We start from the raw sequence: 71,731 nt of genomic DNA, 5'->3' as shown, positions 1-71,731 counted from the left end.
AATTTTAAACAACACAACAGCAGTCAGCTTGGAGCCTTGCAAGATGCCAGTGAGGAGGCTGCTGTGATCTAAAGGGAGACACTGGCTGCCTGGAGTCCACATGCCCTTGGCCTACTCCAGAGGTCACCTGCATAAGTTCCAAACATGCAAACAGATTCTTACATCTTGCTGCCTGAGAACTTGGTCTAGTATTGGATTCTACTTACGTACATGCAGGGCAGGCCAGAGTGCTGATGAATTAATGCCCCAGAAGCAACTCTCAACCCATAAGGGATGGGCATTGGTGGATATGTGTCCCTCAGTGGGACAATTCTGAGAAGTATTCCACACAGCCTCTCAGAGGACCCCTAGTTGGACGGAGCTCCAGGGACCCCTCCACAGGTAACCCACTCATTAATCTAACCTTTCTTAGCTTCTCTCCCTTTCCTGTCTCACTTCCCCACTCCCTCACAGTGCTTCCTAGGATGACCTCCCAAATAAACTTCTCACACCCAAATTCTCAGGATCTACTTTTGGAGAAATGCAAACTGAACAGTTGGTACTAGAACTGGAAAGTAGAACCCAGGAGAGGATTCTGGAATTAAATCACTAACCAACCAGACAGGAAAAAAAATATATCAATTCTGGTAGCAAGTGGCATGCTTTTTGCAACATCACAATTCATAAGACTCCCCTGTGATGGACTGGGCACATATACAAGTAGAAGGAGAATCAAAGGGTATGTCATAGTTCCAGCACTTGAAAGACATGGCAGTGGCAGCTACAGGGGATATGGAGTTGATGAGTTTTTGTTGTCTGCCACTGAAGCCTTAAAGAAAGAGGATCTGTTGAGCTCAGGTAAGTACACCATCAGCTCAGGGCACTTTATGAAACTTGAGAAGTCTCAGAGGCACCATTTAAAGAGACACTCATCTCCTGCAACTGTAGGGTGGACTGTGCCAAAAATCAGAGCTCAAAATTTTACTGTAAGCATGCTTGAATCATAGAAGAGACTGAATTCACAGCCCCAGTCAGTTAGGCCCCCAGTAAAGCAGAAGAAGTAGGACCATGAGACTTGGGATTCAGACTTCAGAACTTTTGACCCGAATATTCTCCTAAGTCTTGTAGGTTAGCATAAGTGTCTTCCTTCACCTTCAAAGAACAGCCTCCCATTGCCAGGAGCCCATGCAACAGTTCTCGCCTAAAACATATGTCTTCCAAGGTAATGGTTGTCCTCTTGCCTCTCCCTCATCACATCCCACCTTTAGACCAAAAACTATGTGTGGTTTCATCTCAGCATGGCTTGAGGGAAGTGGTGTTTCTTACATGGGACCTAACAGATTATTCACCATCAGAGCTGCAGAAATTAACTAAAATATACCAAGAGAAACTGGAAGATTATGTGTGAGAGTGTGTCTTGAGGACATTGCATCATGGTGGAGGGAGACTATAAAGGCTAGGCAGGAGACAGTTTATTGAAGTGGGTGCTCCTGTAAGTCGCTGCTGTAACTCAAGATTTCACATCCTAACAAGAATGTGCAAACCCAGTCTTAACACATAGCTAGAATGGTTCCTTAAAGCTTGAAGTACTTTAGAGCTTGGAGTACTGTACAGGCCTACAGTAAATTAGGTAGAAACGCCATAACTATGTTGGCAGAGTATTACAGAAGGGATCAGAGAAGTGGGCATGCTAGAATGGATTTATGGCATAAGACCAAACAGCCACTAAGTTGAGTAAGAGGGCTAGAGAACACTCAGTTTGCTAAATGAGTGTGCACTATGGAATAAAGAATGCACTATGAGAAACTCCGTGGTGGCTTTCCTCTGTAAGCCAAGTTGATGGTAAAGATGTAACTGTGGAATTGAGCTATCTAATGTAAATAGGAAGACTGATTCTGAAGTGCCAGAGTCCAGGTAGTGACACTTAATCAGAGGCAAGGTGTGTGTTATAGGCAGCAAAACTGGAATGCGAAGCAGAGACTCTGACCTTCAGGGATCTGTGGTGATGGCTAATAGAACATGGTGTCTCTAGAGATGAGACAGATGGGCAGCCAACTAGGGTTGACTTACAAACCAAAAAATATAAAAAGCATGGAAGCTGAAGACTGGCAACCAGTTGCCACAGTGGAAAATCATAATTCATGGCAATTTGAAGACTTGAGCCTGTTCTCAGCCAGCATCCATTGATTGGAGAGGTGCCCAAATCCCCTTGAGGAAGGACACCACAATGACTTAGCATGCGTATGTAATACATATGAAGCCCTTTCTCAAAAAGCACTATAATCAGTTACCAGACTAATTGTCTACTGGAGAAAGGAGAATACCCAAGTCTTTTTTTCAGCTTTATTGAGGTGTACTTGACCTCCTGGGCTCAAGTGACCCTCCTTTGGTATATGTATATATTGTGAAACAATTATCACATTCAAGCTAATTAACATATCCATTACCTTACATAGTTACAATTTGTGTGTATATGTATTTGGTGAAATACTTAAGATCAACTCTCTCAGCAAACTTCAAGTGTACAAACCAGTATTATTAAATATAGTCACCATGTTGTACATTAGATCTCCAGAGCTTATTCATCCCGAATAACTGAATCCTAGTACCTTTTGACCAATACCTCCTCATTTCCCCCATCCCTCAGCCCTTGGCAATCACCATTCAACTCTGCTTTTATGAGTTCAACATTTTTTAGACTCCATATATGAGTGAGAGCATGCTGTGAGTCTGTGTCTGGCTGTTTTCACTTAGCATGATGTCCTCCAAGCTCATCCATGCTGTCCCAAAGGGGAGGATCTCCTTTGTAAAGGCTGAATAATATTCCTTTGTATATATCTTCCACATTTTCTTTATCCATTCTTTTCATATCTTGGCTATTGTAAATAATGTTGTAGTGAACATGGGGGTGCCAACATATCTTCAAGATACTACTTTCATCTCTTTTGAGCATATATGTACCCAGAAGTGGGATTGCTGGAACATATGCTAGCTCTATTTTAATTTTTTGAGGACCTCCATACTATTTTCCATAATGACTATACCAATTTACAATCCCATCAACTGTGTATATGGGTTTCTGTTTCTCCACATCCTCACCAACACTCGTTTTCTTTTGACAATGCCATTTTAACAAGTGTGAGGTGATATCTTGTGCTTTTGATTTGCACTTCCATGATGATTACTGATGTTGTGCACCTTTTCATGTGTCTTTTGGCCATTTGTATGTCTTTTAAGAAATGTCTATTCAATTCCTTAACCCATTTTGAAAAGGAGTCTTTTTTTTCTTTTTTCTTTTTTTTTCTTTTTCTTTTTTTTTTTTTTGCTATTGAGTTGTTTGGATCTCTTACATATTTTGGATATTAACTCCTTATCAGATGTATGACTTGCAAATATATTTTCCCCATTCTGTAGGTTGCCTTTTGGCTCTGTTGTTTATTTCCTTTGCTGTGCAGAGCTTTTTCGTTTGATGCAATCCTATGTGTCTCCTTTTGCTTTTGTTACCTGTGCTTTTGGTGTCATAGCCAAGAAAACATTTCCCAGACCAATGCAAAGATGCTTTCTTTCTATGTTTTCTTCTAGTATTTTATGATTTCAGGCTTACATTTAAATATTTAATCCATTCAAACTGATTTTTCTGTGTGGTGTGAGATAAGGATCCAGTTTCATTCTTCTGCATGTGGATACCCAATTTCCCCAAAATCATGTATTGAAGAGACTGTCTTTCTATTGCTGCTGATGTGAGTAGGCAAAAATAAAATAAAACAGAATTTAAAAGTATGAAGAGACCATTCCTGATCCATTATATGTTCTTGGCACCTTTGTCAAAAATTAGTTGACTATAGATACATGGATTTATTTCTGGACTCTCTATTTTATTTTATTCCATTGGTTTATATGTCTGTTTTTATGCCAGTACCATACTATTGTGAATACTGTAGCTTTGTAATATATTTTGAAATCAGAAGTGTAATGCCCTCCAGCTTTGTTCTTTAAGCTCAAGATTGCTTTGGCTATTTGGGGTTTTATAAGAATTTTAAGACATTGTTTTTCTATTTCTGTAAAGAATGCCATTGGGATTTTGATAGGGATTGAACTGAATCTATAGATCACTTTGGGTAGTAGGGACATTTTAGCCATATTAATTCTTCCAATTCATGGACATGAGATGTCTTTTCATCTTTATCTTCTTTAATTTCCTTCATCAATGTTTCATAATTTTTAGTGTACAAGTCTTTCACCTCTTTGGTTAAGCCTATTCTGAAATATTTTATTCCTTTTGTGGTTATTGAGAATGGGATTGTTTTCTTAATTTTGAATAGTTCATTGTGTATAGAAACACAACAAGTTTTTTTTTCTTTTCTCAACTTCTATTTTAGGTTCAGGGGTTACATGTACAGGTTTGTTACATGGGTAAATTGTGTGTTGCTGGGTTTGGTATCCAAATGATTTCATCACCCAGGAAGCGAGCATCGTACCCAATAGGTAGTTTTTCAACCCTTACCTCCTGTCATCCTCCCCTCTGAAGTAGGTCCCTATTGTTCCCATCTTTGTGTCCATGTGTACTCAATCACAACAGATTTTTGTATGTTGATTTTTTTATCCTACAGTTTTCTAAATTCTTTTAAGTCTAACAGTTGTTTGTTGAGTCTTTAGGATTTTCTACATATATGATCATATCATCTGCAAACAGATAATTGTGCTTCTTTTCTGATTTGAAGACCTATTTCTTTTTTAATCACTAACTTCTTTTTAATTATTGATTGATTGATTGATTGATTTTTTTACAGATGGGTTCTCGCTATGTTGCCCGCACTGAACTTGAACTCCTGGGCTCAGGGGATTCTCCTGTCTCAGCTTCCCAAGCAGCTGGGACTACAGGTATGTGCCACCAACCTGGCTTATTTTTTATTTTTTAATTGACACATGTAATTGCGCATATTTATGGGATGCAATTTGATATTCCAATACATATATATGTCATATAATGATCGAATCAGGGTAGTTAGCACATCCATCATCCATGTATTCATCATTTCTTTGAGGTGAGAACATTCAAAAACCTGACCTTCTGGCTATTTTGTAATATACAATACCTTACTATTAACCATTGTAACCCTACTGCGCAGTAGAACACTCCTGTCTCATTGTAACTTTGTACTAGTCTCCCAACCTCTCCCCCTTTCCCTCCTCCCCAGTCTCTGGCAACAACTGTTTTACTCTCTACTTCCATGATTTCTTTTTAAGATTCTACATATGAGTGAGATTGAGCAGTATTTGTCTTTCTATGCCTGGCTTATTTACCTTAACATGATGTCCTTCATGCTCTTCCATGTTCTCACAATTGACAGCATTTCTTTTTTTTTTTTTTTTTTTTTTTTGAGGCGGAGTCTCGCTCTGCCCGGGCTGGAGTGCAGTGGCCGGATCTCAGTTCACTGCAAGCTCCACCTCCCGGATTTTACGCCATTCTCCTGCCTCAGCCTCCCGAGTAGCTGGGACTACAGGCGCCCGCCACCTCGCCCGGCTAGTTTTTGTATTTTTAGTAGAGACGGGGTTTCACCGTGTTAGCCAGGATGGTCTCGATCTCCTGACCTCGTGATCCGCCCGTCTCGGCCTCCCAAAGTGCTGGGATTACAGGCTTGAGCCACCGCGCCCGGCCAACTGACAGCATTTCATTCTTTTTATGGCTGAATAATATTCCATTGTGTATATATAACATATTTTCTTTATCCATTCATCCATTGTTGGACACTTAGTTTGATTCCATATCTTGGCTATTGTAAATAGTGCTGCAATAAATATGGGAGTGCAAATATCTCTTCGATGTGCTGATTTCATTTCCTTTGGATGAACCCAGTAATGGGGTTGCTGGATCATAGAGTAGTTCTAGTTTTAATTTTTTGAGGGACCTCCACACTGTGTTCCATAATGGCTGTACTAATTTACAATCCCACCAACTGTGTGCAAGTGTTCTGTTTTATCCACATTGTCACCAACACTTTTTTTTTTTTTTTTTTTTTTTGAGACAGGGTTTCACTCTGTCCCCCAGGCTGGAGTGCAGTGGCACAATTGTGGTTCACTGCAATCTTGACTCTCTGGCTCAAGTGATCCTCTTGCCTCAGCCTCCTGAGTAGCTGGGACTACAGGCATGAGCCACTACACCTGGCCTATGTGTGTCCTTAAAACTAATGTGGGTCTCTTATAGACAGCATATTATTGGATTTTTAAAATGCTCCAGTCATCTATGTTTTTTGATTGGAGAATTCAATTCATTCACATCTAAAGTAATTCTTGATAGATGAGGGCTTACTTTTGCCTTTTTGCTCATTGTATTCTGTTTTGTAGTTTCTGTCTTTCTTCCTCTCTTGCTATCTTCCTTTGTGATTTGATGTGGATTCTTTTTTTGACAGTGGTATGCCTTAATTCCTTTTTCTTTATCTTTTGTGTATCTACTAGAGGTTTTTTCCTTTGTGCTTACCATGAGGCTTACATAAAGCATCTTATAGTTATAACTGTCCATTTTGAGCTGATAACCACAATCACATATAAAAATATACCCAAGTCTTTTGAGAGTTGTTAGATAACAGGTCTGCACTGGCATTTTTACCAGGAAACCTGTTTTGTCATCATTGCTCCCTTGTTATAGTGAGGTCATATGAAAGATGATACATGGAGTACTGGCCCAAGTCCATCTTCTACTAGGGTCCATACTGTGATCATTTCTCTAGTCCTTGGGTACATATTCAAGATAGATATACTTAGTATTGGTTCTCTAAGAAGTAAAAGATCTTATGGGAGAAAAGGTCAAGTGAGAGCCCCTGAAACTTTTCCCCACCCTGGCCAAGAGAGGGAATCAGAAGCAATGCTACATGATGGGTGGAAGTTAATGGGCAGAAATTAATGCCACCCTTAATGATTTAAAGGATGCAAGAGTGGCAATTTTTACTATGTCTCTATTTAACTTGTTATCATATCCCCTGCAAAAGAAATATAAATCAGGGTGAACAATGGTGTACTTCCATAAACTTAACCAACTGGTAGATCCGACTATAACCACTGTGCCAGATATGGTGTCTCTACTAGAATCAATCAACATTTAGTTGTTGCTATTGATAAGGCAAATGTATTCTTTTCATCCCCATCAAAAAGGAAGATCAAAAGCAGGGTACAGTTATTTCACATTCACCTAGTGTGAACAGCAGTACACATTGCTGGGGCTCTGATAATTCTCTTTTCTGTCACAATATAAGCCAAAGGAATTTTGATCATTTTGACATTTCTACAAAACATTATGATGGTCTACTATACTGATGACATGTTCATTAGACCTGGTGAACAGAAAAAGTACTTTGGATGGCTTTTATCTTAGTCAGCTTGGGCTGCCATAACAACATATGATACACTGGGTGGCTTCAACAAAAGGAATGTCTTTCTTACAGTTCTGGAGGCTGGGAAGTTGAAGATCAAGATGCTGGCCAGTCCGGTTCCCTGGTGAGGGCTCTCTTCCTGACTTGCAGAGGGCAAACCTTCTCACTGTGTCCTCACATGGCAGGGACAGGGAGGAAGAAAAAGAGGAAGTAAGCCCTCTATGTCTCTTTTTATGAGGGCACCAACGCCACCATGAGAATCCTACCCTCATGAACTCATCTAAACCCAATTATCTCCCAAAGACCCTGTCTCCAAATACCATCTCATTAGGGTTAGGGCTTCAACACATGAATTTTGGGAGGACAAATTCAATCCATAGCACCTTGGAAATAAACATGTATGCCAGAAAGTTAGAGATTAACCTTACAACGATTGATATGTCTGTCACATCAATAAGATTTTTCATAGTCCAGTGGTCTAGGGCATTCCGGGACCTTCCACCACTCCAAGGCAATGGATAAGGTATTGCACCAAGGGATGAAATGTTTTTACCAAAGGGCACTATAATGGTTTCACTGAACCTAAAGCTATGGACTGTCTTTTGGTCATTTCAGATTCTTTATGCTGGTAAGCCTCCAAGCAAAGAAAGGAGTAATTATATTGGCAAGGTATTAACCCTGATCATCATAAGGAAATAGAAGTGTTGCCGTACAATGAGAACAGGAGGGAATGTGTTTGAAATTTAGTGTCTCTGTGACCAGCGACAATACACAAATGGGCAGTTGCAGCAATCACAGCCTTAAAAGAGCAAGATAACTAGTGGCCCAGATCCCTTTGGGTAGAAGGTCTGGGTAAGTAATCTAGACTAGCAGAAGTTCTGGCTGAGGCTGACACTAAGAGACGTCTAGAATGAAAACAGGAGGGAGTTGATGAATATCAATTATAGCCCCGAAGTGAACTATAGTAGTGGAAACTAATTTTTGTCCCAAGAATCCTCCTTTTGTAAATTTCGTATTAGGGATTATAAATGGCCACCACCTTGGAGAATCAGTGACAGCATACAATGGACTTGATGTAGGAACAGAGTGGATCTGAGCAGTGCAAGAAGATACTGTAGCAAATTCTGTACATACTTCACCTATGTCCTTATGTTTTAAAAATTCTAAAGAACATGGCCAAGTGCAGTGGCTCACACCTGTAATCCCAGCACTTTGGGAGGCTGAGGTGGGTGGATCATCTGAGTTCAGGAGTTCAAGACGAGCCTGGCCAACATGGTGAAACCTCATCTCTACTAAAAATAGAAAAATTAGCCAGGCATGGTGGCACATACCTGTAGTCCCAGCTACTTGGGAAGCTGAGGCAGGAGAATCTGAACCTGGGAGGTGGAGGTTGCAGTGAGCCGAGATTGCACCACTGCACTCCAGCCTAGGCAACAGAGTGAGACTTCATCTCAAAAAAGAAAAAAAAAAAATTCTAAAGAGCATGTGCCATATTTTTTCAATCCAATATAATTATTTCTGTCTTTAAATGATGTATTTTGCCCATTTACTTGTTTGCGGTTTCTTAGATGCTTGAATTTATTTCTAACATCTTATTTGGTGCTTCCTATGTTTCCTCCTTTGTTAATGTTTCTATTTTCTGTTGCCTTTTACTAGATTGACTGAAGCCTTTTAAATTTCTTATTGTTTTTAAATGTATACTCCATTTTTTATTTTTTATTTTTATTTTTTGAGCTAGAGTCTTGCTCTGTTGCCCAGGCTGGAGTGCAGTGGCATGATCTCAGCTCACTGCAAGTTCCACCTCCTGGGTTCAAGCAATTCTCCTGTCTCAGCCTCCCTAGTAGCTGGGATTACAGGGGCCTGTCACCACACCTGGGTAATTTTTGTATTTTTAGTAGAGACAGGGTTTCACCATGTTGGCCAGGGTGGTCTCAAACTCCTGACCTCAGGTGATCTGCCTGCCTCGGCCTCCCAAAGTGCTGGGATTACAGGTGTGAGCCACCGTGCCCAGCCTCTATTTTTATTCTTAGAGCTACCATTAAAATTCTTTTCTGTAAGGTTGTGGCTTTTTTTTTTTAAACTTATTTTAGGTTCAGGGGTACATGTGAAAGTTTTTTATACAGGTAAACTCGTGGCACAGGGGTTTGATGTACAGATTATTTCATCACCCAGGTACTCAGCCTACTACCCAATAGTTATTTTTTCTGCTCCTCTCCCTCCTCCCAACCTCCACCCTCTGGTAAGCCCCAGTGTCTGTTGTTTTCCTCTTTGTGTCCATGTGGTCTCATCATTTAGCTCCTACTTATAAGTGGTTTTCTATTCCTGAGCTAGTTTGCTAAGGATAATGACCTCCAGCTCCATCCATATTCCTGCAAAGGACATGATCTTATTCTTTTTATGACTGCATAGTGTTCCAAGGCATATATATATATACCACATCTTCTTTGCCCAGCCTTCCACTGATGGAAATTTAGGTTAATTCCCTGTATTTGCTATTATGAATAGTGCTACAATGAGCATACATGTGCAAGTGTCTTTAAAATAGAACAATTTATATTTCTTTGGTTAATACCCAGTAATGGGATTGCTGGGTCAAATGGTATTTCTGTCTTTAGGTCTTTGAGGAATTGCCACACAGTCTTCCACAATGGTTGAACTAATTTACACAGCCACTAATGGTGCGTAAGTGCTCACTTTTCTCTACAACCTCACCAGCATCTGTCATTTTTTGACTTTTTAGTAACAGCCATTCTGACTGGTGGAGATATCTCATTGTGGTTTTGATGCACATTTCTCTTTTTTGTTTGTTTGTTTTTTGAGACAGAGTTTCACTCTGTCCCCCAGGCTGGAGTGCAGTGGCCTGATCACAGCTCACCGCAACCTTTGCCTCCCGGATTCAACAGTCTTCCTGTCTCAGCCCCCCAAGTAGCTGGGATCACAGGCACGCACCACGCCCAGCTAATTTTTGTATTTTTATTAGAGATAGAGTTTCACCATGTTGGCCAGGCTGGTCTCAAACTCCTGGCCTCAAGTGATCCACCTGCCTCGGCCTCCCAAAGTGCTGGGATTACAGACGTGAGCCACCACACCCAGCCTGATGTGCATGTCTCTAATAATCAGTGATGCTAAGCTTTTTTCATATGATTTTTGGCCGTATGTATGTCTTCTTTTGAAAAGTGTTCATGTCCTTTGCCCACTTTTTAATGGGGTTGTTTGGTCTTTGCTTGTAAATTTGTTTAAGTTCCTTATAGATATTAGATCTTTGTCTGATGCTTAATTTGCAAACATTTTCTCCCTTTCTGTAGGTTGTCTGTTTACTCTGTTTATAATTTCCTTTGCTGTACAGAAAGCTCTTTAGTTTAATTATATCCCATTTGTCAATTTTTGCTGTTTTGCAATTGCTTCTGACATCTTCGTCATGAAATCTTTGCCTGTTCTTATGTCCAGAATGGTACTGTGTAGTTTGTTTTCCAAGGTTTATATTGTTTTGGGATTTACATTTAATTAAAAGATTAAGCCTTTAATCCTTCTTGAGTTAATTTTTGTATATGGTGTAAGGAAGGAGTCCAATTTCAATCTTCTGCATATGGCTAGCAGGTTATACCAGCACCATTTATTGAATAGGAAGTCCTTTCTCCATTGCTTGTTTTTGGCAGGTTTGTAGAAGATCAGATGGTTGGAGGTGTGTGGCCTTATTTCTGGGCTCTCTATTCTGTTCCATTGTCCTATGTGCCTGTTTTTGTACCAGTACCATGCTGTTTTGGTTATTGTAGCCTTGTAGTATAGTTTGAGGTTAGGTAGCATGATGCCTCCAGCTTTGTTCTTTTTTCTTAAAATTGCCTTGGCTATTTAGGCTCCTTTTTGGTTCCATATGAATTTTAAAATAGTTTTTTCCAGTTTTCTGAAAAATGTCAATAATAGTTTGATAGGAATAGCATTAAATTTGTAAATTTCTTTGGGCAATATAGCCATTTTAATGATATTGATTCTTCCTATGCATGAGCATGGAATGTTTTTCCATTTGTTTGTGTCATCTCTGATTTTTTTGAGCAGTGTTTTGTAGTTCTCATTATAAAGATCTTTTACCTCCCTGGTTAGTTGTAATCCTGGGTATTTTATTCTTTTCATGGCAATTGTAAATGGGATTGCATTCCTGATTTAGCTCTTGGTTTGACTGTTGTTGGTGTATAGAAATGCCAGTGATTTTTGTATGTTGATTTTGTATCCTGAAACTTTGCTGAAGTTGTTTATCAGCTTAAGGAGCTTCTGGGCCAAGACTGTGGAGTTTTCTAGACACAGGATTAGAAACATCTGCAAATAGGGATAGTTTGACTTCCTTCTCTTTCTCTTGCCTGACTGCCCTGGTCAGGACTTCCAATACTATGCCGAATGTAAGTGGTGAGAGAGGACATTCTTGTCTTTTGCCAGTTTTCAAGGGGAATGCTTCTAGCTTTTGCCCATTCAGTATGATGTCAGCTGTGTGTCTGTCATAGATGGCTCTTATTGTTTTGAGGTATATTCCTTCAATACGTAGTTTATTGAGAGTTGTTAACATGAGGGGATGTTGAATTTTATCAAAAGCCTTTTCTGCATCTACAATTTTTAATACACTTATTTGACTTAAGATCTAAAGTTAAAGAGTAACTCTACCCTCATTTATATTATACAGTGACTTACATATTTCACTCCAATCACTTCCTCCATATACATGTTATCATTTTATATTTTTGTTCCAACCTTCTATTTATACCACTGAAAATTAATTTTTATTATCACCTTATATAATCAATGCTTATTTAGTAAGCCCAAATTAGTGCATAAATATATGTATAATTTTAAAATCATCATTGTATTGTACATTTATTCCTGAGTTAGATTTCCTTCTTTTAGAAGTATATCCTTAGTTGTTCTTTAAACATAGGTCAATTACTGGTAAATATTTAAGTCTTTACCTAAAAAATTTTCCCCCTTACTCGAATGTTTCTTTATTTGGGGATAAAATTCTAGGTTGACCCTTATTTTCTCTAGCTACTCTGACAACATAATACTGCTGACCAACTGAACACCAGCTTCTACTGTTACAGTTGATAAGTCTAAAATTACTCATATTTATATTCTCTGGCTAATATCTTAATTCTCTCCAGTTATTTCAAGATATTCCATTTGATTTAGGGATTTTTCAGTTTCACTTCAGTATGTATCTGTATAGATTTTTAAAATCCTGCTTAAGATATTTTAGCCTTTCTACATCTGAAGATTTATGTCTTTCATGAAATCTGGATAATCCTTATTTGAAATTGCTTTGAATATTTTCACTCCATTCTCTTTATTCTCTTCTGGAAATTTTATTAGATGAATGCTGAACTTTCTCTTTCATCCCCTATATTTCTGAACCCATCTTTTACATTTTCCATCTCTGTATCTATGCATTCGTCCTGGGTAATTTTCTCAGTTCTATCTACCAGGTCACTAATTCTCTCCTAAGCTGTGTTTAATCTCATATTTAGTCTGTTCATGGAGTTTTTAATTTTAATGATTATATTTTTCATTCTAGAAGTTCTATCTGATTCTTTTCCAAGACTGCTTTTTTCTGTTTCATAGTGTCTTGTGCTTTCATTATGTAAAGCAGATTCAGGGTTGTTACTAAGGTACAGCTTGGCTTAGCCTGCCTAATTCAGTATGCTTATTTGCATTGTTATCGTATGTCTCCCTACTAGATTATATGCTTATGTGGGTAGAAACACATCTGTGCTTTAATCAAGTGCAGTCATTATTAACTTTTATATTCCAATTATTTCATCTTTGGCCAAGGGGAGCCACTGCTGGCTTCTACATGCTTTTGACCCAGCTCCAGTTACTTCTGTGATAGCATCATTACTTTCTAGTAAGAGAAGGTGTCCCAGACTCATCTTGTACGTTACCAGCCTGTGACCTGGAATCAGTCATTTTTCCAAAGAGCCCTGGTTCCCCACAGTACCATGATGAGGGAATATTTAGGACCAAGTTCTGGGTGATAGGAGCACTCATTTCTCCTAAGATGTTTCTAAGCTTTTTCATTGAACACAGTGAAGAAATAGAAATATGTTAATATTTTAAATAGTGAATTTAATTTAATATTTCTAATTCAAAATTAACATTATAGGAGTCTTAGTTAATTCCTTTGATTTCTTAATAGCTTTATGGATGCATAATTTAGACACAGTGAAATTCACTCTCTTTTCTTTTTTTGATGGAGTCTCACTCTACCGCCAGGCTGGAGTACAGTGGCACGATCTTGGCTGACTGCAGTCTCCACCTCCCACGTTCAAGCAATTCTCCTGCCTCAGCCTCCCCAGTAGCTGTGCCTACAGGCGTGTGCCACCAAGTCTAGCTAATTTTTTTGTACTTTTAGTAGAGATGGGGTTTCACCATGTTGGCCAGGATGGTCTTGATCTCCCGATCTCATGATCCACCCACCTCGGCCTCCCAAAGTGCTGAGATTACAGGCATGAGCCACTGTTCCTGGCTGAAATTCACTCATTTTTAGGTATACAATTGTGTAACACCAACACCCTAAAATATTTTCTCATGCCCCTTTGTGGCTGATTCCCTCTCCTGACCCTCAACCCCTGGCAACCTCCATCACTTTAGTTTACCTTTTCTAGACTTTTACATAAATGGTATCATATTGTTAAAAAAAATTATAGGAGGCTTTTCTGGGCGGTGGGGGGAGGGGGGAAATGGGGCCGCACTCTGTCACCCAGGCTGGAATGCAATGGCATGATCACGGGTCACTATAGCCTTGACCTCCCAGGCTCAAGTGATCCATCTCCTTCAACCTCCCCAGTAGCTAGGACTAAGGTGTGCACCACCACATTGGGCTAATTTTCTTATTTTTATTTTTTGTAGAGATGCGGTCTTGCTGTGTTGTGCAGGCTGGTCTTGAACTCCTGCGCTCAAGCAATCTTCCCACCTTGACCTTCTAAAGTGCTGGAATTATAGGTGTGAGTGAGCCCATGCCTAGCCAGGAGGCCATTGTTTTGGACTAAACTCCTACACTGGGCCCCAACAGACAAGACTAAAACTCAAAATGGAGTAACCCAGGCTCACCAAACCAAAACTGAGCTGTTACGGCCTTTTGAGAAAACAGGAGTGGGAAAGAGCCTAATCGCCCAGACAGGCCAATTTCAACTTTCTATCAGCATGAGAATGAAGTTTCCTATGTTTTAATCCTTACAACAAAGAGTAACCTGGAGTAACCTGTTGTTAACCCATCAGTTATCTTCCCTTTGTTCTGTCTTCCTGTCCCTGACTTACAAAGAAAGTAACTTTGAAATGAACAATACACTTTTTGTTATTTGTTTTGCTTTCTTCAGCCCTTTTACTGTCTATAAAGCCAACATCCTCTGCTTGAGCCCTGCGAGCAATTATTCTAGTTTATGGAATAAGTGTTGCCCAATTCTAGAACCTTGATAAAGCCAACCGAGACCTTTAAACTAAATTTGTTGCAACTTTTTTTTTCATAATATGATATGCAGTTTTTGTGTCCTCTTAATGCTTTTGAGATTCATACATCTCTGCATCTATTAATATTATGTTCACTTTTATTGCTGAAAATATAATTCCATTGTATGAGTATACAACAGTTTTTTTTTTCTTTTTTCTTTTTTTTTGAGACAGAGTCTCCCTCTGTCATCCAGGCTGGAGTGCAGTGGTGCAATCTCAGCTCACTGCACGCTCCACCTCCCGGGTTCATGCCATTCTCCTGCCTCTGCCTCCCGAGTAGCTGGGACTACAGGCACCCGCCACCATGCCTGGCTAATTTTTTTTGTATTTTCAGTAAAGACAGGGTTTCACTGTGTTATCCAGGATGGTCTCGATCTCCTGACCTCATGATCCGCCCATCTCGGCCTCCCAAAGCACTGGGACTACAGGCGTGAGCCACCGCGCCCAGCCACAACAGTTTCTTTATCCATGATGGACATTTGTGTTGTCCCCAGCTTTTGACTATTATTAATAAAGCTGCTGTAAACATTCCAGTACAAGTCTTTGTGTGGACATGTGTTTTATTTTTCTCTTGATAAAAACACCTAAGAATGGAATTTTTGGAAAATATCAGAGCATGTTTAATTTTATTAGATATGCCAAGCTGCTTTTCAAAGTAGTCAAACAATTTTGCATTCCCATCAGCATGTATGAAAGTTCTAATTATGCCACAAGCTCGTCATCACTTGATAGTATCAGACTTTTTCACTTTAATGATTCTAGTGGTTGGGTAATGGTATTCAATTATAGTTTTCATTTGCATTTCCCTGTGAATATCTTTTCTTATGCAACTCTTAATTTTATAATTTTCTCTCGCACTAAAATTATAATTTTATAATTTTCTTTTGCACTGAAAATTATGGTTGCTAATAGCTGTTTGTTTGCATTAATGGATTTATTTCCCTATATCTTTTGCACCACTATTAGTTGCTGGCTGTAAGATTCAATAATTCATGGGAAGCAGCAGAGTGAGACAGTGAGGCTTTTGGAGTCTCTACTGACCCTGTACCAACACCTTCAGCTGAATAATCTTGGACAAGTCCCTTAAGATCTCCAAGCCTGTGTCTCTTATTTTTTAAAGGGAGATTGTTATCATCAATAATAATTGTTATTATTAACTACTTTCATTAAACATCTTCTAAATTCTAGGCTTTATGCTAAGTGCATTACTTACATAATAAGTATGGTTATGTTATGTAAAGTACTTAGAACAGTGCCTAGAAGAGAGTGAGCACTATATTTGTATTATATTTTTAAAATTTATTTTTATTGTAGTAAAATAGTCACAACATAAAATCTACCATTTTAACCTTTTTTTTTTTTTATTATACTTTAAGTTCTAGGGTACATGTGCATAACGTGCAGGTTTGTTACATATGTATACATGTGCCATGTTGGTGTGCTGCACCCATCAACTCGTCAGCACCCATCAATTCATCATTTATATCAGGTATAACTCCCCAATGCAATCCCTCCCCCCTCCCCCCTCCCCATGATAGGCCCCAGTGGGTGATGTTCCCCTTCCCGAGTCCAAGTGAGCTCATTGTTCAGTTCCCACCTATGAGTGAGAACATGCGGTGTTTGGTTTTCTCTTCTTGTGATAGTTTGCTAAGAATGATGGTTTCCAGCTGCATCCATGTCCCTACAAAGGACGCAAACTCATCCTTTTTTATGGCTGCATAGTATTCCATGGTGTATATGTGCTACATTTTCTTAATCCAGTCTGTCACTGATGGACATTTGGGTTGATTCCAAGTCTTTGCTATTGTGAATAGTGCCGCAATAAACATACGTGTGCATGTGTCTTTGTAGTAGCATAATTTATAATCCTTTGGGTATATACCCAGTAGTGGGATGGCTGGGTCATATGGTACATCTAGTTCTAGATCCTTGAGGAATCGCCATACTGTTTTCCATAATGGTTGAACTAGTTTACAATCCCACCAACAGTGTAAAAGTGTTCCTATTTCTCCACGTCCTCTCCAACACCTATTGTTTCCTGATTTTTTAATGATTGCCATTCTAACTGGTGTGAGATGGTATCTCATTGTGGCTTTGATTTGCATTTCTCTGATGGCCAGTGATGATGAGCATTTTTTCATGTGTCTGTTGGCTGTATGAATGTCTTCTTTTGAGAAATGTCTGTTCATATCCTTTCCCCACTTTTTGATGGGGTTGTTTGTTTTTTTCTTGTATATTTGTTTGAGTTCTTTGTAGATTCTGGAAATTAGCCCTTTGTCAGATGAGTAGATTGCAAAAATTTTCTCCCATTCTGTAGGTTGCCTGTTCACTTTGATGGTAGTTTCTTTTGCTGTGCAGAAGCTCTTTAGTTTAATGAGATCCCATTTGTCAATTTTGGCTTTTGCTGCCATTGCTTTTGGTGTTTTAGACATGAAGTCCTTGCCCATGCCTATGTCCTGAATGGTACTACCTAGATTTTCTTCTAGGGTTTTTATGGTATTAGGTCTAACATTTAAGTCTCTAATCCATCTTGAATTAATCTTCGTATAAGGAGTAAGGAAAGGATCCAGTTTCAGCTTTCTACTTATGGCTAGCCAATTTTCCCAGCACCATTTATTAAATAGGGAATCCTTTCCCCATTTCTTGTTTTTGTCAGGTTTGTCAAAGATCAGATGGTTGTAGATGTGTGGCATTATTTCTGAAGGCTCCGTTCTGTTCCATTGGTCTATATCTCTGTTTTGGTACCAGTACCATGCTGTTTTGGTTACTGTAGCCTTGTAGTATAGTTTGAAGTCAGGTAGCGTGATGCCTCTGGCTTTGTCCTTTTGACTTAGGATTGTCTTGGCAATGCGGGCTCTTTTTTGGTTCCATATGAACTTTAAAGCAGTTTTTTCCAATTCGGTGAAGAAACTCATTGGTAGCTTGATGGGGATGGCATTGAATCTATAAATAACCTTGGGCAGTATAGCCATTTTCACGATATTGATTCTTCCTATCCATGAGCATGGTATGTTCTTCCATTTGTTTGTGTCCTCTTTGATTTCACTGAGCAGTGGTTTGTAGTTCTCCTTGAAGAGGTCCTTTACATCCCTTGTAAGTTGGATTCCTAGGTATTTTATTCTCTTTGAAGCAATTGTGAATGGAAGTTCATTCCTGATTTGGCTCTCTGCTTGTCTGTTACTGGTGTATAAGAATGCTTGTGATTTTTGCACATTAATTTTGTATCCTGAGACTTTGCTGAAGTTGCTTATCAGCTTAAGAAGATTTTGGGCTGAGACGATGGGGTTTTCTAAATACACAATCATGTCATCTGCAAACAGGGACAATTTGACTTCTTCTTTTCCTAACTGAATACCCTTGATTTCTTTCTCTTGCCTGATTGCCCTAGCCAGAACTTCCAACACTATGTTGAATAGGAGTGGTGAGAGAGGGCATCCCTGTCTTGTGCCAGTTTTCAAAGGGAACTTTTCCAGTTTTTGCCCATTCAGTATGATATTAGCTGTGGGTTTGTCATAAATAGCTCTTATTATTTTGAGGTACGTTCCATCAATACCGAATTTGTTGAGCGTTTTTAGCATGAAGGGCTGTTGAATTTTGTCAAAAGCCTTTTCTGCATCTATTGAGATAATCATGTGGTTCTTGTCTTTGGTTCTGTTGATATGCTGGATTACGTTGATTGATTTGCGAATGTTGAACCAGCCTTGCATCCCAGGGATGAAGCCCACTTGATCATGGTGGATAAGCTTTTTGATGTGCTGCTGAATCCGATTTGCCAGTATTTTATTGAGGATTTTTGCATCGATGTTCATCAAGGAGATTGGTCCAAAAATCTCTTTTTTTGTTGTGTCTCTGCCAGGCTTTGGTATCAGGATGATGTTGGCCTCATAAAATGAGTTAGGGAGGATTCCCTCTTTTTCTATTGATTGGAATAGTTTCAGAAGGAATGGTACCAGCTCCTCCTTGTACCTCTGGTAGAATTCAGCTGTGAATCCATCTGGTCCTGGGCTTTTTTTGGTGGGTAGGCTATTAATTGTTGCCTCAATTTCAGAGGCTGCTATTGGTCTATTCAGGGATTCAACTTCTTCCTGGTTTAGTCTTGGAAGAGTGTACGTGTCCAGGAAATTATCCATTTCTTCTAGATTTTCTAGTTGATTTGCGTAGAGGTGTTTATAGTATTCTCTGATGGTAGTTTGTATTTCTGTGGGGTCGGTGGTGATATCCCCTTTATCATTTTTTATTGCGTCTATTTGATTCCTCTCTCTTTTCTTCTTTATTAGCCTTGCTAGCGGTCTGTCAATTTTGTTGATCTTTTCAAAAAACCAACTCCTGGATTCATTGATTTTTTGGAGGGTTTTTTGTGTCTCTATCTCCTTCAGTTCTGCTCTGATCTTAGTTATTTCTTGCCTTCTGCTAGCTTTTGAATGTCTTTGCTCTTGCCTCTCTAGTTCTTTTAATTGTGATGTTAGAGTGTCAATTTTAGATCTTTCCTGCTTTCTCTTGTGGGCACTTAGTGCTATAAATTTCCCTCTACACACTGCTTTAAATGTGTCCCAGAGATTCTGGTATGTTGTATCTTTGTTCTCATTGGATTCAAAGAACATCTTTATTTCTGCTTTCATTTCGTTATGTACCCAGTAGTCATTCAGGAGCAGGTTGTTCAGTTTCCATGTAGTTGAGCGGTTTTGATTGAATTTCTTAGTCCTGAGTTCTAGTTTGATTGCACTGTGGTCAGAGAGACAGTTTGTTATAATTTCTGTTCTTTTACATTTGCTGAGGAGTGCTTTACTTCCAATTATGTGGTCAATTTTGGAATAAGTGTGATGTGGTGCTGAGAAGAATGTATATTCTGTTGACTTGGGGTGGAGAGTTCTATAGATGTCTATTAGGTCCGCTTGGTGCAGAGATGAGTTCAATTCCTGGATATCCTTGTTAACTTTCTGTCTCGTTGATCTGTCTAATGTTGACAGTGGAGTGTTGAAGTCTCCCATTATTATTGTATGGGAGTCTAAGTCTCTTTGTAAGTCTCTAAGGACTTGCTTTATGAATCTGGGTGCTCCTGTATTGGGTGCATATATATTTAGGATAGTTAGCTCTTCCTGTTGGATTGATCCCTTTACCATTATGTAATGGCCTTCTTTGTCTCTTTTGATCTTTGATGGTTTAAAGTCTGTTTTATCAGAGACTAGGATTGCAACCCCTGCTTTTTTTTGTTCTCCATTTGCTTGGTAGATCTTCCTCCATCCCTTTCTTTTGAGCCTATGTATGTCTCTGCATGTGAGATGGGTCTCCTGAAGACAGCAGACTGATGGGTCTTGACTCTTTATCCAGTTTGCCAGTCTGTGTCTTTTAATTGGAGCATTTAGTCCATTTACATTTAAGGTTAATATTGTTATGTGTGAACTTGATCCTGCCATTATGATATTAACTGGTTATTTTGCTCATTAGTTGATGCAGTTTCTTCCTAGCCTCGATGGTCTTTACATTTTGGCATGTTTTTGCAATGGCTGGTACCGGTTGTTCCTTTCCATGTTTAGGGCTTCCTTCAGGGTCTCTTGTAAGGCAGGCCTGGTGGTGACAAAATCTCTAAGCATTTGCTTATCTGTAAAGAATTTTATTTCTCCTTCACTTATGAAACTTAGTTTGGCTGGATATGAAATTCTGGGTTTAAAATTCTTTTCTTTAAGAATGTTGAAGATTGGCCCCCACTCTCTTCTGGCTTGTAGAGTTTCTGCCGAGAGATCTGCTGTCAGTCTGATGGGCTTCCCTTTGTGGGTAACCCGACCTTTCTCTCTGGCTGCCCGTAAGATTTTTTCCTTCATTTCAAGTTTGGTGAATCTGGCAATTATGTGTCTTGGAGTTGCTCTTCTGGAGGAGTATCTTTGTGGCGTTCTCTGTATTTCCTGAATTTGAATGTTGGCCTGCCCTGCTAGGTTGGGGAAGTTCTCCTGGATGATATCCTGTAGAGTGTTTTCCAATTTGGTTCCATTTTCCCCCTCACTTTCAGGCACCCCAATCAGACGTAGATTTGGTCTTTTTACATAATCCCATACTTCTTGCAGGCTTTGTTCTTTTTCTTCTTTATTCTTTTGGTTTCTCTTCTCGCTTCATTTCATTCATTTGATCCTCCATCGCTGATACTCTTTCTTCCAGTTGATCGAGTCGGTTACTGAAGCTTGTGCATTTGTCACGTATTTCTCGTGTCATGGTTTTCATCTCTGTCATTTCGTTTATGACCTCTGCATTAATTAGTCTAGCTGTCAATTCTTCCACTCTTTTTTCAAGATTTTTAGTTTCTTTGCGCTGGGTACGTAATTCCTCCTTTAGCTCTGAGAGGTTTGATGGACTGAAGCCTTCTTCTCTCATCTCATCAAAATCCTTCTCTGACCAGCTTTGATCCGTTGCTGGCGATGGGCTGTGCTCCTTTGCAGGAGGAGATGCGCTCTTATTTTTTGAATTTCCAGCTTTTCTGCCCTGCTTTTTCCCCATCTTTGTGGTTTTATCTGTCTCTGGTCTTTGATGATGGTGACGTACTGATGGGGTTTTGATATAGGTGTCCTTCCTGTTTGATAGTTTTCCTTCTGACAGTCAGGACCCTCAGCTATAGGTCTGTTGGAGATTGCTTGAGGTCCACTCCAGACCCTGTTTGCCTGGGTATCAGCAGCAGAGGTTGCAGAAGATAGAATATTGCTGAGCAGCGAGTGCACCTGTCTGATTCTTGCTTTGGAAGCTTCCTCTCAGGGGTGTACTCCACCCTGTGAGGTGTGGGGTGTCAGACTGCCCCTAGTGGGGGATGTCTCCCAGTTAGGCTACTCAGGGGTCAGGGACCCACTTGAGCAGGCAGACTGCCCCTTCTCAGATCTCAACCTCCGTGTTGGGAGATCCACTGCTCTCTTCAAAGCTGTTGGACAGAGTCGTTCGTGTCTGGACAGGCCTCTGCTGCTTTAGCTGAGCCCTGTCCCCAGAGGCGGAGTCTACAGAGACAGGCAGGTTTCCTTGAGCTGCTGTGAGCTCCACCCAGTTCGAGCTTCCCAGCGGCTTTATTTACCTACTTAAGCCTCAGAGATGGCGGGCGCCCCTCCCCCAGCCTCGCTGCTGCCTTGCGGTTAGATTGCCGCAGACTGCTGTGTTAGCAAGGAGGGAGGCTCCGTGGGTGTGGGACCCTCCCGGCCAGGTGTGGGATATAATCTGCGGTGTGCCGGTGTTACAGCGCAGTATTGGGGTAGGAGTTACCCGATTTTCCAGGTGTTGTGTGTCTCAGTTCCCCTGGCTAGGAAAAGGGACTCCCTTCCCCCTCGCGCTTCCCAGGTGAGGCGATGCCTCGCCCTGCTTCAGCTCTCACTGGTTGGGCTGCAGCAGCTGACCAGCACTGATTGTCTGGCACTCCCGAGTGAGATGACCCCAGTACCTCAGTTGAAAATGCAGAAATCACTGGTCTTCTGTGTCGCTCGCACTGGGAGATGGAGACTGAAGCTGTTCCTATTCGGCCATCTTGCTCCACCCCCCCCCCATTTTAACCATTTTTAAGTGTACAGTTCAGTAGCATTAATTACCCTTACTTTGTTGTGCAACCATCATCACCATCCATCTCCTGAACTTTAAGAATCCATACTAAAACCCTGTACCCATGAAACATCCTCTTTTCCCCTCCCTCCAGCCCGACATCCACTGTTCTACTTTATTTATCTATAAATTTGACTATTCTACGTACCTCATGTAAGTGTAATAATACATTATTTGTCCTTTTTTGCCTGACTTACTTCACTTAGCATAATATCTTCAAGGTTCATCTATGTTGTAGTATGTATCAGAACCTCATCCCTTTTTAAGGCTGCCTTACTTATTTTCTGCCTGGTTGTTTCATCCATTATCGAAAGTGGGTTACTGAATACTATGACTATTATTGTAGAACATTCTACTATCTTCAATTTTGTCAACTTTTCCTTCATATATTTTGAGGATCTGTTACTAGGTGTATAAATGTAGTAATCATTATCATCATCATTATTAATCTTGATGACAAATGACAATTTTTTTTTTTTTTTTTTTGAGATGAGTCTCACTCTGTCACCCAGGCGGGAGTGCAGTGGCGTGATCTCAGCTCACTGCAACCTCCACTTCCTGGGTTCAAGCAATTCTTCTGCCTCAGCCTCCCAAGTAGCTGGGACTACAGACTCGTGCCACCATACCCAGCTAATTTGTGTGATTTTAGTAGAGATGTGGTGTCACCACATTGGCCAGGATGGTCTCAAACTCCTGACCTTGTGATCTGCCCACCTCGGCCTCCCAAAGTGCTGGGATTATAAGCATGAGCCACCGTGCTCAGCCAAAGTAAGACCATTTTTATCCCCATTTTGTATAAGAGGAAAATAATACACAGAGAAAAGAAGTATCTTACCTGAGGTCAACACTTATAATAATAATTTTTTTAAAAAAGAGATTAGGTCTTGCTATGTTGCCCAGGTTGGTTTCAAACTCCTGGCCTACAATGATCCTCTTACCTCAGCTTCCCAATGTGCTGGGATTACAGGCATTAGCCACTACACCTGGCTCATAGTGATAATTTTTTAAAATGCATTTATCATTATTGGAGATAGCTACCGTGTCCATTCTTACTCTGAATTTGGCAATTAATGGAAATTATTAAGCATTGATCCTGACTTTCCTATTCAAACTGCATGTCAAATTATATATAACCATATAGTCTTGACTGATGAGGAAATATTTATTTCTTGCAAAAGAATTCCAGCTAGAAAGTATTGATGAAATTAGAAAAACACTTTTTTGTAACCCCCTCATGGAATAATGTTCTAGGTAATAATGAACAATGGATACAAAATACATTTGATGAAAGTTCAGTGGATATTAGTTTCCTATTGCTACTGTAACAAATTACCAGAAAGTATGTGGCTTAAAACAATAATAAAGTAAGTGTATTATCTTATAGTTCTGAAGGTTAGAAGTCTAAAGTGCATTTCAATGAGCTGAAATCAAGGTTCACACAGGCTGCGTTTCTAATGCAGGCCTGTCCTAGTCTGTTTTGTGCTGTTAGAATACAGCAGATTGTCTAATTTATAATGAATAAAAATGTACTGCCTCACAGTTCTGGAGACTGGGAAGTCCAATATCTAGGTGCCAGCACCTGGTAAGGGCCTTCTTGCTGCATCATGGCATGGCAGAAGGCATCACATGGTGGAAGGGCAAAGAGAGGTAGAAGAGGGCCAAACTTGCCCTTTTATAATGGCATTAATCTCACCCATTAGGGCAGAGTCCTCATGGCCTAATCACTCCTTAAAGGTGATTTAATAACAATGGCAATTAAATTTCAACGTGAGTCTTGGGGAAGATAACAATTCAAACCATAGCCAGGCCCTAGGAAAGAATCAAAGTCTTTGCCTTTTCCAGGTTCTAGAAGCTGCCTGCATTCCTTGGCTAGTTGTCCCCTCCTTTCTTCAATGCCAGCAGTGGAACAGCTTCAAACCTCTCTCTGACTCTGACCCCCTCTAAGCCTCCCTTTCCACTTTAAAGGACCTTGTGATTAACTGGGTTCACCTGTGTTATCCATGATACTCCCATGATAATCTTTTTAAGGTCAGCTGATTAGCAACTTTAATTCCATCTGCAACCTTTATCCTTATCTTGCCAAGTAACAACATATTCACAGATTCTAGAGATTAGGGCATAAACCTGTCTAGGAGAGGCATTATTGTGCCTGCCACAATGGGGAACTGGAGACTTATGAGGTGTCAAATTATCAACTCACAGATGAGAGGTTAGAAGGTGGAAAATACACCTTAACAGTGAAGGAGTCAGACTATCCCCACCTGAACCCACTGGTAGATCTTAACATCTCTAGTGGTAGAACATCAAACATGGCATGCATTCTAATGTTATGTAATATAAATAACATTGCCTGTGAAATATTCTTACCAAGAAAGCTTGACATTACTTTAAACAACCTTTTGGGACTTACAGTTTACCAGAAATACAGGGAATAGTAGAAAAAGTTAAATGATACCATGAAGAAGAAACAGTCAGACAAATCCTGAAGATGGGTCGTTCTAGTGGAAAGCTGCCTCTGTTTCCTTAGTAAATCACTGGCATTTAAAAAAAAAAAACAGTTGGGGGCCGGGCGCGGTGGCTCACACCTGTAATCCCAGCACTTTGGGAGGCCGAGGTGAGGGGATCACGAGGCCAAGAGCTCGAGACCATCCTGGCCAACGTGGTGAAACCCCGTCTCTACTAAAAATGTGAAAAATAGCTGGGCCTGGTAGCTCGCGCCTGTCGTCCCAGCTTCTCGGGAGGCTGACGCAAGAGAATGGCGTGAACCCGGGGGGCGGAGCTTGCAGTGAGCTGAGATCCCGCCACTGCCCTCCAGCCTGAGCGACAGAGCGAGACTCCGTCTCAAAAAAAAAAAAAAAAAAAAAAAAAGTTGAGGACTGTTCCAGATGAAATGATACTAATTCCTCCAGGAACCGACCCTGATGCATGGATCCGAGTTTATTTGGGAGGTACTAGAGATACCAGTAGAGAAACGAGGCAGTGAAACAGAAAGAGAAGAGAGTCCACGAGGGTTTGTTGTTGAGCCGGCCGCCACAGTGAGCAGCCGGACCTCAATCCCACGAGAAAGTCACAGTGACACAAAACACCAGATTCACAAAGGGCAAGGCCGCCGAAGTTTTATACACTGACTCACAAAAGTAATTTGTAGAGAACTGGTCCCTGGGTGTGTTAATTTGGCACTTTGGGCCTGTGGTAAGCAGGGAAAGCTGTCTTTTACCAGTGGTGTACCTCAGATATTTCACACCTGTGGGGCATTGCAATTTAAGTCCCTTTCTCTATATGAAAAATTAGGTTCATAAATTATTATGAAATAAAATGAAAATAGTGGGAAAAATTACATAAATAGAAATGCAGACAGTGACAGTTCTTTTGTTGAACTCTATGTGTAAGTATGACGTTATAAAATAATACTAAATAAAAATTACAAGATCAAAAGGGAAAACATAAACACTTTAAAGATAATTAAAGCCTTACATTACGTTAAAGTCTCATATTTCACTTTTTTTTTCTTTAAAAGGAGTGAGCTGTGTACAGAGGGGTTAAATGCTTTTTAGACAAGAAAAAAAAACTGCACTAGAATCAACTTATTCATCATCATCTTCTTCACCTTCATCTTCCTCCTCCTCCTGATCCTCTTCATCTTCCTCCCCTTCCTTCTTCCTCTTGCTCTTTTCAGCCTTGATGACTCCCTTTTTTTGCTGCATCAGGCCTTCCTTTAGTTCAATATGCAGCAAGATCTTTTTCGTATTTTTCCTTCAGCCTCACAGCCTTCTTTTCATAGGGCCGCTTGTCATTTGCAGCAGTGCTATTCCACATGTCTCCCAGTTTCTTTGCAATATCACCAATGGACAGGCCAAGATGTTCTTTGATTTGGGGGCGACACTCAGAACAGAACACGAAACAGGCTGCAGGAGTCCTCTTGGGTGCATTGGACTTGAACTTCTTTTTTGTCTTCCTTTTAGGGGGGATATAGATTTTCATTTCTCTTTCATAACGGGCCTTGTTTGCCTTTGCCATATCTTCAAATTTTCCTTTCTCTTTAGCAGACATGGTCTTCCACCTCGCTGAGCACTTTTTTTTTATTTTTTCTGAGACAGAGTCTCTCTGTCGTCCAGGGTGGAACCCAGTGGTGAGGTCTTGGCTCACTCACTGCAGCCTCTGCCTCCTGGGTTCAAGCGATTCTCTTGCCTCAGCCTCCCGAGGAGCTAGGATTACAGACAACCGCCACCAAGCCTGGCTAATATTTGGATTTTTAGTAGAGACAGGGTTCCACCATGTTGACCAGGCTAGTCTTGAACTGCTGACATCAAGTGATCTGCCTGCCTCGGCCTCCCAAAGTGCTGGGATTACAGGCATGAGCCACCGCACCTGGCCTCTCTCTGAGCACTTCTTAGAAAACTCTGAGAAGTTGACTGAAGCTTCTTATGCTCCTTCTCACAAGTTTGCACAGGAAATGCATACGACAGCATTTTGCCTCTTGGCTTCTTAGGATCTCCTTTGCCCATATGTAGTTATTTTTTCCTCAGCGAGGCACAGAGTCACCCAGTGTCCATCTGGCTCCCACTTGCCCCGGCGCTCTCTGTGGAGCTCAATGTACTGTAACAGCTGTGAGAGCGGCCTCCTCACTCTCTCCACTCTGTGAAAAGTTTCTTTTACAGGAAGCAACCCATATATAAAGGGTTTGTCAAAAATTCCTAAAAACCAATTTCACAAGTTCCAAATATGATAATACTGTACATTACTTTGTTTTAGGGGGATGAGTTCTAGTGGATTTCAGTGGTCTCCAGAGTTGAAAATTTCCACTAAGGAATTTTCACAATTCAACACAAAAACAAATGAACAAACAAACCCTACATTTTATTCTGAAAAGCAGATAATATGGTTGAATGATAGCAAATATTGACATTATTTGAGTCATTGCTTTAAAATGAGTCTATAGCTCTTGGTAGAAATGATCAAGTCATTCAAGTATAATCTTTTTATTTATTCTGGCATCTTTTGTCATTTCTCCTGGGATTCTTCTTCAAAGTTTGATTCTTTTTTCCATGTAAATATCCATTCTTTTTGTGTGGCATAGCCAAAAGTCTTCTCCACATTTTTTATGTGCCAGACTTCAAGACTGAGATTTACTATACATTACCCAAGGCTGATTCTGGCTCTTCACAAAAATTTTTGTCTTATTTTAAGAAATGACCACAACCACCTCAACTTTCAGCAATCACCAACCTGATAAGTCAGCAGCCATCAGTACTGAAGCAAGACGCTCCACCAGCAAAAAAATTATGACTCGCTGAAGGCTTAGCTGATCACCAGCATTTTTTAGCAATAAAGTATTTTCAATTAAGGTATGTACATTATTGCTTTCGATATAATGCTAGTGTATACTTAATAGACTATGGTATAGTATAAACATAACTTTTATACACACTGAGAAACCAAAATTTGTGTGACTTGCTTTATTATGAATTCACTTTATTGCAGTCATCTGAAACTGAATCCACAATATTTTGAAGGTATGACTGTATTTCGAAAGTCAACATTAATCTAACATCACAACTAAAAGAACTAGAGAGCCAAGAGCAAACAAATCCCAAAGCTGGCAGAAGACAGGAAATAACCAAAATCAGGGCTGAAATGAAAGACATTGAGACACAAGAAATCATTCAAAAGATCAACAAACCCTGAAGCTGATCTTTTGAAAAAAATTAATAAAATAGACCACTAACTAGACTAATAAAGAAGAAAGAGAGAAGATTCAAATAAACACAATTGGAAACAACAAAAGGGGTATTAACACTGACCCCACAGAAATACAAACAACTGCCAGGATAGTACAAAAATCTCTAGGCACGTAAACTAGAACATCTAGGAGAAATTGGTGAATTCCTAGACACATATACTCTACCAAGACTGAAGCAGGAAGAAATTGAATCCCTGCACAGACCAATAATGAGCTCTGAAATTGTCAATAATAGCTTAACAACCAAAAAAAGCCCAAGACCAGATGGATTCACAGCCGAATGCTACCTCATGTACAAAGAAGAGCTGGTACCATTCCTGCTGAAAGTATCACAAAAAATTGAGGAGGAGAGAATCCTCCCTAACTCATTCTATGAGTTCAGCATCATCCTGATAGTAAAACCTGGTAGAGACATGAAAACAAAAAACAAAACAAAACAAAAATACCCACTTTAGGCCAGTAATATCCTTGGTGAATATTGATGCAAAAGTCCTCAACAAAATACTGGCAAACTGAATCCAATAGCACATCGAAAAGCTAATCTGCCACAATCAAGTAGGCTTCATCTCTGGGATGCAAGTTTGGTTCAACATACACAAATCAATAAATGTGATTCATCACATAAACACAGTAAAAACAAAAACCACATGATTATCTCAATAGATGCAGAAAATGCTTTCAATAAAATTCAACACCCTTCATGTTAAAAACTCTCAATAAACTAGATATTGAAGGAATATATCTCAAAATAATGAGAGCCATCTATGACAAACCCACAGCCAACATCATACTGAATGGGCAAAAGCTGGAAGCATTTCCCTTGAAAATCAGCACAAGACAAGGATGCCCTCTCTCACCACTCCTATTCAACATAGTATTGGAAGTCCTGGGCTGGGCAATCAGGCAAGAGGAAGAAATAAAGGGCATCCAAATAAGAAGAGAAGAAGTCAAACTATCTCTGTTTGCAGACAACATAATCCTATATCTAGAAAACCCCATAGTCTCAGTCCAAAAGCTCCTTAAGCAGATAAACAACTTCAGCAAAGTCTCACAATACAAAATCAATGTGCAAAAATCACTAACATTCCTATACATCAATAACAGCCAAACCGAGAGCCAAATTAGGAACACAATCCCATTCACAATTGCCATGAAAAATTATAAACTACCTAGGAGTACAGCTGACCAGGGAGGTGAACAATCTTTACAAAGAGAACTATAAAACACTGCTCAAAAAAATTAGAGATGGCACAAACAAATGGAAAAACATTCCATGCTCACGAATAGAAAGAATACATATCATTAAAATGGCCATACTGCCCAAAGCAATTCATACATTCAATGCTATTCCTATTAAACTATCGTTGATATTTTTCACAGAATTCAAAAAAAACTATTTTAAAATTCATATGGAACCATTAAAAAAAAAGCCTGAAGAGCTAAGACAAACAAACTCCACTCAAACTATACTACAGGGTTACAGTAATCAAAGCAACACAGCACTGGTACAAAAACAGACACATAGAGTAATGGAATAGAACCCAGAGCCCAGAAATAAGGCCACACAGCTACAACTATCTGATCTTTAACAAAGCTGACAAAAATAAGCAATGGGGAAAGGATTCCCTGTTCAACAAATGGTGCTGGGATAACTATCTACCCATATGCAGAAAATTGAGATTGGACCCTTTCCTTATACCATATGCAAAAATTAACTCAAGATGAATTAAAGACTTAAATGGAAAACTTAAAACTATAAAATCCCTGGAAGACAACCTAGGTAATACCATTCTGGAGTTAGATTTCATGATGAAGACACCAAAAGCAATTGCAACAAAAGCAAAAATTGACAAATGGTATCTATTTTTATTAACAAGCTTCTGGACAGCAACGGAAACTAGCAACGGAGTGAACAGACAACCTATAAAATGGGAGAAAATTTTTATAAGCTATGCATCTGACAAAGGTATAATATCGACAATAATGCAATCCACAATAATGCTATCCACAATAGCATCTATCAGGAACTTAACCAAATTTACAAATAACAACAAACAACCCCATTAAAGTGGGCAAACGACATGAACACTTTTCAAAAGAAGACATACATGTGGCCAACAGTCATATGAAAAAAAGCTCAACATCTCTGATCATTAGAGAAATGCAAATCAAAACCACAGTGAGATAGCATCTCACAACAGTCAGAATGGCCATTATTAAAAAGTCAAAAAACAACAGATGCTGGCATGGTTGTGGAGAAAAGGGAACACATTTACATATTGATGGGAGTGTAAATTAGTTCATTGTGGGAGACAGTGTAGCGATTCCTCAAAAACCTAAAGACAGAAATACCATTCGACCCAGCAATCCCATTACTGGGTATATACCCAAAAGAATATAAGTCATTCTATCGTAAAGACATGCATGCATGCATAGGTTCATTGCAACACTATTCACAATAGCAAATACATGGAATCAACCTAAATGCCCATCAACAGAAGACTGGACAAAGAAAATGTGGTTCATATATGCCATGGAACACTACGCAGCCATAAAAAGAATGAAATCATGTCCTTTGCAGGAACATAGATGGAGCTGGAGGCCATTATCCTTAGCAAACTAACTCAGGAACAGAAAACCAAATACCGCATGTTCTCACCTATAAGTAGGAGCTAAATGATGAGACCACATGGACACAAAGAGGGAAACAACAGACACTGGGGCTTACCAGAGGGTGGAGGTTGGGAGGAGGGAGAGGAGCAGAAAAAATAACTATTGGGTAGTAGGCTGAGTACCTGGGTGATGAAATAATCTGTACACCAAACCCCTGTGCCACGAGTTTACCTGTATAAAAAACCTGCACACATGTATCCCTGAACTTAAAAGTTAAATAAAAAAATAAAAATAAATTATCCTTACTGTGCACACAGCTTAATTTGCCTGGTATAGTCTGTTTCACTGTTATAACTACATTTGGCAGCACATTTTATAGATGAGGAGAGATTGAAAAGAATGGATAATGTTTTTTCCTAAAAAGATGCAACAAAAATTTTTTATTATAAATTGACAATTTATAATTGTATACATTTACGGGTTACAAAGTGATGTCATAAATTGTGAATACAATGTAGAATAATTAAATCAAGCTAGTTAACATACCTAGTACTTCAAATTTCAAATACATTTCTTTTATTTTTTTTTTTTTTCGAGATGGAGTTTCGCTCCTGTTGCCCAGGCTGGAGTGTAATGGTGAGATCTCAGCTCACCACAACCTCCGCCTCCTGGGTTCAAGCGATTCTCCCACCTCAGCCTCCTGAGTAGCTGGGATTACAGGCATTCGCCATTACGCCCAGCTAATTTTGTGTTTTTAGTAGAGACACAGGTTCTCCATTTTGGCCAGGCTAGTCTTGAACTCCTGACCTCAGGTGATCCTCCTGCCTTGGCCTCCCAAAGTGCTGCGATTACAGGCGTGAGCCACCATGCCCGGCAGTTCAAATACATTTCTGTGATGAGAACATCAATTTTGAAACGTATAATACTCCACTATTAAGTATATGCACCACTCAAAAAAGTATAACAGAAGTGTACAACAGAACTCTAAAAAAGTATAAAACATATTTTTCCTGTCTGAGATTTTGCACCCTTTGACCATCATTAATTTTTTTTTTTTTTTTTTTTTTTTTTTTGAGATAGTCTCACTCTGTCACCTAGGCTGGAATGCAGTGGCGCAATCCCGGCCCACCACAACCTCCACCTCCTGGGTTCAAGTGACTCTTCTGCCTCATCCTCCCCAGCAGCCAGGACCACAGGCACACAACACCACACCCTGCCAACTTCTTCTGTATTTTTATTAGAGATGGGGTTTTGCCATGTTGCCTAGGCTGGTCTCAAACTCCTGACCTCAGGTGGTCCGCCCACCTCGGCCTCCCAAAGTGCTGGGACCACAGGTGCAAGCCACTGTCCCTGGCCTAAAATTTTTATGAGACAAAATATCAATTTCAAAACAGCATCAAAAAGTGAGCAGGCCAGGCACGATGGCCACGTCTGCAATCCCAGCACCCTAGGAGGCCAAGGCATATTTTTCTGTACTAAAAATACAAAAATATTTGTCTCTACTAAAAAATACCAAAAAAAGAAAAGAAAAAAAAAAAAAAAAAAAGCCTGCTGGGCATGGTGGCGCGTGCCTGCAACCCCAGCCACTCGGGAGGCTGAGGCAGGAGAACTGCCCAAACCGGGGAGGCAGAGGGTGCAGCGAGCCAAGATCACACCACTGTACCCCAGCCTGGGCAACAAGAGCGAAACTTCATCTCCAAGGAAAAAAAAAAAAACAGAGTGAGCATATTCAACCATCCTCAGCTCATAATAGAGCTAATAGGTCAACAGAATAAAAATTCATGCTATTGCATGTGTAATGAACTGGCAACAAGAGAAAGTTGGTGGAAGGAAAAGCAGAGGAACTGTGTCTTGTAAGAGTTAGAATCGAGGGGCTCCATAATCATCTGGCATCTGTTCAATGTTTTATCTATGGTTAGAAACATACATGATAGGAACTTCAGGAATCTTACAGATTCTTCTTTTAAGATCCCAGTCAACTGTGGCCATAATGTGACACTTACGCTGAGTTAATTCTGTACTAAGCAGTCATCTGCATAGGTTCCTTTGTGTGTACATGGTAATAGTTGAAATCTGGGATCCTTGGTGATCCTTAAAGGCACTTGATACTTCTGTCCCAATTTCTCAGTTTCAGCCATTACACAATCAGTTATACAAGGGCTACACTTGGCATACAGACAGTCCATCACTGACTGCACTAAGTCCAGTTTGGCTTTTATGGAAAAGTTGATAAAGTTGGTATCAACGAGGATGTGGTAAGGTGGGCCGAGCTGTGTATTATATTGGAAAAATAAGCAGGAAGGGCATTGGGGAACTTCTCTTTCCTTTAATGCGCTGGGATTCTTCTTTTCTTTCTTTTTAGATTTTAATCTATCCTTTTCTTTAAGCCTCTGACCTCTGAGACTAAGCATTCGCCTCATGGTTGCATACTTCCTTGTTTTATTTTGCTTCCCCATAGTCACACCACACTTCTGTTTCTTCCGTAATCACCAACAAAATGGATATTTTTTTTAACAAAGTTTTAATAAATGTCACACATTAAAAGCACTTCTGAAAGTGTGAATACCATAAAGATTCAGAAAATAATTATACAAGAGACAAGTAAAGATTTGGGATTAATAGCTTCCATTTTTACGTGAACTGCACTATGCATACCAAACAAAAATATTGTGCCTCAGAATTCACACTTTGTTTTACTGTTTTAAATTTTTAACACAAAATCTCTAAGAGGGCACATAAAGTAACAGATTTAAATAACTCAGGTTCTGATTCTTCACCTTCAACTCACTAAACTATCATTTATTTCATATCTACCATTTAAATACCATTTAAATACGAATATGTAGTACAACAGAGGTTGGAGGAACGGACTGCACCCTAAGCAAGCGCCCACAGTTCCAAACCTTTATAAACTTACTCTTGAAATAAATGTGGCTCATATGCTGAGTCTACATATGTTGGGACAGACTGTTTAACTGGGATTCCTCTGAATTAACTTCCATGTCGAATACAATGCGTAGCGAAGAATATGTAATTTTAAAATGATCATTTGTTTCTGGTTCCAGTTAAGATGAAGTAAGCACATTCTACCCTGTCTCTCACGTTGAATGCAACAAAAAATCCTGGAAAGAATGCATGAAGCAGCAATCTGAGGACTCTGAAAAGTAAATAGTAACAAGAGGATTGGGAAAGGAAACCAAAACTTGAAGAATCATTACTATAGTGGTGAGTTTTCTTGGTTTTTATTCCTCCAATATCTCCCAACCTGGACTTAGAGGCAGCCTGAATCCCAGAATACCGCACCCAGTACGAATACCATATTTAATGGGGAAAGACTGAATCTTTGCACTCCAAAATGGGACAAAGCAAGAATCTCTACTCTCATGACTACTATTCAATATTGTAGTAAAACTATCCTTACTTACAGATAACATGATTATTCATGTAGGAAATTCCAAGGAATATACAAGCAAAGCTCCTATAAATAATAAGTGAATGTAGCAAAGTTGCTTTATACAATGTCAGCATTTAAATATGAAATGTTCATCTACATAATAGTAATGAACAATTGGAGACCAAATAGGTATAAATCTTAAAAAAAAAAAAAAAAGAAATAGGGGGGTCGGGCATGGGGGCTCGTGCCTGTAATCCCAGCACTTTGAGAGGGAGGCCGAGGCGGGCGGATCACTTGAGGTCAGGAGTTCAAGACCAGCCTGGCCAACATGGTGAAAACCCATATCTACTAAAAATACAAAAAATTACCAGGCATGGTGATGCATGCCTATAATCCCAGCTACTCGGGGGGCTGAGACAGGAGGATCGCTTGAAGCTGCAGGCAGAAGTTGCAGCGAGCCAAGATCATGCCATTGCACCACTGCACCCCAGCCTAGGTGACAGAGCCAGACTACCACTCTCTCTTGCAGGCTGAAATACAATGGTGCAATCATAGCTCACTGCAGCCTCGAACTCCTGGGCTCAAGCTATCCTACTACCTCAGTCTCCTGAGTAGCTGGGATTACAGGTGTAAGCCACCACAACTGGCTGAAACAGGTATAAATCTAACACAACATGTTCAGAATCTGTAAGCTGAAAACTACAAAATGCTGACAAAAATAAATTTAAAAATCTAAATGGAAGAATACTATATCATGTTTATGGGTTGGAATACTCAGTATAGAGAGAATTTTAACTCTCTCTAAATAGATCTATAGGTTTAATACAATGCTAATCAAAATCCCAGAAGAAATCCCAGAAGTTGTTTTTGTAGATATAAACAGCCTATTCTAAAATTTATATGGAAGGCCAAAGGAACAAGAATGATCAAAAACATTTTCAAAAAAGAAGAATAAATTTTGAGAATTCATGGTACCCACTTTTAATATTTATTCTAAATCTAAAGTAATCAAAAGAGCATGATATTAGCAAAAAAGATAAATACACAGATGAATGAAACACAATAGAGTCCAGAAGTAGATGCACAGAAAGGGGCCAATTGATCTTTTGACAAAGGTAAAAAGACCATTCAACAAGAAAAAGCATTTTCAACACATAGCATTGAAACAATTGTTCATCCAAATGCAAAAGAATGAACTTCAATCCAAACTTATGTCTTATGCAAAAAAAACCCTAAAAATTAATCATAGATCTAATAGTAAAATGAAAAGCTATTAAAATCTTAGAAGAAAGGACAGGAGAAAAACATCTGTTACTTTGAGTTAGGCAAAGAGTTCCTAGATATGACACCAAAACATAATGCATTTAAATATTGATAAATTGGACTTAGTGAAAACTAAAAAACTTTTGCTCTGTAAAAGATACTGAGACAATGAAAAGACAATCTACAGACTGGAAGAAAACACTGCAAATCATATTCAACAAAGGACTTGTATAAAGAATAAAGAAATGTCAACACTTGTATTAGTCCATTTTCACACTGCTCTAAAGAATACCTGAGGCTAGGTAGTTTATAAAGAGAGGAGGTTTAATTGACTCACAGTTCCACATGGCTGAGGAGGCCTCAGAAAACTTACAATCATGTAGAAGGTGTAGGGAAAGCAAGGAACATCTTACATGGCGGCAGGAGACACAGTGCAGAGAAAATAGCCACTTTCAAAACCGACATATCTCATGAAAACTTCCTCACTATCACAAGAACAGCATGGGGGAAACCACCCGCATGATCTAATCACCTCCCACCAGGTCTCTTCTTCAAAAAAGGGGATTGCAATTTGAGATGAGATTTGGATGGGGACACAGAGCCAAATTATATCAACACTCAACAATAAAATGAGCAAACTAAACTAAAAGGAAGCAGAAAGAAGAAAATGATAAAGATTAAAGTGGAAATTAATGAAAAACAATAAAGAAAATTGAAAAACAATTTGTCCTTTGAAAGGATAAACAAAATTGGCAAACCTTTAGCTAGACTGACCAAGTAAAAAAGACTGAAGACTCAAATTACTAAAATTGGCCAGGCACAGTGCCTGTAATCCCAGCACTTTGGGAGGCTGAGGTGGGCAGATCGAATTGAGATCAGGAGTTCAAGACCAGCCTGGCCAACATGGTGAAACCCCATCTCTAATAAAAATACAAAAATTAGCCGGGTGTGGTGGCACATGTCTTTAATCCCAGCTTCTTGGGAGGCTGAGGCAGGAGAATCACTTGAACCTGGGAGGTGGAGGTTGCAGTGAGCTGAGATTGTGCCACTGCACTCCAGCCTGGGTGACAGGGCAAGACTCTGTCTCAAAAAAACAAACAAGCAAACAAAACAAAAACAAAAAAGCAAAAAACTAAAAGCAGGAGTGAAAGAAGGGACATTACTACTGACCTTACAGAAATAATAAGGGACAAATTCTTTATTAAAATAGGAATAAATTCCTAGAAAGACACAAACTACTGAAACTGGCTCAAGAAGCAATAGAGCCGGGCACGGTGGCTCAAGCCTGTAATCCCAGCACTTTGGGAGGCTGAGACGGGCGGATCACGAGGTCAGGAGATTGAGACCATCCTGGCTAACACGGTGAAACCCCGTCTCTACTAAAAAATACAAAAAACTAGCCAGGCGAGGTGGCGGCTCCTGTAATCCCTGCTACTCGGGAGGCTGAGGCAGGAGAATGGCATAAACCCGGGAGGCGGAGCTTGCCTAGAGCTGAGATCCGGCCACTGCACACCAGCCCGGGCGACAGAGCGAGACTCCGTCTCCAAAAAAAAAAAAAAAAGAAAAAGAAGAAGAAGAAGCAATAGAAAAACCTGAACAGATCTATAACAAGAGATTGAATTAGTAATCAAAACCTACCCATAAAGAAAAGCCCAGACCCAGATGGTTTCATTGGCGAATTCTACCAAACACTTAAAGAATTAATACCAATTCTTCACAAACTTTTCCAACAAATCAGAGGAGGGACCATTTCCCAACTCATTCTATGAGGCCAGATTATTTTGATACTAAAGCCAGAAAAGACATCACAAGAAAAGAAAACTACAGACCAATATCTTGTATGAATATAGATTTAAAAATTCTCAGCAAAATACTAACAAGCTAAATTCAGCAACATACAAAAAGTATTATACACCATGACCAAGTGGAATTTAACCCAAGATTATGAAGTTGCTTTAAAATTTGAAAACCAATTAATAGACTATACCATATCATGGCAGGGTGCAGTGGCTCATGCCTGTAATCCCAGTACTTTGGGAGGCTGAGGCAGGCAGATCACCTGAGGTCAGGAGTTTGAGACCACCTGGCCAACATGGTGAAACCCCATCTCTACTAAAAATACAAAAATTAGGCAGGCATGTGCCTGTACTCCCAACTACTTGGGAGGCTGAGGCAGAATCATCACTCGAACCCAGGAGGTGGAGGTTGCAGTGAGCCGAGATCACATCACTTCACTCCAGCCTGGAAAACAGAGCAAGACTCCATCTCAAAAAAAAAAAAAAAAAAAGAAGTATATATATATATATATATCATATCAATATAATAAATGATAACCTTATGATTTTCTCAATTGATGCAGAAAAAAAATTTATAAAATTTAACACCTCAAAATAAAAACATTCAGTAAACTAGAATAGAAAGAAACTTCTTCAACCTGATAAAGGACATCTACAAAAAATAACAACTAACATTATATTTAATGGGGAAAGATTAAATGATTTCACCTGAAGAACAGGAACAAAACAAGGATATCCAGTCTTGCTGCTTATATTCAACATTTTACTGAAGGTTCTAGCCAGGAAAATTAGGCAAGAAAATGAAATAAAAGGCATCCAGATTTGAAATGTGTAAGTGAAACTATCTGTTTTCAGAAGACATAATCTTATAAAAGGAATATCCTAAGGAACCCACTTAAAACAATTAGAACTAACAAATTAGTTTGGTAAGGTTGCAGGATGCTAGGTCAATATTCATAAATTAATCATATTTCTATACATTTGCAAAGAACAATCCATATATGGAATTAAGGAAGCAATTCAATTTACAGTGGTATCAAAAACAGTAAAATACTTATGAATATATTTAGCAAAAGAAATGCAAAAACTTATGCTCTGAAAACTACAAAGTATTGTTGAAAGAAATTAAAGAAGACCCTAATAAATAGAAAGACACCCCATGTTCATAGATAAAAAACTTAATATTGTTAAGATGGTAATACTTATCAAGTCTACAAATTTAATGTGATTCACATCAGTTTCCAGCTAACTACTTTGTAGAATTTGACAGGCAGATTCTAAAATTTATATGGAAATTCAAGGGACACCGTGTGGTCAAAACAATCTTGGAAAAGAAGTTGGAAGATTCATACTTCCCAATTTCAAACTTACTACAAAGATACAGTAATTAATACAGTGTGGTACTGGTATAAAGATAGGTATATAGATCAATAGAATAAACTGAGAGTTCAGAAATAAACCCTCACATTTATGGTTAATTGAGGAATTCCTTTTGTTTAGGTTTTTTGTTTTCTTTCATTGTCAAAGCTCTTCTCAGGCTTCCCTGAGTTTTGATAAGGGTCCCAAGACAACTCAATGGGGAAAGAACAATCTTTCTTTTTAAAATTTTTGTACTTTTAATTTTTGTGGGTACATAGTAGGTATATATTTATTTGGTGTATGAGATATTTTGATACAGACATGCAATGTGTAATAATCACATCATGGGAAATGGAGTACCTATCCCTTCAAGCATTGATCCTTTGAGGTATAGTCTTTTCAACAAATAATGCTGGGGCAATTGGATATTCACATGTAAAAGAATGAATTAAGATAATATTTCATACATATGCAAAAATTAACTCAAAATGCATTAAAAACTTAAATATAAGATCTAAAACTATAAAACTATTTGAAGAAGAAAATATAGATGTATATCTTCATGACCTTGGTCTAGGTAGTGGTTTCTTAGATGTGATACGAAAAATACAAACTACAAAAGAAGGAAAAAAAAAAACAGATGAACTGGACTTCATCAAAACTAAAAACTTTTGTGTTACAAAAGACACCGCCAAGAAAGTGAAAAGAAAAACCACAGAATAGAAGAATTCATCTAACTAATAAGGGGCTTGCATCTAGAAGATATAAATAAATTTTACAACTCAATAGTAAAAAGACAAATACAATTTCAAAGTAGTCAAATGACTTGAATAGACATTTTTTCCAAAGAAGACACACAAATGGCCAGAAAGCACATGAAAAGATGTTCAACATTATTAATTGTCAGGGAAATACAAATCAGAACCACAACAAGATGCCACTTCACACCCGCTAGGATGGCTAGAACTAAAAAGACAGATAAAAATATCCAGGCAAAGTAGCTCACACTTGTAAGGCCATCACTTTGGGAGGCTGAGGCAGGAGGATTGCTTGAGTCCAGCAGCTCAAGATGAGCCTGGGCAACATAAACATAAGAAGACCCCAAGTCTACAAAAAATTTAAAAATTAGCTGGGCATGGTGGTGTGCATTTGTAGTCCCAGCTACTCGGGACGCTGATGTGAGAGGATCACTTGAACCCAAAGGTCAAGGTTGCGGTGAGCTGAGATCACGCCACTGCACTCCAGCCTGGGCGACAGAGTGAGACCCTGTCTCAAAAAAACAAAACAAAACAAAAAGACAGATAAAAACAAGCGTTGGTGAGGATGTGAAGAAACTGATACTACCCTATTGCATTGCTTGTGGGAATGTAAAATGATGCAGTTGCTGTGTAAAAAAAAAATTGGTAGTTCTTCCAAAGGTTAACATAGAGAAAAATGACCCAGCATTTCCACTCCTAAGTATATACCAAGAGAATGAAAACATATAGCAGAAGTATTCATAATAGCCAAAAAGTGGAAACAACCCAAATGTCCATCAACTGATGAATGGATAAATTATATATATATCAATATATATGAATATTATTTGGCTATGAAAAGGAATAATGAACTGATGCGTGATGCAACATGGATGAACCTTGAAAACATTTATGCTAAGTGAAAGAAGCCAGTCACAAAAGGCCATATATTGTATGATTCTATTTGTATGACTTGTCCAGACTAAACAAATTTATAGAGACAGAAAGTAGATTAGATGCAGAAACTCCTCTAGGATTGGGAGGTATTTACCTGGAGAAATGAAAACTTGTGATCACACAAAAGCCTGTTTGTGAATGTTTATGGCAACCTCATTTGTAATTACCAAAAGCTGAAACAACCCAAATGTCCTGTAACCATGAGTGAATAAACAAATAGTGGTAGATCAATACAATTGAATATTACCCAGCAGTAAAAAGGAATGGGCTATTGACGCGTGCAACAATTTGAATGGATCGCAAAGGGATTATGCTAAGTGAAAGAAATCAGTCTCCAAAGGCTACATACTGTCTAGTTTCATTTGTATAACATTCTGGAAAAGAAGAAACTGTAAAGACAGAGAACAGATCAGTGGTTTCCAGAGATTACGGGTAGGGGAGAGGGTTTGATTATAAAGGGGCAGCACAGGGACGTTTTCTGGGGTGACAGAGCTGTTCTGAATCCTGATTGTGATGGTGGTTAAAACAAATCTATACATACAGTCAACCTTTTAGAAATGTACTATGAATAAGTCAATTTTACTGTATGTAAACAAAAATAATAGTTGTGACAATTTGTGATATATGTAAAGAAATATGTATAGTGTGGGTGTGTTTGTGTGTATACACACACACATAATTTAAACTCAACAATCACTGCAGGCATTGTTTAGAATTTAGACCACCAACAAAAGTTCTTTGAGGTGAGAAATATTTTATCTCTGACATTGTTCAAAATTGCTGGGAAATGGTAATAACTTAAAAAGCAGACCAACTTTTAGTATTATTATTGTTTTAAATATTCTACAAACAATGAGCCTTTTATCACCTTCTCTAGGAAGGATGGGTCTCATGGTTATGACCCTGGTATGTCTCTCCCTTTTGTGGTTCTAAAATAGAAGCCCTTAGGCCCAGAGAAACTGACCTTGAAAGTTGGAAATCAGTAGACTGAAAGGTCCAAGGGCTATGGGTGGGGCTCTGACAGTGTCTGCTATAGGCAACCAAATCCTGGTTTGAACAAATCAACTGTTAAATTTATAAAGTATTTCCAACTGGGGCAATTAGGTAAATTTTAATATATGTTGAGTATTAGGTTATATAAAGGGATTATTTTTAATATTGATAGTATACTAATATATTGTGGCTTTGTTTAGAGATGAAGTATTCATATTGAGGTATCTCACAGTGACATTTCACAATGTCTGTAATTTGCTTTTAAATTTGTCAAAGAAAAACTAAGGTGGAATAAATGTGACAAAATGTTAAATAGTTATTAAAGTTATATGATTAGTATACAAATATTCAGATTTATTATACTATTCTCTACTTTCTTTTACACTTGAAAGTTTTCACAGTAAAAAGTTTTTAAAGTAAAAAGCACATTGGAAAAGCATTTCTTAGTGCCAAAGCCAGTGAACCCTCACCCTAGTAAGATCCCATGACCCTGTTATGGCACATCGCAATATGCTGAATCAAAGAACACCTGGAGCATCTCAGTAGCCTTCGGAAAAGAAAATGGAAAAGCAAGTAACATCCTTCTAAAGCTCCTACCCTAAAATGCTAGAACAAAGACTATTCAAGACTGAAATGGGCAAACATTCAGCTATCCTGAAAGCTTGATTTTCCAGTAGTTCCCATTCTCCATTGGTTCTGGGATGGAAAGATGATAAAAGTCTAGTCAATGAGTCATTTCCAAGATGTTTCCTTTAACTACAAAAGAGAAAGTAGAATGCAAGCCTGAGCCCACTGATGGCCATTTGTACTTCATTTGGAGAAAGTCTGCCTGACATGAAGACAACTTAGAGTAGAGCTGATCTAAGAGATGCAGAAAAGCAGCTCAGCTGATGGTGTTTGAACACCTGGTTCCTACTCTCCCTGAGATATACTCTGGAAATTTTAGTTGTAAATGTCTATAATTATTATTGTCATTACTATGAAGAAGAAAAAAAGAAAATTCCTTCTTTTTAAGTCAGTGTGACTTGAGTGTCAATCACTTGCAAATAATACACTCTTGTCATATCCTCTGACCTATGAGGTTAGGTCATAAAAGGCCATGTAACTTCCACTTTGCTCTCTGAGACATCTGCCTTGGAACCCTGAGTCAACATGTAAGAGGTCTGATATCTTCAGGATACCATGATGGAAGTGCTCCAATCAACTGTCCAGCTGAGCTCAGCCTTCCAGCCACTCATACCAAGGAGTCAGACATGTGACTGAACCTGTCTTGGGGTCTCCAGACCAACACATCTACCAGCCGAATACCACCAAGAGACCTTGGTCAACAATAAAAAAAGCTCTGCCCAAATTTCTGACCCTTAAATGATACAATAAAATGGTTATTGTTTAAACCACTACATTTCGGGGTCATTTGTTATGCAACAATAGTTAACAGGAACAGGCAACCATGAGGGTGCAGCTAAACTGGGCAGTGGCGGATGCAGTTTTTTTGTTTTGTTTGTTTGTTGTTTTTTGTTTTTGAGACAGAGTCTCGCTCTGTTGTCCAAGCTGGAGTGTAGTGGCGTGATCTCTGCTCACTGCAAGCCCCATCTCCTGGGTTCCCACCATTCTCCTGCCTCAGCCTCCTGAGTAGCTGGGACTACAGGCACCCACCACCACACCTGGCTAAATTTTTGTAGTTTTAGTAGAGATAGGGTTTCACTGTGCTATCCAGGATGGTCTCGATCTCCTGACCTCGTGATCTGCCCACCTTGGCCTCCCAAAGTATTGGGATTACAGACGTAAGCCACCATGCCCAGCGGGTAGATGCAGTTTTTAATGGAGCCTGAAGTTTTAAGATAGAAGTCACTTGACTGTATGCACAAAGTGCAAAACCTTGCGAGGAACATGCCAGGTGTGGAGCCCTGAAGGTTAAGCTTCACTGGTTCACAGTAAGTCCACCTGTGAAACTGGACCCTAGGGAAAGTGAGGAGAATCCTTAAAGAAGAGGAAAATGGGAAGAGCTTTCCAGGCATAGGTGACCTCCATGGGCAAGGCATGGTCTGTTATGTTAAGAGGCCAGTCCTCTTGGCACCAAGAGACATGGTGAGAGGGTCTCAACACCTCTCCCAGGGCCATGGCCTCCACTAACGGGGTCCTGTGTCCTCTGGGGACAGTTATGTAGGTCTGAGGAGCACAGCATGGCTAGAGGGCAGAGGCATAGGGAGGCAGGGGTGGACAGATGGGGAGAGGGGAGAAAAGCAGCTGAAACTACAGCTTCAGGGAGCAGAGGGCAGGGACAGGTTGAAAGGGACTTGTACAGGTGGGGAGCCCTGACATTTAAGATTTGGTGTCACAATTAACCCAAGGACAGGCTGTCTGCCTCAGAACGATGACCTTAACAGGGTGCAAAATTTTAAGAGAATGATTTTAAGAGGCCAGTCCTCTTGGCACCAAGAGACATGGTGAGAGGGTCTCAACACCTCTCTCAGGCCCATGGCCTCCACTAACAGAGTCCTGTGTCCTCAGGGGCAGGGAACTGGGCCACCTCATTCCTCCCAAGACAACAGTTGACTCTTTCTACCATTTGATGTCCATGCTGAGAAGACCTACATGTTCCTCAAACTCTGAAGTTGAACACAAAGCTTCTCCCCGCCCTCCAATCTTGTCTCTGCTCCAGATGGGAATCAGCTCTCTTCCTCAGTTACTCCCAACACCGGATCAACAATGGGTTGTTTGGCTCCTAGCAGTTCTTGCAGGGGCCCTCTTCTCTCCCTCTCCCTACTTCTACTGATCCCTTTTTGACACTACTATTTGTCATGGCTCCTGAGGGAGAGGTTGGGCTGTCTCCAAATCATCTACCAAATTCAGATGCAAATCTTTTTTTTTTTTTTTTTGAGACAGAGTCTTACTTAGTGGCCCAGGCTGGAGTGCAGTGGCATGATCTCAGCTCACTGCAAGCTCCACCTCCTGGCTTCACGCCATTCTCCTGCCTCAACCTCCCGAGTAGCTGGGACTACAGGCGCCTGCCACCAAGCCCGGCTAATTTTTTGTATTTTTAGTAGAGACGGGGTTTCACGGTGTTAGCCAGGATGGTCTCAATCTCCTGACCTCCGATCCGCCCGCCTCGGCCTCCCAAAGTGCTGGGATTACAGGCGTGAGCCACTGCGCCCGGCCCAGATGCAAATCTTACCAGGTCCTATTGTCAACAGCTCCCAGTACTGAAGTCCAGGCCCAGTTTCTGGCACTCAAGGTTCTCCATGATCTAACCACTGACTCTGTGCGACCTCAACAGCCTGTCTCCACCTCCTCCCTTTCCAGTTGCTAGTCCAGCAGGACCCCTGACTGCTTCCCCAACCTCCTACCACAGATCACAGTGCTGCCCCTCGCCAAACCCCTCAGGACTCAGCTCACTTCCTCTGAGGCATTTATAGAACCACACTCTCCCATCTGTCTGTGTGGCCCCTTGCCCTGGGCGGGGTGTCTCCCATAATCTGTGACACTTTAGAGGGCTCAGAAGCCCCATTTACTCCAGTCACTGGATCTCTCTGAGCTGTTGACTCCTTTGTTGAATGAGGCCACACCATCCACACCAAAGGATATGATAATTGTAATAGTGAACACCTAGTGAGCAAGCACTGAGCTGAGAGCTTTTGGATATTATTTCATTTACTCCTCACAGCACCCAGAGAGACAGACCCCACTATTCCACCATTTAACTGAGGCAGAGTGCCTTGCGGAAGGGGCCTTCCCCGGCCAGACCTCCCTTGTGTGCACTTGTGTATGGCAGGGTCCTAGGACTGGGCCTGACATACAATGAGTACTTAGCAAATATTTGCTGACTGAAGTAATTCAAGAATGAATAACCCCAGCCGGTGATTGCGCCTGGACCCCAGCTCTAGGCTCTTCCTTGCCCACTGAGCAGGATTCTGCTGGGGAACATGGTTGGGACAGAACTTGGCATACCGTAGGTGCTAGTGTGTCGCTGCGTTGCTGTCGTGCAGGAGGGGTGGGGCGGGGAAGGGAAAAGGACGGCTTCTACTTCGAGTCCGTCTCCCCCACCAGTCGGAGCTACCCGCGGCAGCCCGGGTTCGCATCCTCCCAGTGCCCAGGCCGAGTGGGCTCCAGCTTGCTTTGGGAAGCATTCAGGAATAAACGTGAACAGTAGCGGTCAGGAAGGGGATTCCCTTTTCCCCTTCTCCCAGGAGGAAAAGAGGTAATGCTGCCGCCACTGCCCTCTCTTCCCAGAGTGCGAACGCCGCCGGCGACCAGGGTACCACACATTCCTCCCTAGCACTGATCCCAGCGAAGCTCAGGCCGCAGTCCCCTCTTGCCGGCTGCGGAAGCTCCCAGAAGCGGAGACTCACTCGCCCCCCTGCCCCTGCCACCAGGCCAGAGAGTCTGGAGTTCCGATTCTGGCTCCCTGGGGCCTGGGTGTGCGACCCCAGGCCGCTCATTGTAGGCCTCTGTGCCTCCCTGTTCCTGACTGTGCAATGGCAGCGGGTCAGGGGCGCGCCATGGGCGCAGGACGTTCCCAGGCGCCAAGGGCTGTGACTGACCTGACCGACCTGGGCTTCCACCGTGGGGCTTGGGACATGCAGACGCTCCGGTCTGGGAAGTGGGGACTTCGGGTGCCCCACTATCCCACTCCTAGAACGCCCACCGCTCAAGAAGCCTTCCTGAGCTCTACCCGAAGGAGCTGACAGCCTGGAGCTGAGGCCTGGGCGCTTGGGGGCCCACTGCTTCTCTCTGGGCCTATGTTCACGGAAGGGGAGTTTCCGCAAACCTGCCACTCTCGACCAGCAGATCCCGCTTCATGAGAGAAGGAGACCCACCAGGGGCGGTGGAGAGGCGAAGTGATCTAGGGTCCCGGAAAGTTGGACAATTCCCTGGACCAGATGGCCCTCAGTTTCCTCCTCTGTAAAATGGGGCCTGTAATAAGCAACTCTCTGGATTCATCCTGGTTTGCTGTGAGGATGAACTAACATACTAGTCTTGAAGCCTGTGACGCTCCAGATGTTCTTGGGAATGATGAGTAACGAGGGTCCACAGGCCGCCCCCTCAGGTGCGGCCAGAGCACCCGCAGGAACCGAGGAGCCTCGACCCAGCGTAGGTCCTTCCCGAAACAAACACCTTGCGTGCGGTGGGGCAGAGGACTGGGACGAGGCGGCCAGAACCGCCCTGCGGAGAGAGGCTGGGAGACTCGGAAAACCTGCGGTAGGGGGAGCGCTCGGGGGCTTTAGGGGGCGCAGGGGCCAAGGGCAAGAAAGTTTACACTCCCAGAAGCTTCCGCACGCTTTCTCCCGCCTTCCTCTTTTCTTTCTAACTCTTCCCTCTCCTCTCTCCCTCTTTTTTCTCCTTTTTTGTCCCCTTTTCCTCCATCGGTTTTGCCGGCATCTTTCTTCTCTGGGTCCTTCTCCCCCACTTTCATCTCATCGCGCTCGCACTTCATCACCAGACAGCCAAACCCCCTTTCCAATTAAAGTGGAATTAGGCAACTCAATCAAATTAGTTCCCCATTAAAGCCCTTCTTTATTAAACCGTTTTCTTGTCCTGCTATTAAGTTTCACTGCCTGGCGGAACTCGAGCCGGCCCCAGAAGTTTACCTTGGGATGTCGCCGGACCCAGCCGAGGGGAGGAGTCACTCTTTTCCAGGATCGGGGGGTCACCCTGCGGGGAGCGGGAGGAACTGGAGGTTGAAGGAGAGGGTCGGCCCAGGAGCAGCTAATTTGCTCAGCTCGGCGTGAGGAGGGAAGGTGAAAAGGGTGAGAGACGAGGTCTGGCTCGAAGTCGCGTGCTCACGGCCACTCTCCCAGATTACACTTTTTCAAGGAAGGCAGCATGCCACCCCCAACCTCCCAGAACCCCATAACTCCCAGGCTGTAGCCCTCGTCAGGAGAATGGTAGCAGCCACCCTGCTCAGCCGTCGCCTTCGCTGCCTGTGGTGCCAAACTTGAGATGGGGAGCGCGCAGTGCGCGACCCGAGTTACATCCAAATCCGCACCCGGGAAAGAGCGGGGACTGGGCCCCCAGCCTTGCAAGATCCCTGTGACGACTCCGGCCCGCGATCCAAAAACTAAGAGCCCTGGCAAGGCGACCCCTCCGCAGCCTGGGTGCCCAAGCTGGGGTACACATTGGGTTCCCGCTGCTCAGCGGTCGCGGGTCCTTCGGGAGTTGTGAGCACCGCGCCACTCTGGTGGGATAGGTCCTCCGGTACTACAGGAAGTCTCCTCTCCCAGTAGCCCCGAGGGTCGGAGATCCCACGGGACCTCGGTCCAGCGTCTCCTTAGCGCCGCGGCCTGAGCGGGAAATCAAGACCTTCTCCCGCGACCCCCCGACCCCCTACTTCTCGAGGAGCGGGACGGGATTCGGCGTCGTTTTCTTAGAAAATAACATTTATTTCTAGCTCATATCTATGCAAAGGAAAGCACAAAGTGCTGCTCCGGAGCAGCGTTTTCCGCTGCCGGCCCTTCAGTCAGGGCGTTTGGCGAGTCCCGGGAGGCGAGAATGGGCCCGCGAGCGGGCGGTTCTGGCTCAGTCACATGTCGCTCTGTTCCTGCTTCAGTGCGCACCTTGACGGCTCCTTAGGGACAGACCAGCCGCAGGCAAGAGGGGCAGGTGGGCAGGATTCGTCCAGAGTTTCCAATATATTTAATCTATAAACCTGATAAGTACAATGAGCGCATAGTCTAATTTTTTTCCATTTTGTCCTTTTTTTTTTTTTTTTTTGCTTGTTTTTGAATGTTTCTCACGTTAATATCAAGGTCACCTACAGATTACAATTAATAACTTAGAATTCCATTTTATAACATTATACACTGGCTTGTATATATATATGTATAGATTATATATAGATTTATACATATATAAAAACACACTGCACCAAGGAACCCCATGCTTAACGGCGTAAGCAACAAAGAGAGCGACAAATAACGCAACTAGGAAAGTGCACCTTAGAACTTGTTTCCTTTTTTTTTCACAACTGTATCGATATATATGTGTGTCCCAAAGACTCGACTCAGTGCCAAGAGATTTATACATCCTAAATTTATATTTGTTAGAGCGAATATTTAGATATTTTTTTAAAGTGGGGGATGGGGAGACACAGAAAAGACTCTCGGATTATCCTGCCATCCACTGAGAGCCGGATGAGCACAGCTAAGGAGCCGCAGGAGCCTGCGCTGCTGTCGCAGCCTCTGAATTCTCATGAATTCCCGGCCTTTTGGAAAGGGGCCTGGGTGAGGCTGGAAGAGGGATCCAGAGGTGGGAAATGAGAACCCAGATCGCGTACCCTCTCCGAGAACACCTTCACCTGTCTGTAGCTGCTCCCCCTTTGCTCAGCCTTACCCACCCACTCTCCTAAACAAAACTCAAAAACCATCTTGGAGTGAGAAGACCCCAGCCAGGGCGCAGAGAGCGCGCTGAGCGAAGAGGGGTCGGCGGCCCGCGGAGACAGGACTGGGATTCCTGTTTGGGGAGCGGCCGGCTGCCAGGCCCCTTGCCCTACTGCTTCTCCGGAGCGCCATTGACCATAGGCCCGTACAGGCCGCCGCCATAGGTCGGCTCCTTGTGCACCGCCGCAGCAGCGGCGGCCGAGCGGTCACGCATGAGATCGCTGAAGGCGTAGTCCATGGGCGGGCGGAAGCCGAGCGTGGGCACCAGGCCGGCAGTGGAGTAGGGAGCCATGAAGGCCAAACCGCGACTGTGCGCTGCCGCCGCGGAGTAGGCCAGACGCAGCGGGCTGAGGCCGAGCGGCGCCCCCAGCGGGTAGGCGCCCGCGTCGGCACCGAAGTGACTGGCGTTGGGCTGCAGCGGCGAGAAGGCTGAGCGGCTGCTCAGCGAGCCCAGCGCTCCAGGCGCCATGGCGCCGGCCAGCAAGGGTCTGTGGTGTGGGGGTGCGGCGGGCCCGGCCTGCAGCGGAGCGGGCAGCCCAGGTCCCCCGGTGGCGGCGGCGTCGACGCGGCCGGGCCACGCATCGTCTGCAGCTGCTGCAGCACCCACGGCGGCCTTATCCGGGGGCGCCGCAGGGCCCAGGCCGGCAGCCAGGCCCCCACGGTGGTGGTTCAGCACCTGCTCGATGGCCTGCACCACGTCGCCGCCGCAGCCCTGCAACACCAGCTCCAGGACGCCTCGCCGGTGGCCCGGGAAGACGCGTGTCAAGATGTCTAGCGGCGTCCGCTGCCGTGGACCCGAGCCTCCGCCCAGCCCCGGCGCCGGCGCGGCCTCACCCTCTTCTTTGTCAGCCTCTGAACCGGATTCAGAGCCCAGAGGGCTAGCGGAGCCCGGGCTGTCCTCCTCGCCGCCGCCGCCGCCAGGGCCGGCGCTGCCTGGGCAGCTGCCACCTGCCTCTTTGGAGGCCCGAGCTAGGGGCGAACCCGAAAAGGACTCGCCATCACCGTTCTCCGAGCCTGAGCCGGGCCGCACCTCTGGGGACGACGTCCCGGGCCCCGAGTCTGCGCCGTCGGGTGATAAGGGCTTCACCGGCGGCGGCTGCGGGCTGCCCGGGCGGCCTGCCTGAAGCAGCGTCTTGGGAAACAGGTCAAACTTCTGCAACTTGGCCTCTGGGAGGGGAGAAAACGTGTCGTGAGGAGCGGTTAGCTAGAAGACAGCAGTCACAGCACCTCAGCACTTTGGATCTCAGTTTCCTCTCCCTCAGCCCCACAGCCCTTATTCACTAGGCTCCAGTGCTCCTCTTTCTTTTTGCTCTGGCATTCCTTCCACTCTGAGCCCCTACAGCCTTGTCTCTCTTTCCCTGACCCCAGGGCTCCCTCTCTTTCTGTACTCCTCAGAACCCCAACTACCTGTGCCTTGTAAACTCGATGTTCAGTGCTGCTTTCCCCCACGTCTGTGCCCCAACACATCGACCTTTAACTTCCTTTCCAGTCCTGCCTTGCCCTGGAGAAGTGGCCAGGTCCAGGGTTCAAACAAGAGACAACATAACTTCTGCCTATACCACGCTGTACAGAAGAGCCCATTGTACAGAAGATGCCTGCCCTGGCAGTATAGCCTGTAAGGAAAAGCGCCTTGGTTATCTAGGAGGTCCCAAGCTTCTCTACAGGCAGAAGTAGAGCCCCTATTTCTAATCCACCCTTTCCAAAATTGAGACCTAAGAAGTTCTTCCCTCCCAAGTTGAGAGAGGATCCCTCCTTTCCCTCAATGGCCCTGGCCTAATTTCTTTCCTCCCCACAAAAAGCCACGGGGGTCCAGAAAAAGAGGGTGGGGCTAGGCAGGGTGTAGGAAGCGAAGAGGAAAAGACATAGGAAAAAAGACCTGAGAAACCAGGGAGGGTGCGGCAGAAGCTAGAAGGAGGGAGGGCGCAGCAAGCGGTTGTCCAGAGAGCATTAGGAACGCGAGAAGGGGAAAAGAAACTAGGGCGTCTCACTTCCTAGGGAAAGCAATGGGGCGGGTGTCAGTTAAAAGAGGGGAGGGATTTCTTAAGAGAGTTGGGAAGGAGTAAAGGGAAAGGGCCTGTGGAGAAACACGGAGCGAAGGAAGATGCGCAGGTTTCCACCTGGGTAGAAGACGAAGCAAAGCAGCAGGGATCTGCCTGCCTTTGGGTAGAGGCGAGTGAAAAAATTAAAGCGTGTCCATTTGGGCCGGCTGCAGGAGAAAGGGGTAAAGTGCAAATGCTCCAGAAGCGGGAGGAAGGAGAGTTTCTATATCCACGCTCCATTACCCGAGGCTGGGCGAGCGGTGAACCCTAGCAGTAGGGGCGACTGGACACGGGGTTTCTACTCTTTCTGAACGGAGACAAGCCCCTGGGCCAGGCGCCCCAGAGCTACGATCCTGCTGCCCCTACCTGCGGCCCGGCCACGCTCTCACCTGAGCCGCCTGCCCCAGCTGCTCCGCCTCCGGTTCCCGCGGGCGCTCCCGCTCCGGGTCCCCCGCCGTCGGCGGCGCACACTGAACCGAAGACCTCGTAGGCGGGCCTCGGGGGGATGATGCCGTTGGCTGCGGCCAGCGCCAGCCCCTCGGCAGTACCGTAGAGCAGCTGCAGCTCGCGCGCCTCGTTCTCCTCCTGCGCCTGCTGCCTGCGCAGCGCCACCTGCGCCGCCATGACACGCTGGCGCTCCGCGATGAGCGTGCACTTGGCGCACAGGCAGTCCTTCCAGCGACAGTAGCGTTTGTGGCCCTTGAGTGCAGACACCACGCCATGGTTGCGACAGCGCGCGCACTTGGGGGTCCGCGGGTACTTCTCGGCTGCCCGCAGCAACAGTGGCGGCCCCCGCAGCAAGCCGCCTGCAACGCTTACCGGTAGCGATGCGGCCGCTGCCGCGGCGGCTGCCACCGACGCCACCGACGCCACTGGCGGCCCCGTCGCTGTAGCCGCCGCTGCCGTCGCCGCGCCGGGCACGCTGGGCAGCTCCGAGCGCAGCTCCATGACAGGACCTGACCGGAAAGAAAGTGGGAGAGGGGAGAGACCGGGTGAGGAGCACACCGCGCCCTAGGCCAAAGCGCAGCCTTGAGGAACCCAAGTTGGAGAGGGATATTTGGGCCACGGAGGCTGGGCTAGCGGGGCCAGAATTGCTGGGAGGAGATACAGTCGGAACCTCCTTGTGAGCTCTAGCGCCTTCACCCCAGTCCAGCCACTGCTGCTCTTAGATCTGATTTACACGCTGGGGTTAAGATTTTGTCTGAATCAGTGATTCTGCTGGAAAAAATAAAGAGACATGTAAAGTGTGAAAGTCACTGATTCAGATGGCTGTAATGAGGATTTGGAAAAGTTAAGATGATACCCCAAAGCTTAGCCTAATTGGGGTGAGACGGGTGAGAAAAATGTTCTTTTGACAGGACTGGGATTAGAGCCACAGTTTTGGCCCAGAACTTAGGCGGATGCCAAGGACAAAACAGGAAAACCCGGAGCAAAACGGTCAGTCTGGTGGAAAGGTGAAGAGGAGAGAGATGTGAAGGAGCAGAGCTGAGTTGATTGGGCCCGAGTTTTTTTCTTATTGTTTGTTTATTTTTAATGCAGGTGAGGGCAGAAGCTTTGGAGAGAAAAATCAGCAACAGAAAGAATAGCTTTTGAAAGTAGAGTGGGGACGAAGAAACAATTCGGGCAAAGCTAGGCCCAGAGGCTCTGGGACCGGTAAAAATGTGAGCCCCAAAAGTTCCACCGTGCGGGCCTCCAGAGAGTGGGAGAGAAAATGTGTGTGGAGTTTAGTTTAGGACTGGGAAGTATTAAAGAGAAAAATTCGGCCAAAGAAACTTTCTGTATAGGCACACCCAGCCCAAAGATGAGCTTCATGGACAAGGAAAATAGCGAAAAGCAGCTGCTCTGGGTGTCCGGGATCCAGGGTCCGCGCCCAGGAGAGGGAAATGTGTAAGTAAAAAACTCCACAGGCAAAGGCTGGGGGAGGGGAATGGATAAAACCTGCGTGCAATTTTTTAGCTTCGCAGTCTGGAGTAGTAGTCGGGGGCAGAAGAGGTATCCTGCAGAAAGTTAGGCATTTCGGGAGGGGGATCTTTCTCGAACACCACCTCACACTGCCCTGCCCTCCCCTCCCCTCTGGGTTTAGGGACAGAGTCGTCAGACACGCCCTCCCGTCTTGGGGTCCCAGGGGACCCTGATCAAGCGCAGGCTCCTGCGTCCTAATCTCAGAGTTGGGGTCCTAGGACGCAGATGGCCCAGTGGGCCGCACCAAGCCAGGGGAGTCGCCTTCGCAACTGGCCATAAACGGACAGCAGAGTCCCACCCGCGCCGCAGCCCCACAAGGCCCAAGCAGGCCCAGCTCCCCGCTTCTGCCGCAGTCTCCTCTGCTTCCCGCGTTCCCCGTCCCTGCCAGAGCCCGGGACTGAGTCCTTGTGTCTCCGTCCGAGAGTCCCAGACCTCCTCTCTATGAGCGTTGCCTCCTCTCCCAGACCCCTCGGGCCGCGCCGTCCCTAAGCCCACGGGGCCCAGGCCTCCTCAACAGGGGCCGCAGACCAGGTCGCCACCCCCTGCTGTCCCTGCCGCTCTCAACTACCTGCCTTGGGCTCCGGGATCCTCCTCCTCCGCTGGCGCTGCACGCGCCTCCCGGCTCCACTGGCGACGCTGGCGCTCTTGGCCTCTTCCCTTTGCCCCCGGCCCCTTATCTGACCACGTCACCCTCCTTCAGTCACCATGTCCGAACTTCCGGACCCCTCAGAACTTAGCGCAGTCCAACCCTCCCTTCAGAGATCCGGGTCGGAGGCTCCTCTGCCGGCCGCCTGGTTGGAACCGGCAACCTGACTCTCGCAGTGCGGGGTCCCCTCGCTGAGCGCGCCGGACGCTGCGCGCAGCCAGGGCCCAGTTGCCCGGCACTGCCAGACTCTCAATGAGAGGCTCGCCCGCTCTATTGTTGCTCCTTAGGGCTCCATTAGACAGAATTGGACAACAATGTGGCGCCTGCCATTGGCCAGGGGAGGCAGACGGCACTCTGATTGGCCAGGCCCGCGCCCGGGGAGCCCCGCATTCTACAGTGTCCGAAAGATTCGAAACTCCAAAAGCTCCACTGTGTGCTCCGGGAGGGGAGGGGGCGCGCCAGGAAAGGAGTGGAAAAAAGTGGGCGAGGAGGAGCGTTGAAATTTTCGTGACAAGTAGTTTCCGTGCGCCGGAGAGCGTGTGAATTGCTCCTAATTACCGTGTCCGGTGCGCCTCTCTGCGTAGACTTGTGTAACCCCTCGGCTTCTGGGGCGCCGACTCGGCTGCGCCGCTCTCACTGGCCGGGGGCGCTTGGCAAAGCTGAGCTTCCCAAGTGGCCCTGGAGCCCTGGGGCGGGATGGGGGGCAGGTGACAATTCAATTACAGCGGTCGGGGTGGGGGCGGGACGGGGGTGCGGGGGTGGGGAAGGGAGGGTGTTCAGGGCATAAATGCCAGGACGATTTTTCCTGCCTTCTTCCTGCTATGTTTCGGCGCGCTCCCAAGTCCGACGAGTTTGGGGTAGTTGAGGGCTGCTTTGGTTTTTTCCTCCTGTCGCCTTTAAAGTTCAGTTATTTTATTTTAAAAGTCCTGATACGATAGTCATCCTGGAGGGTAAGTGTGGTTTATGAAGATTTTCGTGTTTAAAGAGTAGCTCAGCGAAGAGAAATGAGATTGCGCTTCCTGTCCGTGCCCGCCGCGTCCCTCGCACCCTGAGCCTTTCCTCTCCCCGCCCCTCTTTCGCGTCCCTCGGCCCCTTTTGCTCTCTCTTTTCCTCATTTTTCAGCATCTCGATTTCTTTTCCTTGGTGGTGGGATTCTTTATGTCTTTATTGTAAATGAACAAACAGCCCCCCTCCTTTTTTGTTTCTTTTCTAAACGAAAGTAAAAAGTGGCCTCTGTGTCTCCGCAGATTCTCTTAGACTCAGGACGCGCATCGGTCTGTCCGACCTTCCCCGCAAGAGACAAAGTGACTGCTGGGAGGCCCCCGCGGACAGTTTTCAGTTTTAACTTTCGCCTTATTCTCATCCTGTCCTGATGTCACGGCCCTGAGGAACAGCTCGCTCTGCAGAAGAGGTAACAGGTTTCAGATTTTGTTTCCTTTTTGAAAGACAACATCTGGAATTAATGCCGCGGCCCTCGGGCGGGTCGCCCTCGGTTCCTGTAGCTCTATCTCTGTCTTTTCATTATGTTTTTCCCTCTAATATCTAATGTTCTATCACTCTCGTTTTTGTTCTCTACTTTTCTCTCTCCTTCAGAGTAAAGAAAATTCGTTTAAATAATGAGGAAAATGAGCGTTCCTGTCGTTCTCCTTCCACTCTTGACTGTGCGTCTCCGTGTTGCTCTTTCGAACCTCCAGGCCGGCGGGAATCTGGGCGCGTAGATTCAGCCGGGGCCGTCGCGGCCTCAGGACGCAGCCCTCCCGCCTGGCACGACTACTGGGCCGCGCCCTGTCAGTCTATCTGCTTCTGAGCCCAGGGGTGGGGGTGGGGAAAAGAAGGTGCGACCAACGGGCCCCCACCCGAAGACCGCAGAACCCGGCGCCCCGGGAGAGCCTTGGAAGAAGCCCACCCGGAGGCTGAGGCTGGAGGGAGAAGGGGGTGGGGGTGATGCGCTGGAGGACCGGGCGGAGAGCTTCCAGAAAGTTCACCAGGCCCCGGCGCGAGGGCGCTCTGACACGAACAAGGTCTGTGATCGCGATAAAAACCTGGTCACTCGCTCCCAGAAAATGCCACTTGCTGGAGTCTGTGAATGGGTTTAGGAGAGAGAAGGGTGTCAGCCCCCGCGAGGGTCTCCCGCGTGAAGCGAGGACAAGGGAGTGCTTCAGGGATAATGTGTCCTCTAGGAGCGCAGGACCCAGACCCCACCTTCCAACACCTGGAGGTTCCCAGGCCAAGTACGTCTAGTAGCCCCGGCTGCACCTGGGGAGGACAGCCATGCGGTTGGGGGAAGAGCGCCGACCACCGCCGGATTCCGAGCAGGGGCCGTCAGGTGCCTGCTCCCAGAGCTCCTTTGGACAAAGTTTTTGGGAAATTATATTAAACCGAAAACGAAATAAGCGATATAAATCTGCCTAGCTTTTTGCGGGGGCGGTGGCCCAGGTATCCTTCGCGCTTGAGGCCAGGTCACCGTGAGATTTCCCCATTTCGGACGGGGAATTCCGCAGAAGCCAAGGGTTGTAACCACGACGACTCGGGAACCCTAGGCGGCCCCGCAGATGCGTGAGGAACTTCATTTTCTAAGGAGTGGGAGGAGGAGCATCCTGGCATCTAACACAGCCCAACCAGAGGGAATCCGCCCACCCCTAGTGGAGGAACCTCTCTCTTCTCTTGCCTCTCTTTCCTGGCATTCACATCTCCACAGGTCTGGGACCCACAGCCTTTTCTCCCACTCCCTGGAGGTTAGGGTGTTCATGTGAGTGAATGTGTTATGGAGGGAGGCAAAATAAACCCCAGGTCATCTCACCCACACTTTGACCAGGCAGGAATCCTCTGCCCAGCTTCCCAGGCCACTCCAGGGCCAGTTCCTCCTGATTTGGATTGGGTCGGTCGAAGGGGAAAGGAAAGGCATGGCCCAACTGAGCGGTCAGCAGGAGAAGAGCACGCTCAGGTTGAGTTGGCAGGGTCTATCCACTCCCCAGCCTGAGTGTAGCTTCACACTTGGACACACCCCCTCGCCCGTGCGTGTGACCACTCTCTGCAAAGTATGGGACACACTCTCACGCCAGCATTCAGAGAGCACCAGGGGGCCCAGGCTCAACTTTGATACTACCCTCCAACCCAAGGGGACCCCTTCAGTGAATTTGACCTCAGAGTGTTCTCATAAGCATGTCCCCATCCTGGGACATCCACTTGGTGTGTGACGTTCCCAGACTCCCACAGATTTCCACATCGGTGACAGCACACGCCGACAGGAGCACATCCTCACGCACGTATGCCCTGGTTTATGCGCGGAGCCCCAGCCTTACTTCTACAGTTGGGCCCCAGGCAGAAAAAGCCACAGCCTTCCGGGACAAATGAGGCGGCTGAGAGCAGAGGGTCTTCCTCACACATTCACACGCATACTCTTAGCTCAGAATCATTTGCTGACGCCTCTGCTGTGCCAGGGGCTGGGGGTCCGGGTGAGAGGGCCCAGCCAAGAAAATCCACCCCATCCCTATTCTCCCCTGGCCCCATCCCCCACGCCCAAGCCCAGGCACTGGTGGCGTCCAAAGGGACTGCGCTGGGGTGAGGCTGGGGTTGAGGGCCTAGGGCGTAGAGCCGGCTGTAGGCACGGCGTGGGGAAGGGCGCCGAGGGTGAGTAGTGTAACTCTGAGTAGAAGAACCAGGGGCGCCGATGGGGGACCCGGGAGGCACTGACTTTTGCGCTGTTTGCCCGCGGCCTCGGAGCAAGCAGACGCCATCTGTTTGCCGGCTGCGACGCGTCCCGTTTAATTACCCTCCCGGCAGCCTAATAGAGATGATATTAAACTAAATCTTTCTGACATTAAAAGTAATTATCCCCAAACCGGTGGCTCCGGGACGGAATGGCCCCTCCCGCACCCACCCCTTCCCTGGCTGTGCCGGATTCCGTTAGTTTGGCTGATACTCTCCGCCGGGGAATGGGGCTCAGAAGAAAGGGGGAACGTGCCTTTGGGAGAAGGAGTCTCCACGGGTTGCCCGACACGCGTTTTCCCGCACAACCACAGACTCTCCTGTTCCTATGTGGACACAAGCACGTGTACACACAGACACGTAGCGGTATTTTCCTCCAGATCAACTCATGAGTCACGCTGATTAAGACCCTCAGCCGCGGACACCCTCTGTGAACAGGGAGACGCGCAGTTTGGTTTCCTGTCCCGTCCTCTGATACCGCTAAAATGGTCATTTTCCATGGTCATAGCCACGGATCTAAGCCAGGACCGGGGACCGGGCATAATTTTGGAGCCAGGAAGAACTCCCATGGTGGCGCCGGGTTTCTCAGGCGCTGTTCCAGCTAAGGGCCAGGCGCCCAGCAATTTCTCTACAGTTGCTTACTGAAGTCGCACCACTCTCTGCGAGGCAGGTCCGATTATTCCACTTGTCAGGTGAGAAAACAGACTCGGAGAGGTGAGATGACTTGTTCCACATATCACAATTAGTGCGTAACAGAGCAAAAATCAAACCCGGGAGTACCCTCATTCAACGCCAGGTCAAGACACCCCTCCACACCCGTTGGCCAGGAACCCGCTGGTGTTCAGCTTCTTCCCGGGCCCTGGACCTAAAGGCCGGGCTGAACAGCCAACCGAAGGTGGAGAGGGGAGAGGGCACTGGCTCTGAGTGAGCGACAGGAGCCCCCGAGGCGGAGCCCCAGCGGCTGCAGCCCTCCTTTGGATCAAGCCCTCGCGTCTGCGGGGCAGGCGAAAGGGAGGCGTCTGCCCAGTGTCGCCAGGCTTCTCAGGATTTCTGGTTGGGAGCATCTAAGCCTGAGACAAACGCGTGGAGAGTGGTGTTCACCGCCCCACTATTTGTTTCTATTTGTGAGCGCCTACTGAGTACAGCCACTCCGCTAAACACTTGGTGTGTGCTGTCTTGCTTGCCACGCAGTCCGTGGGGGAAGATGCGATGGTCCACGTTTCAGACACAAGGTAGCCAAAGTTCAGCAAGGCGACATAACTTGCCTGGGGCCAGAGTGCTGCCGAACTTCGAAAAAGACAGAAATCCAGATCCAACTCCCACTCTCAGGTTTTTTTCTCCTCACCTTCCATTCCGGGTGGGTAGGATCAGACCTAGGAGCTTCCATTTGGTTCGGTTTTATTCAGTTCACTGATCGTTCACAGAAACATGAAAGTAGGAGTCATTCATTCATTTATTAATTCGTTTATGTAACAGCATTTGTTGAGCATCTAGTATGCGCCAAGCTCTGTGGATCCGAGACGAATCAACCATAATGGGTCCTTATAGAACTTGTTAGCCAACTGGGGACACAGTCCCTTGTCAGTGATCTCACAGTGAGAAGTCTAATCTTGGGAATGGGGGAAGGAGGATGAGGGGAAGCTTCCCGAAGAAAGGGACCTCTGATGTGAGAGGTTAGGTTTCCCAAAGGGAAACACTGTTATTGCTTGTTCTGATAGAATAAAAGTCTTATAAAACATTTTAGAAAATTCAGCAAAATATATTTGGTGAATTTTGCTGTTTTTTTTTTCCTGTCTACCCACACTGACAAAAATATACTTTACAGTATTTGTTTTTTGTTTACAATTATAAGGATTTTAATATTAATCTACCTACATAACCTTTTAAAATGATTGTTTAATGTTCCATTGCATGGATCCATCTTTCTTTAGCCATTTCTCTGTGAATAGGTATTTTGTTTGTTTCCAGTTTTTGCTCTAATAAATATTGCTACCACAAACATCCTTTGTGCATTTGCCTAATTATTTACCTAGGATAAATTCCTAAAAATAAGATGGATTGGCCAGAGGCTTTTTACATTTTTTAAGGCTTTTGATAGCTATCAAATAGCCCACGGGCCAGGTATCAATGAACACACTCAATAGAAGGACATCTTGCTGATCTTTTAAATCTTTGCCAATTCAAACAAGAAAAATAGTACATCATTGTTATAATTTGCATTTCCTTAGTTATTCCTTACTTTTTCCTACGTGGGTCGGTCAGTTGAGGTGTTTTAAAAATTATTTCTATACACCATTTGCTTATTTTTCAACCATAGAGCTTCTACTTTCCTTAATTTGTAATCGTAATTTATATATCAAAGACAACAGTATCTTCTGCTTACAACATGTGCTGTTTCCTCACGTTTTTGTGGCTATCTTGCTATTGTTACACTGGAGTTTTAAAACGTTTATGTAGACCAAAGTTTATATTTTCTTTGTAGATTCTATTTACAGTTGTATATGTAAGGATTTGTATATGTAAGGATTTGTAGATTCTATTTACAGTTGTATATGTAAGGATTTCTCAAATCCAACCTTCTAAAAGCATTGGCCTATATTTGATTATCTCTTTTTTCATTATTTACATTTATATCTTTAGTTTATTGGAAATTAATTTTGATGGAAGGTGTGGTTTGTAGCTTAATTTTCCCCAATGATTAGCCATTTATCACAGCCCTCTTCAATGAACCATTTCCCCTACTGACCATATACTATATACCAAATTCTCAGGTGGCTGTAGGTTGATCTCAGCATATTCTCTTCAAGGGAGCTGTTTACTCTTGCACCAGCCTCACTATTTTAATTATTGTAGTTCTGTAGTATTTGGGATGGCAAGTCATCCTTCTGATTTTTCTTTTTTCCACATTCTCATGGCTATTTTCAAAATACAGGCTTCTGAATAAATATTTTAGGAATTTTAAAGCTACTTCCAAAAAAAAAAAAAGTAAAAAATATTGGAGGGGAGGATTTAAGTACCTTTAGAAATTAATTTGAGGGAGATTGTGCATCTTCACAATGTGAGACAATTCCATCTAGGACTTGGTGTGACGTTATCATGACTTTTACATCTCTTGGTAACTGCTGTCATTTTTTCTCAACAATTCTGTTTCTTAAACATATATTCTCTCCTCCGAATTTTATGTAGCTATTGTGAATGGAATCTTTTCACCCATTACAGCGTCTAACCGGTTATGACAGGAGCATAAGAAAGTTACTGATAATAGTATATTTATCTTGGAACCCGCCTCCTTTGTGACCTCTCTCCCATTAACAATTTTTAAGTTAGTTTTTACAGTTTTCCCACCCAGCTGAGTTTGGAAGGACCCGGAAATGACCAGGAGGAGGGAGGAGGATGTACAGAGTGATTTGTAGGTCTTCCTGGGGCATTGCGGATGGTGTGCACCGGCTACGTGGTATTCTTTGTGCCATCCTTCTCCTGGTTTCCATCTTCCAAGAAGACCCCTTGAAACAGCGATTCCGAGAATCGGCTCCGGGGCTGATGAGCCATCAAGATATGGAGCTTTCGCCGCGCTGTGTGACCGTTAGCGAGTCGCCAGCCCTCTCTGGGCTCGCCTCCCGGCCACCCCAGAGTCAGGCTGCCTGGAGGATAGCGCAGCCAGGCCACTACAGGTGGAGAAAGGAGACTGTAGACAGGAGGGGCATTCGAGCTGGTTCCTGGGCCGAGTCAGCCTGGGTTTGAGTCCAGACTCCCTCCCTCCGTAGTGCGGCGAGTGACCTTCGGCAGCGAGGTACTCCCAGCCTATTCCCAGCCTGTAACCTTCGGGTCACCCACCAAACTGGAGATAAGGGGAACAGGTCTGGGAGGGGGAAGCCTAATACACACACACACACACACACACACACACACACACACACACACACACCTGTTGGCGGCTTTCCTTCTACTCGGACTTCTTTCCCCACCCCTCACATTTCATGGGGGTAAAAGTAAAACTTTCATTGGATCATTGTGAGGACTCAATAATGCAATTCATGTAAAGTCCTTCTCAGTGCCCGACATATAGTAAACATTCAGTAAGTGCTGGATACTACAATTTATTAGGCAGTTACTGAATGAGTGAATCCCTCTCTGCCTTCAGTCCAGAGAGGAACAGTTCCCTCCTCAGCACCCTTCTGCCTTCATGAGAAGGAAGACTGGGGAGCTGGGAGCCGGCAGCAGGAGGTGCCTACTCAGGCGCTTCTGATTTTGAACCCTAATCTTAAACCTCCCTTCAGAACGAGAATTCTGGAAGATTTGCATGGCCCAGACTCTTCACTGGCCTGGGATGCTCAAAATCCCAGAGAGATTCTGGGCCATCTCCTTCCCTAGGTCACTTCATCCACTCCACCTACCACCCTCTCCAGAGGCTCCATTAACTGGAACGTGTTTGCCACATGGCACAAAGTGGTACTGCCCCAGTAAATAGGGAGAAGCACAGCTCCGGGCCTGCCCCAAGCCTCTATGGGAAGTGCACCTGCCCCCCTTGACCTCATCTCTTCTCAGGACCTCCACTCTTTGGGGCACACGCTGGCACTGCTGGTTCCTAGTGGGGCTCCCCAAAGGCAGTGGCTGGGCTCCATGCCCCCATAACACGGTACCACTTTTATTGCAGAGAATGTGTTCTTCTCTCTGAGCCCCTGACCTCCTACAACATGTAAAAGATGCATAAAATGCACAGTTGGAAGAAACCAAGGCGTGCGAGTGATAGCTGCACAAACTAGTTCTTCACTGATGCTTGCTTTGGTTAAAGGCATGCCAGAATGGAGGCCGTGGCAAGTCACTTCACTGCTCTGAGCCTGTTTCTCCATCTATAGAATGAGGAAAGGTAGACCTACTGCATCTGGAAATGATCTGAAATGAGACAAGCAGACACAGGAAGATTATGATTCTTGTGTGAGATGCTCAGCTGAGCCCTTGGTGCTCATCTCTGGGAATATACCAAAGTTCCCGACTGCCCACCTGACCCCCAAATCAGAGAAGTTTCAGTAAGACTCTCCTTGTTGTCTCCTCAGAAGTCCTATACAAATGTTACCAGTGTGTAAAGCAGGTAACATTTCCAGGAGTCTGGAGATCTTCTCCCAGAAGGGCAAGCTCCATTCTGATCCTGTAGGATGCCTCCTTTTTCTAATTCCGGGATCTCAGATTACCAGGTTCCCAGATGGGGTTTACTAATCCTCAGAAGCCTTTCTGAAGCCCAGACTGGGGGCCTCCTCTGGGTTCCCACAGCTCCTGGAACTCTTTCAGCACCACCCTGAAATTGGTGGCCCCAACCCGCACCAGCTTGGAAGTTCTGGGTCAAAGGTAGAAGCTGAGGATCCAGTGTTTAACTAAAGACCTCAACAATGAATGGACGAGTCAAAGCTAACCTGCTCTCCATAAGGCAAAGGTACTTTAGTATTTAAATGCTGGTTTGCCAGAAATGCATGGTGGGAAAAATATTTGCTTTGGAGATAGACAGGCTCACTCATGGGTCATGGATATGTCAAATAGTAGTTATAAGACTTTGGGCAAATGACCTAACTGCTCTAAGCCTCAGTTTATCAATGTATGAAACAGATACGGTATGATCCACCTCATAGGGTAGTTTTGGAGTTCATTCATTCATGTAACACTTACTGTCTGTGCCCTGTGTCAGGTCCCGTGAAGATGGACCTGTCAGGATCCAGAGAGGGAGACTTCTGTACAAATAATCACAATAATGTGATAAACTGCTCTGCTAGGGGCAAAGAAAGGGACTAGAAGAGGCCTTTGACTTGTCCTGGGGGTTCAGGAGCCTTCCTGGAGAAATAGCGAAGTATAGTACTAGCCTGAACTCTGGAGCCAAATTGCCTGTGCTTGAACCCTGGCTCTTTGGTTTACTAGCCTTGTGAATGTGGGCAAATTACCACTTGTGCCTCATTTTGCTCACAAATAAGGATAATAGCTCCTTCTTTATAAGGTTGTTGTGAGGAGTGAATGAGTTAATACAAATAAATCTCATAGTGACTGGCATACAATAAACATGATATAAATGATATAAGTGTTCACTATATTATCAATAGGTACTTATCAAGCACCTATGCAGGGTCAGACCTGTGATGAGAAGACAAGTCAGACTGACCCTACTCTCACGGAGTTTAGACCTTACACAAAATTGGAGCGGAGTCTCAAAGTACAAATTGCCTCTTATCTAAGGAGAGTTTGAGAGAAGAGCAGCGAACTGAGGAAGGAACTCAGGGGCTGCTGACGTTTAATAGGCAGGCAGAAAACCCTACAAAAGAGACAGAGAGGGATCTTTTGGGGAGGTGAGAAGACAGTGAGGGCAGTGCAGTATCCTAGAAAGCAAGGGGGGTGGGAGTGTGTGAGGATTTTTATTATACTCTACTCTCTGTGTGTTAGAAGTTCCACCACTGAAGCATCTCAGGAATGGGGACCTCATCAATGAGGGGAAAAATGCAAGCATGAGCTTTGGGCATAGATCCAGAGTAGAAGCCTAACTCCTCTCCCTACTACCTGTGTCTCTGAGACAAGTGACCCAATCTCTCTGAATGTTTTCTTAGCTGTAAAGTAAGGATAATAATAGTATCAACCTCACAGAATAATTCTGAGGATGGCATGGGAGGACAGAGTATATTAAGACCCTAGCATTGTGCTGGGCTCACCTAGGTACTCAAAACCCATTCCTTTACTTTTTCTTTCCTTAGCAGCTCCAGTTGGTTTTGCTTCAGTTCCAATTAATTAATGGCTTCAGTAACCATTGGGTGTGTGACTGTTATGTGCCAGACCCTGGGCTGACTCTGGAAATAAACAGATGATTAAGATCTGGTCTCTGCCCTCTCAATGTTCCCACATGAGTTGGACACTAGAGATGGAAGTGGCCATCTAATTAGTACATGGATGCCATTCTTTATAAATTCAGTTAATAAATCCAAATGTACTGTGTGCTTTTTATGTACTAGCCATTTTACTAGGCTTCAAGAATATGAAGTGACTCAGGCCCTTTGCGGGAGTCCCAGTCTGGGGGTTAGGGGAGAAAGAGTATCCAAGCTGAAAATTACAGTTCAGAGTGATCCAGTGCTATGAAAAGTGCAGCAACAAGTCTGAAGACTCATAGCACTCCTGTGTCTAACCCGAGGAGTGTGAGGAGGGTGTGGCAATGGTCAAGAAACCATCTTGAAGGACGTGATGTATAAACTGAAGGTGAAGGATGGATGGACGGTAGGAATCTATTAGGGCAGAGGACACAGTGTGCAAGGCCAGAGATGACAGAGAACTGGCACTTTCAGGAAACTGCAGGTAGCTCAGGATGTGTGTTCAGGGCATGGCTGGAGATACAGATGGGGAGGGAGGTAGGGGCCAGATGACAGAGTTTTAAATCCAAGCCAAGAGTTTGGATTTTAATTGGAGGGCAACAGCAAGCCTTTGAGAGGATCAAAGCAGGGTGTGACACCGTGAAGCAGGTGTTTTAGAAAGCTCTTTTTGGCAGTTGTGTGGTAACTGGTCTGTAAGAGAAGGGACTGGAGAAAGGGAGATCAATCAGCGTGTAGTTTTTTGTTTTGTTTTTTGAGATGAAGTTTCACTCTTGTTGCCCAGGCTGGAGTGTGATGGCATGATCTCGGCTCACAGCAACCTCTGCCTCCAGGGTTCAAGTTATTCTTCTGCCTCAGCCTCCAGAGTAGCTGGGATTTCAGGCATGCGCCACCATGCCTGGCTAATTTTGTATTTTTAGTAGAGACGGGGTTTCTCCATGTTGGTCAGGTTGGTCTCGAACTCCTGACCTTAGACGATCTGCCTGCCTCAGTCTCCCGAAGTGCTGGGATTACAGGCATGAGCCACCACGCCCGGCCTAGGGTGTAGTTTTATAACCTAAGTGACAATAAAGGTCTGAAGGGAAGAAAAGGCAGTGGGATGAAGGATGAAGGAGCAGAGAATGGATTTTGAAGATGTCAAATAAATAGAATATATAGGATCCTTCTTAAATCACTGCATGTACTTATAAGGTGTTGCTTAAATTCTGGCTCTTGACACATTTCTATATAATAGTAGCACTAAGAACCGTTTGAAGAATGAGTATTTTGGAGAGCTGAGTTCACTATAAAAATATGACTTTACCCCTCTTAGCATCCACCAGTACTTTAAAAATGTTATTATTATTGCCATTATTAATTGCAATGCCTTAGGCTGGGTATGGAGGCTCACTCCTGTAATCCCAACACTTCGGTAGGCTGAGGCGGGAGGACTGCTTGAGCCAAGAAGTTCAAGACCAGCCTGGGCAACATAGCAAGACCTTGTCTCTACAGAAAGGAAAAAAAAAAAAAAAAAAAAAAAAAAGAAATGCCTTGGTCATATATGATACTTTCCTTGAAGACACTGCATTGTCATAAACACAGCAGGGGTTTTTGAGTCAAAGGTCTTGGTCCAAAACTCTGCTGTTTTTTACTAGCTGTTGAACTCAGGCAAATCATTTCACCTCTTTGAGCTTGTTCCCTCTTCAAAATAGGGTCAAGACCACCATCTCACAGTTATTGTGAGGTTACATGAGGAAAGAGGTCTGTAATGCTCCCAGCACAGTACTGGGCACATCGTAAGTGCTCAGCAAGTCAGTTCTCCTTCTCCTCCTCTCTTTATCATATCATGTCCAGGCTTATCCTTAGACACCCGTAACACAGTGACATTGTGCAGGGCTCTCTGACCCTTCTATGATGGTTCCTAGAGCAGTGCTCCTGGACCTCCTGTGTCTACTTTTCACATTTTCTGTGTCCTCGCCCATAAACAGACACTTCTCACTGCTGCCATAACCCACTCTCCTTTCCTATGATAATCCCATGAGTTTACAGAACAGATAATAGCTTCCTAACTGCTCCACATTAATTCACTGAATCTTCATAAAACCTTACCAACCAGGTACTGTTATTTTCATTTTATAGTTAAAAAGCTGAGGCACAGGAATGTGAATGTGAAGTGACTTTTTTTTTTTTTTTTTTGAGATGGAGTCTCGCTCTGTCGCCCGGGCTGGAGTGCTGTGGCCGGTTCTCGGCTCACTGCAAGCTCCGCCTCCCGGGTTTAGGCCATTCTCCTGCCTCAGCCTCCCGGTAGCTGGGACTACAGGCGCCCGCCACCTCGCCTGGCTAGTTTTTTGTATTTTTTAGTAGAGACGGGGTTTCACCGTGTTAGCCAGGATGGTCTCGATCTCCTGACCTCGTGATCTGCCCGTCTCGGCCTCCCAAAGTGCTGGGATTACAGGCTTGAGCCACCGCGCCCGGCCTACGTGAAGTGACTTCTTAAGGACACGTTGTTAGTAAGTGGAGGAGTGGCTCAGACTCAGGCAATATGGTTCCGGAGGCTATGTTCTTAACCACACATCACACCACCTCTGAGAGCCAAGAACCACAACTAACAGACAGTGTACAAAGAGTTTATAGACTGAAGACTGGAGATCACGTCTCTTTTATTAATATTTTCTTTCAGACCAACTTTCAAAATGCAGCAGTGAGGAGCTGTATGGCCAGGTGGGGTTAAGTGTCACCTTCCAAAGCAGATTATTTGAGACAATGACAAAATACTAAATGCAGAGATATTCAAGGCAAGAAAGTCTAGTGATTGATTGTATTTCATCCTTTGGAGGTTTCTTTTAGATAAAAATATGGCTTGATAAAAAGAATAGACAGATTCTTCTTCCCAAATAGAATGATGTAAATGGTGATTCTTAAAATTTTTTGATTAATAGGTCCCACTGGGAATCTGATGAATACAGATTCCCTGTCCAGGAAAATGCATGTTTAACTTTTTTTTTTTTTAAGAGATGAGGTCTTACTCTGATGCCTACGCCAGAGTAGCAGTTGCACTATCATGGCTCACTGCAGCCTTGAACTCCTGGGCTCAAGCGATCACTCTGCCTCAGTCTCAACAGTAGCTGGGACTACAGGCAAGTACATGCCTGGCGAATTAAAAAGTTTTTTTTTTTTTTTTTTTTTTTAAAGAGACAGAGTTTTGGTATATGGTAAGGGCTGGTCTTGAATTCCTGGCCTCAAGCAATCCTCCTACCTTTGCCTCCCAAAGTGACGTTTTAACTTTTTATGTGCAACTGTAAAGGATTCCAAGATCCGTTCTTGAATATAAAATTTAGAGATTCTTGGCCGGGCATGGTGGCTCACGCCTGTAATCCCAGCACTTTGGGAGGCCGAGGTGGGCAGATCACCTGAGGTCAGGAGTTCTAGACCAGCCTGGCCAACATGGTGAAACCCTGTCTCTACCAAAAATACAAAAATTAGCTGGGCATGGTGGCACATGCCTGTAATCCCAGCTACTTGAGAGGCTGAGGCAAGAGAATTGCTTGAGCCTGGGAGATGGAGGTTGCAGTGAGCTGAGATCATGCCACTGCACTCTAGCCTGGCCGACAGAATGAGTCTCTGTCTCAAAAAAAAAAAAAAAATTACAGATTCTTCATAGACAAGCAGTGGAAAATTAGAGTCAGTACTTTAAATCCTGATTCTTCTACTGACATGCTGTGTGATTTTAGGCAAGCCACTATCCTCTAAGCCCCTTGTGCAAAAATGGAATCATCATCTTTGCCCTGCTTCTGTCATAGCAGTAGACTATTACGAGTGTGAAAGGTGCGGTCAATTGCAAAGTGCTATCAGAATGTTGTAAGGATGCTGAGGTTCAGAGAGGTTACTTACCTTAAAGTCACACAGCTACTAAGTGGCAGAAGAGAGGTTCAACTTGGAAGACAGTGAAGTCTCTGGAATGTGTGTGTATGTGGTTGTGGTTATATGTATGTGAAGATGTCTCTTACTCTAAGAATTTTAAAAAGGATGAAAAGAGAAAATACAGGTGAAAGGGTGACACATACTATAATGTGCAATGCCTATATGAGTTACTCCTGGACTGAACTAAAGACTCCAAGTCTCATCCACTTGTGGGGACGCAGGACTGGGTGGCTAAGGGATTGAGAAGGATGGGTAGAAATGTGTCAATCAGTGATGCTGTTGTGGAGAGAATTAAGACCCTCTCCCACATCCAAATGAAAAAGTCTATACTTTGGGTGAAATTTGCCAGAGCTCTCCAACCTCTTAAAAACCTATTCCATTGACCAACACACTTAGATGTTGGTATGTGATTAATATGTTTGTAATGTCAGCAACAAGTAAAATCTATAAAAGCCTAACTCTTACTCTCTTGTGTTAAAAAGACAGATTCCATAAAAGATGCTGTCATTCAACTTTGATTCTGGATGCTTACAATCCAGAGACGAACATCTTTGTGTGCTATAAAACTAGTAGTGCCAGAGAATGGCAACATCCCAAACCAGAAACCTCCAAAAAATCCCCTGCACCTTCTTAAAGGCAATGAGAAATTGGCAACACTTCCTTTAACTTTCAAACTAATGCTGCAACTGCATATTCAGCAGTCCAAGAACACAAGGGAGTAAACTGGAATGGGGGATGACAAAGAGTCCTGGAGCTTCACTGTCAACAGCTGGGCATAAGAATGCCGAGTAAATATTCAGATTGACTCTGGGCCTGGAGGCTGGGATGTAAAGCCCAAGGAAGCCTAATGGTAGGAGGAAGAACTGCAGAGGGCACTGCGATAGGAAGTCATTTTAATGCTGTGCTTGTATGAAAAAGTATACAGTTGCTTTGGCCTTTTGTCTGAAGCTTAGTAGACCATTATGTCTTTTTTTTTTTTTTTTTTCTTTTGAGACAGAGTCTCGCTCTGTCGCCCAGGCTGGAGGGCAGTGGTGTGATCTCGGCTCACTGCAAGCTCCGCCTCCCGGGTTCACGCCATTCTCCTGCCTCAGCCTCCTGAGTAGTTGGGATGACAGGCGCCTGCCACCACGTCTGGCTAATTTTTTGTATTTTTAGTAGAGACAGGGTTTCACCGTGTTAGCCAGGATGGTCTCGATCTCCTGACCTCGTGATCCACCCGCCTCAGCCTCCCAAAGTGCTGGGATTACAGGCGTGAGCCACTGCGCCCGGCCCATCATGTCTTGAGTGAACAGTGACAGTTAGCTGAGGCCTTTCCCAGTTACGAGGCCTAGAGTATAGGAAATCATGGGGCTGAGTAGGCCAGACTGAGAAGAACTTTCCAAGGCAGGTTGAAAAAGATTGTGTCAACTTCACACACATTCAAGTAGCATTTAATAACTTTTATGAAATTGGCTTTAGAGTAAAGTCTATATTGTTGTAATACAGAAGTGAAGGTGAATGAGAGGGAGCAATATAATGAAGAAACCCAAGTCAGATGGAACAGGTTACAGATGAAGGTGAATTCAGAGTACCTTCCCTCAAACCCCAACCACACCCCTGCTGCTGTTCCTGAGTATGACCTGAGTTCAGGGCTGCAGCTTCTTCACAGCAGCTACAGAACAAGGTCTACCTAGAAAAAAAACAGGTGGTGCCCTGGTGCATCTGCAGCACTGGAAATGACTATCTTGTAGAGCCATTAGATTAGGAAGACAGGAATAGAGCTGGAGAGAAGTGTTCAGTTTGAACTCCCCTGAATGATCTCCCTTCCTTTCAGCCTCCCTAGAGAGAGCCCTGGTGCCAGAGAAAGGCCACACCTAGGCAGATGTAGCACTAGTCTGCACTAGATAGTAATCCGGAGAGGTCTCTGGTTGGAGCATCAGAGAAGACACAAGGTGTAATTTTCCTGGCCAACATTCACTTCTGGGCAGAAGGAGAATGAGCAGGCATATCTCCAGCTTTGGTTAGAGTCTTCTGAGAACCCTTTGGCTGAGACTGGGGGAAGAAACCCAGCACTTGAACTCTTTTTTGGACAAGTACAAAATGTCAAAATCAGGATCCCAACCCCTAGGATAAAAACCACAGGTGACACAAAAACAGATATGGAGAAATATTTCAAGACTAAAAATAAATCATTGGCTGTGAAAGTATAAACGGTGTTCCCAGGATCTAAACCCCAAACCCCAAATCTGTAGATTAGGAAAAATCCACACTTACTAAATCAAATAAAAAATTATTATATGCAGGTTTCAGGCAACACATGTCTTCTGAGTTGAGCCCCCAAGTTGGCTCTCTTCAACATATGAAGTCTGATTTTTCAGCCACAGAATGAGATCCCTTTCATTTGAGTCCAATATCAAATACCAAAACATTAAAAGAATAAAAAAACAGTAGAGCAAGTTCCTTATTACAGGAGAGTCCATGGGGCTGCTGATCAGATTTTTGTTGATAGACAAGGTGCTTAAACACCAAGTGACAAGGTCCAAATGTGTGAGGGAGTTGAGAGAGAGAAAGCAAGAGAGAATTCTGTTCAGTTTACACTGATGGACTAGCAACTTGGGAACTGGTAGCTGTGAGGTTCTAATTGCCCAAATGCAAACCTAACAGTAGCCTCTTGCCACTGGGCCAGATACTGAAGTTTTGGTACTGGCCTCTCTGCACATGATCTCAGCATTCACACTGTGTGCTTGAACAGTTTCCCTGTGCTGCAATGGAACAGCAAATACCTCCTAGGTAGAACCTGGAGACCCAAGACAGCAGCAGTAAATAAGTATCTTGCATATATGTCAAATTCAGTCCTCAAACAAAACCTTACATCTTAGTAAAGGCTTCAGAAAGTACTAACAAAAATGGTATACCTTTTTTCCTACAACGTTTAATCTCCATGCCGACAATGTCTCAGTTGACTTTTTTCCCTCTGCCCCTTAAAACTAGGTGACGAAGTAGAAATTCAGTCATGAAAAGAAAAAGACATATATCAAGTATACAGCATCCTGGTGTCACAGAACAGACAGAACTGTCCTAGACACTGGGGAAAAGATGGGTACTGGAGAGGTAAAAATGCTATTTAGTGACCACTCCCACTTGCACAATGCGTTCATCACTGAAGGAGGGTGAAGTGCAGGGGTAGGGGAGGGTGGCAGAGTTGTAATTCTCTGTAATGAGGGTTGGGAATATATACTCATGGATGGGAAATCTTAAGTAGCTATATTTATTATTACTTTTTCCAGCAATTTTGCAAGAGGCAGAAGTGTGACATTGAATTGAGTGAGACGAGCGTGTGGGTGGGTTGGCGAGGAGCCCTTCTCCTGACGCAGGCTGCTGGCTTGTCAAGGAATGGCTGGTTCCACTGCTGGGCCGTGTTTACTCTTTTGCTTCAAGGAAAAGGGTTTCTTGAGGGAACAACTTTACCTCCAATAATGATTTATTTGGGTCCAGTTGAGTTACCTAAAAAGACAAAGAACACATATTCAAGAGACTGAAACAAGCACTATATTCTCTACATGGCATTCATTTTATCTAGGCACACTGATTCTGAAACTATGCACTGGCATGAAGAGTCTCGCAGTATCTTAATTGATCTTCAAAATAGCCTGCAAGGCAGGTGTTGTCATTCTCATTTTATAAGTGAGGAAACCAGGGCTCAGGAAAATCACAGCTCGTAGTTGAGTTTGGTGGAGGTACCTTGCCTCCTGCACAGCTCAGCCTGGCTGGCAGAACAGGGGCCCTTTGGAAAGGTGCTGGTTAACAACTGACTGGCATTCCTAGGGACCTCTGCTTGGTTAACCCCTAATAGAGGGGAGGGACTTTTCTGCTTGGTGGGACTGCAGCTAAGCCTTTGGGGCCGATCTTCCTATTAGAACTACGTTATAAAGTGTAGAATGGCCATTCCACCATGCCCAATGATGAGTATCTCCCCTGGTGAGGGGAGGCATATCATATCCTTGTTGCTGGTTTATTTAGTTTGGAAAAAAAAGAGTCAATATCATAA

At 44.0% G+C, this 71,731-nt stretch overlaps 2 protein-coding genes and 2 pseudogenes across 6 annotated transcripts in view; all 4 read right to left on the bottom strand.

The window, feature by feature from the left end:
* Nucleotides 1–25,975: 25,975 nt before the first annotated feature.
* Nucleotides 25,976–26,896, bottom strand: LOC111522827 (annotated as a pseudogene).
* Nucleotides 26,897–32,604: 5,708 nt separating this feature from the next.
* On the bottom strand, nt 32,605–33,200 carry LOC111522826 (annotated as a pseudogene).
* A 14,401-nt stretch (nt 33,201–47,601) lies between these two features.
* Nucleotides 47,602–53,520, bottom strand: DMRTA2 (DMRT like family A2). Of its 2 annotated transcripts, XM_023187043.3 has the most exons (3): nt 53,193–53,520; nt 51,048–51,614; nt 47,602–49,786 (listed from the first exon to the last, which is right to left on the bottom strand). In XM_023187043.3, exons 2-3 carry the CDS (start codon nt 51,604–51,606, stop codon nt 48,729–48,731), a joined length of 1,617 nt encoding a protein of 538 aa, XP_023042811.1. In that variant the 5' UTR covers nt 51,607–51,614; nt 53,193–53,520; the 3' UTR covers nt 47,602–48,728. The 2 variants fall into 2 exon arrangements, with proteins under 2 accessions (XP_023042811.1, XP_023042818.1); XM_023187050.2 differs by lacking the exon at nt 53,193–53,520 and having other exon boundaries at nt 48,502–49,786; nt 51,048–51,701.
* Nucleotides 53,521–70,928: 17,408 nt separating this feature from the next.
* The window catches only part of FAF1 (Fas associated factor 1), a 558,082-nt gene continuing 557,279 nt past the window's right edge, over nt 70,929–71,731 (bottom strand). For all 4 annotated transcript variants that reach the window (XM_023189044.2, XM_023189048.2, XM_023189038.1 and 1 more), the window contains one exon: nt 70,929–71,187. In XM_023189044.2, coding sequence (XP_023044812.1) covers nt 71,104–71,187 — 84 coding nt within the window. In that variant the 3' untranslated portion in view covers nt 70,929–71,103. The remainder of the gene's footprint in view (nt 71,188–71,731) is intronic.

The sequence above is a fragment of the Piliocolobus tephrosceles genome, chromosome 1 (genome assembly GCF_002776525.5).
Source record: "Piliocolobus tephrosceles isolate RC106 chromosome 1, ASM277652v3, whole genome shotgun sequence".
NCBI classification, from domain to species: Eukaryota; Metazoa; Chordata; class Mammalia; order Primates; family Cercopithecidae; genus Piliocolobus; species Piliocolobus tephrosceles.
Note: the sequence above shows the minus strand (reverse complement) of the source record. Positions and strands in the feature narration are given on the sequence as shown.

Bases quoted from the DNA above. Each gene is read 5' to 3' on its own strand.
- DMRTA2 (XM_023187043.3), bottom strand. From the start codon at position 51,606: ATGGAGCTGCGCTCGGAGCTGCCCAGCGTGCCCGGCGCGGCGACGGCA. The intron at 49,787-51,047 runs GTGAGAGCGTGG...CTCCCCTCCCAG, and splicing joins AGCTGGGGCAGGCGGCTCAG to AGGCCAAGTTGCAGAAGTTT.